At 38.2% G+C, this 71,542-nt stretch overlaps 5 protein-coding genes and 1 long non-coding RNA gene across 7 annotated transcripts; 2 read left to right on the top strand and 4 right to left on the bottom strand.

Moving 5' to 3' along the window:
- Positions 1-1,718: 1,718 nt before the first annotated feature.
- LOC149814065 (transcription initiation factor TFIID subunit 9-like) lies at positions 1,719-10,212 on the bottom strand. Its single transcript, XM_089989532.1, has 3 exons — positions 10,095-10,212; positions 9,310-9,667; positions 1,719-2,883 (listed from the first exon to the last, which is right to left on the bottom strand). The coding sequence occupies exons 2-3, from the start codon at positions 9,562-9,564 to the stop codon at positions 2,596-2,598; spliced, it is 543 nt and encodes a 180-aa protein (XP_089845658.1). The 5' UTR covers positions 9,565-9,667; positions 10,095-10,212; the 3' UTR covers positions 1,719-2,595.
- A 4,049-nt stretch (positions 10,213-14,261) lies between these two features.
- Positions 14,262-15,079, bottom strand: LOC149814066 (14 kDa zinc-binding protein-like). Its single transcript, XM_089989766.1, has 3 exons — positions 14,957-15,079; positions 14,623-14,740; positions 14,262-14,527 (listed from the first exon to the last, which is right to left on the bottom strand). Exons 1-3 carry the CDS (start codon positions 15,062-15,064, stop codon positions 14,460-14,462), a joined length of 294 nt encoding a protein of 97 aa, XP_089845892.1. The 5' UTR covers positions 15,065-15,079; the 3' UTR covers positions 14,262-14,459.
- Positions 15,080-22,233: 7,154 nt separating this feature from the next.
- On the bottom strand, positions 22,234-30,716 carry LOC149814067 (transcription initiation factor TFIID subunit 9-like). The gene is made up of 3 exons (XM_089989498.1): positions 30,599-30,716; positions 29,814-30,171; positions 22,234-23,398 (listed from the first exon to the last, which is right to left on the bottom strand). Exons 2-3 carry the CDS (start codon positions 30,066-30,068, stop codon positions 23,111-23,113), a joined length of 543 nt encoding a protein of 180 aa, XP_089845624.1. The 5' UTR covers positions 30,069-30,171; positions 30,599-30,716; the 3' UTR covers positions 22,234-23,110.
- A 3,980-nt stretch (positions 30,717-34,696) lies between these two features.
- Positions 34,697-47,911, bottom strand: LOC149814068 (14 kDa zinc-binding protein-like). The gene is made up of 5 exons (XM_089988393.1): positions 47,759-47,911; positions 46,129-46,186; positions 35,461-35,550; positions 35,127-35,244; positions 34,697-35,031 (listed from the first exon to the last, which is right to left on the bottom strand). The coding sequence occupies exons 1-5, from the start codon at positions 47,818-47,820 to the stop codon at positions 34,964-34,966; spliced, it is 396 nt and encodes a 131-aa protein (XP_089844519.1). The 5' UTR covers positions 47,821-47,911; the 3' UTR covers positions 34,697-34,963.
- A 7,675-nt stretch (positions 47,912-55,586) lies between these two features.
- LOC149814069 (uncharacterized) lies at positions 55,587-59,965 on the top strand. Of its 2 annotated transcripts, XR_016428058.1 has the most exons (5): positions 55,587-56,102; positions 57,374-57,546; positions 59,032-59,377; positions 59,455-59,551; positions 59,671-59,965. It is a non-coding gene; the product is annotated as an uncharacterized LOC149814069 (long non-coding RNA). The 2 variants fall into 2 exon arrangements; XR_016428057.1 differs by having other exon boundaries at positions 59,032-59,551.
- A 3,966-nt stretch (positions 59,966-63,931) lies between these two features.
- Positions 63,932-68,708, top strand: LOC149814070 (uncharacterized). Its single transcript, XM_089988774.1, has 9 exons — positions 63,932-64,179; positions 65,364-65,530; positions 65,814-65,918; positions 66,362-66,418; positions 66,683-66,763; positions 66,944-66,978; positions 67,492-67,581; positions 67,743-67,899; positions 68,481-68,708. Exons 1-9 carry the CDS (start codon positions 64,032-64,034, stop codon positions 68,598-68,600), a joined length of 960 nt encoding a protein of 319 aa, XP_089844900.1. The 5' UTR covers positions 63,932-64,031; the 3' UTR covers positions 68,601-68,708.
- The last annotated feature ends 2,834 nt before the right edge of the window (positions 68,709-71,542 follow it).

Here is a 71,542-nt window from a genome sequence, read left to right on the forward strand (position 1 = left end):
ATTTCCAACCTGAACTATTGATGCTTTAGGAGCCTGAATTCCTTCCACAATACTAGCCCAAGATCTCATAACCAGGGACGGACAGTGATGTCCAGGAGCATTGTGCTTCTCTTCCCCGAACTCGCCAAACCTCCGACGGTCCTCCTCTTCCCTCCTTTGAGAGGGCTTTCTCCTTGTTGGGGTGGATTTGTGCCGTCGGACACGACTCCACAACTCCCGGTGACAGTTTTTTTTCTGGTTTTTGGTGGTGGCTGAATCCCTGCTCCACACGCACAATCACAACGATTATCGCGGCCGAAGCAATGATCGTTCTGATATCTAATGCAAGCATTCTTTATTTTTACAGGCACATAGAGGCCCTTAAGGTGTGATTAATAGAATTTATGTTTAGACTTCAGCACCTTTTTTTTTTTTTTTGAAAGGCAAGCTGGGGTTAGGCAGACTCCTACCAGAATTCTCTAAAGCCCGCCCCCATGTGGCAGAGGGATTCGAACCTGTGCCTTCAGCTTGACACAGGACCCCGCTTAGACTTCATTACATGATTATATGCTAATCTTCTCTTCTTGTTCATGCAATAAATGTTTCTAAATACTTCAGCCTTTGCATTTCTTATACAAATGGCTCTGCGGCATTGTCACGTCAGAGCACCCGTCCGTGATCATCGCATCATGCATACCAAATACCATGGAGGATGGAGGATGGAGGAGCTATTTTTTCAGCCCTTCATTCTTGAAAAACTTAGATGCCGTTCATACAGGGCATCAACGGCTCTGGAAAAAAAATGTGGGACCCATCTAGAAGGCGTAGAATCCATCCATGGTATTTGGGATGCTGATGCGATGAACGGCATCAGAGTAACCCGTCAGTACTTGCAAAAGTGCAAAGAAAATAGATCTGGTAGGACGTTCAAGGCATTCTTACCGATGAGCACGTGTTGACAGATTGTGAGGGCTCCATAGGTCAGGATAGCGTCCACCAAGTTTATATTTTAGCTTGTTCTAGTTGATAGATTGAAATTTGAAAATTTTGAATTTCGTCGTGAAACAATTAATTTTGATTTGTTTGTTAGTTTCTTTTACAATGCACGGGGAGCTTCGTTTTGGCTGCATTTTTTGTTTCATTGAGAATTTTTGCTTGACCGTCTCTTCCTTTCTTTAGTTTGACTTTTTTTATTATTTTTCAGTTTTTTAATTGTAAAAACAAATTTTCAAAACTGTTTTCCTTTTTCTTTGTGTCACTGTTTAGATAGGAAGGTATCTTTTGGCGTCAGATGCACTTGCTTAGTTGCTTCGCTTCCCGGAATGCCTTTTATTTGGCTTGGTCAAGGTGGCCCCCATGGATTGGTTGGACCCTTCTTATTCTCTTTTGGCTTCCCTTTCCACTTTACCTACTTGTTCTCGAAGGTTTCTTTCTAATGTGTTCCAATTGTCCACATGCATAAAGTCAGATTATGTCTTGAAAACACACACGTACAAACTATTTTTGAGTCTTAAACGCATGATTGTATGAGAAAGTGGATAATTAAATTTTGTTCCTGATTTCATGAGAAGTATTCTAGAGTTGTTTGGTCTTCAAGGTACCTGGAGTGGTAGTCATTGCACTGTAAACACATAATAACACAATTTCAGCTGCCATGTAAACTAGATAGTTGGAATTTAAGTTCTATTGCTGTAGGAATTTAAGTCCAATTGTCCACATGCATCAAGTTGTTTGTTCCTTATTTGCTATGTTGTATGTGCAGGTGTCAAGGCTAAGCCACTTGAGCAAGCTTGCCCGTGAAAGTAATACTGCTAGCAGGACCGTGGAGGCAGATCGGCTGCACACAGTATTGTCCCTTGCCATGGTGGGCGCAAGGGCTGTTATACTAAAACTGGCTGACAGACTGCATAACATGATGACAATGGATGCGCATCCGTTCTCCAAGCAACAAAGGTTCGTTAAGGAAACTTTGCAGATCTTCTCTCCATTAACCAACCGACTGGGATCGATCTCCACATGGAAGGAGCAGTTGGAGAACCTGAACGGACTGCCTGATGGTAAGTTGAAGATGGGGGATGTCGTGGAGACGACTCCATCGATACCCGATAAATCTTTGACAGAATGTAGAGAAGAAATGCGTCACATGTTTGATAGGAATCTTTTAGCAGGAAGGGAATGGCGGGAAGTATATGACCACCCTTGTTACTTTTCTTTTGTATAGATTTTCAAATATAGGCACGTATACAGTGTACAGGTGGGGGTGTATGGGAAATGTACGGGCTAGGTGTGGGCTAATTGATCTCCTGTGTAACCTTGGGTCTCCAATTGTGACTCCAAAATGTATCAGCAATTCATTCCTCAAAGAATGCATATTCTTTTCTTTTTTCTTGTCTGCATACAGAGAATTGGTATTACTTCATAAAACCATAATTCCCTTATTTGCATAAGATATCAAAAGAGGAAGATTGTACAATGAATGTAGGGGATAGTGGATATAATCATATATTATGCCATAAAAAGCAAAAAGAGCACGTCTCCAGAGATTTTCTGTCCCTTCTTGTCCGTTACAAATCTATTTAAAAGGAAAACAAAACCTACAACCACAAGAGACAAGGTTCAATTAAGGCGTTTACCAGCAAGAGGAAAGGAGACTTTCTGATGAGATTGTTGCTGTTCCATCATTTGGTCCTGTGGGATATTCGGATTGGTAGCATTGATTTTTTCTGCATCATCTTCTTCTTCTTCTGTCTCTTCAATAACCTGCTTGGACTGCCTTCTGGGAAGTGCAAGTTGGTAGTTTGGACTGATTAGAGTGTCTTGTTCAGGAGGCAAGGGAATGCCTGGCCCTGGAATGAATTTTGGCAAAGGGATCTTGTTCCTGTTCCTGGCCAACTCAAGGAGGACCTGAGAAATTAAACCAGATTAACAACCAGTCTTCTCCTTCATGGGTTTGAATAACAGACATTGCAAGAATACATACAACAACAACAACAACTACGCCTTCATCCCAAAACAATTGGGGTCGGCGATATGAACCAACAAAGAAAATCATTCTGGGTCTTCCACACGAATCCTTCTCCTCCAATCATTTCTATCCAATGTCATGTCCTCGGTGAGGTTCAAAGCATTCATATCCTTTCCTATCATCTCCATCCAAGTCTTCCTAGGCCTACCCCGACCTCTTTTAACTAATATATTTTCCCATTTCTCCATCCTTCTAACTGGAGCATCATTAGGCCTTCACCGAATATGTCCAAACCACCGTAAACGATTCTCTCTCATCTTATTTTCAATGGGTGCAACGCCTACCTTCTTTGAGCAAAAATATGTAATAGCATAACAGAACCCACCATTTGTTCTAAGATGAGAGCAACATAATTATATCACTTTATTTAAGAAATAAAAAAATCACATATTTGTGATGAGTACGATAGCATTATGAGCCCCAAACGGGTTTGGCATAGTGGGATGGGACCTAGGCCACTAGGCTGGTGGTCTAGGTTCAAATCTCATGGGTGTCACCACTTGCAGAAGCAGAAGCGTGGCAACTCCCTCGGGGAAAGGGGTAAGCCCACAGAGTTTTACGCAGCCAAGACAGCGATTGTAAGTACGGCAGGCAAAGCCAGCGTGGCTAGGTCTCTGATACTGGGGGTGGTTTCTCCAAGTAAATATATAAAAAAAAAGGATGCATTATGAACATCAGGAGAGTAGTATGTCGTGTTTTTATCATCTCGTCAACTGGATGTCTTAATGAAAGATGGTCAATTCTCAACAACCATCCACATATGTAGCTCAAATATTAGTAGTTCTGCTTCATTTAAAGCACAAGGAGGAATGCCTGCAAAACTGATCAACATACACAAGTTTGACAAAAAGGAATGCCAAAGGCTAGTATATTTAAAACATTTTAAGACCAACAACTTCCATAACATATTCAATTGTGTTGACATGAGGTACTAGGAAAATGGGCATGTCACTGGCTGTTGTAAGAGAGGGGAGGGATTCTTGTTTACACATGGATAATCTGTAATTCTTGTTCTGGTGAGTGGTCTAGAGTTGCCTTCTTGTCAGGAGGACCCTTCCAACCACCGAGCAGAACACAAACTTGTAAAGACAACACGGGTCACTTTGGTTTCATATTTGGACACTCTTCTTGGCTTTGAAGCCAATACAGAATGGTGGCAATCTGTCATTGAAATCAACCTTGCTAAACTTTTCAGCTTAGCATTCTGGAAAGAGGATGTTTATGCAGCCAGTACTTTATTTTAGGTTTCTTTAATTTTTGGGTTATGATGGTGACAGATTGTTTTCTTCTTTATTGGGCTACTGATACAAATGTGCCTTCAACCAATGTTCTATTAGCCAGTTAATAAAGCACATATCAATGGTTTTGCAAAATAAGATATATGAAACCACAAATAGACTATGATACATGCTCGAATTTCTACCTGGAACCTCTAATATTTATAGTTAGCAAGTTTGTAGATTTTAGGATAGCAATTGTGTGCATCATGCCCAATGTTGTTAGAGGCGAACGCCTCAATACCTGAAGCATACGCCTCAGAGGCGAAGCGCAAGCTCAAAGAACTGAGGCACTATAGGGAGGCGTTTGCAGGCTCGAAGCGCACGCTTCACATGGGTGAAGTGCACGCCTCGCATCAAGGCGCGCTTTGCTTCTAAGGCGTACGAGTCATCATCTTCGGCGTCTTTGGGCTCGCCGACCTCGTCTCGTCAGTCTTCTGGTTGCCGCCGTTTCTCTGCAGGTCCGATCGGGAGGATCTGGAGTTGTGGTGCTCCGGAGGTAAAATTTTGCACCATTTTTAGTTGTTTTCGGGGGTTTGGCGTGGTTTGTGGTAGCTGCATTTGGGCGGGGTTAGGGGTTTGTGGTGATTGGGAAGGGGTTTGGGATGAGATCTGTGTGGGAGGAAGATGAAGAACTCGGTTTTGGGGTTTGTGAGGAATTGGGACCTGGAGACATCTACATTGTTGATTTTGTTTGTTTTTTTAGTTTCCCTAGCTGTTAGCTTTTCTTGTTTCCCCTCTATTGTTGTTGCTTAGGGTTTGGTTTCGGTACAAAGGAAATCAAGTGAATTTCGTCTATTTGAATGCCTTCGGTGTAATTTCTTTGTTCTGTTCTTTTTCTTATGGGTTTTATGCATTTTGGAAGTTGCATGTGTCATGGCTTGCTCCTAGCATTTGACGAATGTATCAACTTTAGGATTTCTTCCATGAAATTCTTATTTTGTGGAATTAGGCGATGTCTGTTTGGTGATATTGTTGAATTTATGACTTTGACGAGGAAAAATTAAATTTTTTTTTTGCACTTTCCCGATTTGTAGACGGCTTTGATTCCAACTGTGTTTAAGTGTTTTTCTTATTAATGTGGGCTTGCCGTGTTTTTGTTTCTTCTTTCTGGCAGGTGAACGGGGTTTTACCTTTTTTCTGATGACGTTGATATTTAATTTTTATATTCACCCAGGTTACTGGTGGTTGAAGAAATTTATGTCGTGGTTCGGATAATCTATCATTGGATGCCTTTTTTCCCATTGCTTGTCATGTAGTAGTTCTTATTTAAAATTTTCATTATTTTATTAATATTATATATTTTATTATTTTGATTATGAAGCTTACGCTTCAATGCCTCGAGGCTTACGCCTCGCTTCATAACAGGCTCAATGCCTCGCTTCGCCTCATCGCATTTAACAACCTTGATCATGCCAGCATGTTGTTGCCGCCATAACTATAAAGTCAGAGTGCAACAAAGAGGGAGTGTTTACATGTGTCAACAGACTTTGTTTTGGATGGTTTTTTAACCGCAAAATTCACAGATTTCTGCAGGTTAGCAAAACTTCTGTTGTACTGGGTGGTCGTGGCTTCGGCCCAGAGTTTTTCCTCACAGGAAGGCTGGCCCGTTTAGTGACCTGGCTCTCGGTGAGTTTTCAAAAAAAAAATACTGCAACTTCGCTTTCAGATAATCATTTTCCTGGATTGTGCAGAACCTAGATATCAGGTTTTCAGAAGTGGGAAGCATACTTGAAGCACTTGCTTCTCTTCCAAACCTATTTAAAAATGAATTGCAGGTGTGTGTAACAGAGACAATGTATTTGAGAGGTGAAAGCAACACTATAAAAAACTGGCCTCTTGAAAGTAGGTCTTGAAGCAATCTAAAGAACATGATTTAGAATGTTTTCTTATGTGACATCTTTTTTGGTGTCGTACTGGTAAAGTATTCCCGAGGCCATCACCTGTATCATCAGAGCAGAAAATTGTTAAACGTGTAGCAGCATAAAGTGCTCATGGTATGCTATCATAAGACACTGTCTATGTCAGTCATGCGTCTCACTTAGCCTGCATGTGCCCCGCGTACACAACATGGCACCAACATAAATGTTGGGCACACCATGACCACTGATGCACACAGACAAACCCATGTTGGATACTGCAATCAAATCCGTCTTAACTCAAGATGGATATCACACTTCAATTTATCACTCATGTTGGCTCAGGATCTGTTATACCCTAATTTTGAAATTTCAGTGTCTTGCACCAAGAATGTTCATGACTCCATGCCATGCCTCGTTCTTGTGATTGACAGTGATTATGAGCTCATTACCACAAACCCTCCATATTCTAACAGCATTAGGTGAATGATTATATATCACATAACAGTAAGATTTTTGGCCAAATATCGAACAAAGAGAGTTAATTGAAAACCAAGTGTTTTAAGCAAGTCACTAGGAGAGCCGGCGTTGATCTATTTTTACCTTCCCAATAATAGGGTCGAGGCAACTACGCAAGTTTAATGATACATTTCAGGGAGGAAGGTATATGGATAAAAGAGTTTGCGCACCAACCATGCAACTGGCAGCTCCAAAGTTAACTATAGATGAGCTAAAAAAGCCAAGCCTTTGGAATCTTGAGTGCCTTGTTGTGCATGATAACAGAAACAAATAAGAGGATGATACTGGTGGCACCTAGAAATCGAAGAGTTGAATCTCTAATTCTTCTTTATTCTTCTTTGATGTAAGTAAATACCAGTTTGATTTGACCACCCTCTCTTAAGTGTTCTAATTAACGGTAGCATGAAATACATGACATCCTGTAGAATCAAATCCAACATTGATCGCAATATCCCTCTCTCTCTCAAAAATTCAATGCCATTATTAAAAGAAAACGTTTTAACTCGTACCGTTCGATGACCATCAACTTCAGCAGTGTCTTCACGATCTTCGCGTCCCTCGGCTACTCCTCTTCCTCCGCCATAACCCACTCTCTCAATTCCCACCTAGGGTCTAGTCTAGAGCTCCCCGGTCACGGTTTTAAGTCAAGAAGTCCTACTAGAAAACATTCTAAATCATGTTGTTTAGATTGTTTCAAGACCTACTTTAAAAATGTCAGTTTTTTATAGTGTTGCTTTCACCTCTCAAATATATTGTTTCTGTTAGACACACACACACACGTGCAATTTATTTTTAAATAGGTTTGGAGAGAAGCAAATGATTCAAGTATGCTTTGCACTTTTGAAAACCTGATATCTAGGTTTAGCACAATCCAGGAAAATGATTATTTGAGAGCGAAGTTGCAGTTAGAAGAGCAGTACAACAGAAGCTTTGCTAACCTGCAGATATCTATGAGACTTTTGTGGTTAAAAAACCATCCACAACAAAGTCTGTTGACACATGTAAACCATCCCTCTTTGTTGCACTCTGACTTTATAGTTATGGCAGCAATAACATGCTGGCATGATGCACACAATTGCTATCATAAAATCTACAAACTTGCTAACTAAAAATATTAGAGGTTACAGGTAGAAATTTGAGCATGTATCATTGTCTGTTTGTGGTTTCATAAATCTTAATTTGCAAAACCATTGATAAATGATTTATTAACCAGATAATAGAACATTGGTTGAAGGCACATTTGTATCAGTAGCCCAATAAAGAAGAAAACAATCTGTCACCATCATAACCCAAAAATTAAAGAAACCTTCTAAAATAACGTGGTGGCTGCATAAACATCCTCTTTCCGGAATGCTAAACTGAAAAGTTTAGCAAGGTTGATTTCAATGACAGATTATCACCATTCTGTATTGGCTTCAAAGCCAAGAAGAGTGAATCCACCCACATATCCAAATATGAAACCAAAGTGACTCATATTGTCTTTACAAGTTTGTGTTCTGCTCGGTGGTTGGAAGGGTCCACCTGACAAGAAGGCAACTCTAGACCACTCACCAAAACAAGAATTACATATTATCCATGTGTAAGAAAGAATCCCTCCCCTCCCCCCCCCCCCCCCCCCACAACAGCCAGTGACATGCCCATTTTCCTCGTACCTCATGTCAACACAATTGAATATGGATATGAACATAAGACACTGTCTATGTCAGACATGCATCTCACTTAGCCTGCATGTGCCCCGTATCGAACACAACATGGCACCAACATAAATATCGGGCACACCATGACCACTGATGCACACAGACAAACCCATGTTGGATACTGCAATCAAATCCGTCCTAACTCGAGATGGATATCACACTTCAATTTATCACTCATGTTGCCTCAGGAACTGTTATACCCTAGTTTTGAAAATTCCGTGTCTTGCACCAAGACTGTCCATGACTCCATGTCATGCCTCGTTCTTGTGATTGACAGTGATTAAGAGCTCATTACCACAAACCCTCCTTATTCTAACAGCATTAGGTGAATGATTATATATCACATAACAGTAAGATTTTTGGCCAAATACCGAACAAAGAGAAAGTTAATTGAAAATCAAGTCTTTTAAGCAAGTCACTAGGAGAGCCTGAGTTGATTTATTTTTTACATTTGGAATCTTGAGTGCCTTGTTGTGCATGATAACGGAAACAAAGAGGACGATAGTGGTGGCACCTAGAAATCTAAGAGTTGAAGCTCTAATTTTTCTTTATTCTTCTTTGATGTAAGTAAATATCAGTTTGATTTGACCACCCTCTCTTAAGTGTTTTAATTAACGGTAGCATGAAATACATGACACCCTTTAGAATCAAATCCAACATTGGTCGCAACTCTCTCTCTCTCTCTCTCTCTCTCTCTCTCTCTCTCTCTCTCTCTCTCTCTCTCTCTCTCTCTCTCTCTCTCTCTCTCTCAAAAATTCAATGCCGTTATTAAAAGAAAACGTTCTAACCTAACTTTTCAACAGAAGATTCGACAAAAGCAATCGTCAGAAATGGAAAAGAAGAAAAGAGAAGTTCTTCCCCTAGTTGTAAACGCAAACCCTATATCGATGTCTTGAGAATGAAAAACCCCACAAAAGACGACTACCTCGACCGCAGAGGAAGAGAAGCATTACCTCTCGCGGGGGCGGCTGCGAGAAGCTGAAGTTGACCTTGGATTGGATGGCGAGCTTGACGTCGTCGCAGTCAACGGAAGGCTTGCCGGCGTGCTCCGAGTAGGTCTGTGCGTCGGTGAGGACGTCGGCCACGTACCTGTACCATAGCTCCAGGAACTGGTGGACAACCCTGGGCTCGTACCGTTCGATGCCCATCGACTTCAGCAGTGTCTTCACGATCTTCGCATCCCTCGGCTCCTCGTCTTCCTCCGCCATAACCCTCTCTCTCTCTCCTGGAGTCGATGAAGGAGTCCCACGTCTTCCTGGTCGATCACGCCTAGAGCTTCCGTCTTCCAGATGCCCGGAAACGGGTCAGAACCTGAAAAGGGGGAGCCGTCTGTTTAGGTCTCATTCTCCTTTCGTTCTCCCTTTGCTTCCTTTCGTTCTGGCAATGTATGATCTCTCTTAGGGAACGTTCGGTTGCATCCGAAAGAATCGCTTTCTCAGGGGAACCTGAGAAAACGATTCTAAAACCCCTCAACGAGGATTTCGAATCAGCATGATTCAAATCACAGGCTCCCGTGAGATTTCGATTATCAAGGGTTGATTCGAAATCACACCCGTGAAACACGGGTCTGCAACTCAATAAGTGTTTCACGGGTATGCAACGGCTGGTCGCCGGAGGTCTCGTTCCTGCTCACCGGAATTCTCCGGCGAATTCCTTCCAGCCAAAAATTAAAGATTTTGTGGTGGTTTCAGACATGAAACGAAAGATCATCTTCTTAAAAGGAGGGGAGGAGCCTTACGGGGTCGCCGGAGAAGGTGGGAGCGCAGCCAGCAGCGGTGGTGTTCTTGAGGGTTTCAGGGGGAACCCGAAATAAGAAACAACCCAACCTACTGCCTCGGAGTCAGATCCAATTTCGGGGATATTGCCAAAAACCTGACACCTTGGGAGGGATTATTTAAAAAAATAAATAAATATTAAAAATTTGTGTCTTGTTGGGTGTTGTGACGGGTCTTGGTGCTGATGGACTTTGGATCTACACGGCCCAGCATGGTGACCACTTTCGATCCGATAAGCATCTCGTCTGGATCAAACTTAGAGATCCATCCCAATGCGCTTGTCCTGACCCGAAAAGGTCAACCGTTGAGAACCAAAGAACAAAGAACTCATATTGACATGCTGGCCTTTAAAGGGTAAAAAATGAAGCAGTTTTAGTTGGACCTTTTATCCGAATCCCATATGCTATTCTTTGTTATGGATCTTAAAATCCATCGATCCAAGCCATGATCCATTAGATCCAATTTGTGATCCAATCCATGGTTATTAAATCCAAACAAATATTCATTCAATCCATGATCCGTTAGATATGATCCATAATCCAAATTTTTAAAATATGAGAAAATGAATTCAGGTCACAATAATCGAACAAAAAATTTGATCATACTGTGCCATAAATTTGACATGTTTTCCCAAATTCCCCATAAATTTTAAAATATGCCGAATGTCTAAATTCGTAAGTTCTCAACTTTTTTAAGACTTTTTTACCCTTAAAACGAGCGAATCTCTCAAGTTTTGTGCGTTATGTCGCAACGCTCTCCTGATCTAACTAAATATCACTAAAATGAAATTCGCATGATGTTTCCACTAACATCACGACTTTGCACAGTATATGCTGCAAAATTGGCTGCTCTTCCTAACTCTCACAAAAGCCCCACGATTTTTGCATCTATATTACGATAATTGTTATACTCCTTGCGAAAATCCTTGCGAATTTCATCAAGCATTTTGCATGTTGTCGATTTATAGTGATGCACAATTTCATTTTAGCGTGTGAAATTCTGTTTTAGTATATATAAGTGATTAACTTGCAAATTTTGTCAAGAGTTTGGCATTGGAGGTCATGAAATTCCTAAAAGGTTTGCGAAAGTTTGCAAAAATTGCAAAGTTTTGCATGAGTTGATGTGAAATTCCTTTTCATCATGAGAATTTCACAAGCATTAAATAGGTCATTTTGTTTCTTAAAACCTTTTATGCGCAAACTGGTGATCATCAAACTCTAGTTTTGCATAATTTAGGGATTCTTGTGGTCCCCAACCAGTGTTCCCTTAACCTCTTTCCTCCTGACAAAATTTTCGGTGATTGTTTTTGGCGAAACACATATAGGCAGCACTTCATCGATGATTGTTTCAGCCAATCCTTCGATTTTTTCAAATAAGGTCATTTTTCACATGTGAATCATTTTTTTTTTAAATTGAGGAAGAAGAAAAAACAAAGAGATTTGTTCATGCTACAAATATTCTATATTTTCATCCACCTAAGTTTAGATATATGTTGTTTTTTGTGATTGTGTTGTTTTAGTATTGTTTTTTGTGCTCTATTAGAAGATGGGATTATATTGTGTTTTGTGCTCTATTAAATAGAGAGATTGTGTTGTTTTTACCTTTCCATATTTAAGGTTGCTATTTTTACTTAATTCTTCTGCAATAGGCTTGTTTTATGAGTGAAGCTATTTTGAGTATTTAGAATTGATTGCGCTCATTTCTGTTATTAGGTGCAACTATGAAATGCAGGCAATGGTTTGTGATGCATTATGTAGGGATTGCATTAGCATGGTATTGTAGGAAGTTACCTTTTCTAATTTTGAGTTTTGTTATAAGGTTGTGAGAATTTTAACAATATCTATTGGCACATTTATTTTGTGATATCATATTTCACACTAACCATTTAACTGCATCATTGTTGTTTTTTTGTCCCTCTTATGAAACTTGGTAATTTACACCGTAATGTTGGTTCTATATGGGTATGGAGGGTACGATACGGTAATTTCAAAAAAATGTGGGTAAGGGAACAAGGCTATATATACAAAATAAATTCAAAATAAATTGAATATAATCTAAATATATATGATATATCTAAAATATATATTATATACTAAAAAAATAAAGTTATAAACTGAAAAGATAATTATAAATTGTAAATTTAATGCAAACTTATATGTACGAAGGGTAAAATGGTGTGTTCATGTGTTGACACGGGAACACGTGTGTCGACACAAGTACCAAGGTAAAATGGCGTGTGCAAGTATGCCAAGTACCATAGGGTGGAACAAACCCCAATATGCTCTCATATTAACCATTAGAAGAAGCACTCTGACAAGTCTATGCTAGATAGTTTACGGTGATCTATCATCTAGGAGACTAGAATGACAGTTTATCGTGGTTCTTAATTGATGAAGTGGCGAGCAGCTAGCAGGCATTGGAGATTTGTATTTTTGTTTTCTAGACTTTTGTTTGGACTAAGTAGGGGGAGTTATTATGGAAGATTATGCATGTAGTATTATTTAACGATTGATTTGAATTTAGTATAAATGTGGGGAAAATGTTGGAGGATGTTTATTGTAAGCTGTCAAAGTAAAGAGCATTATGTACCTTTTATCTTCCAAATTTGAATATATTAATATGAAATTTCCTGGCACATATTGATGCAAATATTATAATATGACGTGATGCAACATGTACATTGATCTTCCTCTTTTTAATGCACTATATTTGGGTATTTGAACATTTTAAGGAGGAAATTATTGGTGAAGACAAGTTGCATGTCTGAGCTATCTAAAGTGGGATGCCATTAATTTGGTGAATTTATTGTTTTAGAGGCCTTCTGTTGGTAGATAAATGGTCATGGCGACCCTTGTTTGGTGAGCTCATGATGGATCCGGTTAGATAAGTGGTCAGTTATAGTGAAGGATAGAAACAAAAATACCATTGCAGCATTTTACACATAAATTTAGATATGACAAGCTTATATGGTGCTTAATGGATTTGTATCCTTGGAAACCGGCTTACAATCCAATACATCTTGGAATAAAAATCTCTTAACCATGATCCATTTAGGCCAGACTTGGCATATACAAGATTCTGTTGGAAGATATACAACTAGTAAGCCTCTAACTTGGTAGCACATAATGCATCATACGTGTACTCCACTAAAATGAACATTATGAGGCCCAAAGTCCATGTTAGAAGAATTTTAGGTATTACAAAATACCGAGGCATATGCTCACCAGCAACATAAGGAGGGAATACTTGCGGAGTATTACACTGTGGACACTGAAATAGGGTTATGCCACCAAAGTCAACATGGAACCTGTCAGCCCAACAATACAATGGTGGTTTCTCCTCGTAAAAAATAAAATAAAATAAATTCAAAAAAATCAGGCAAGACATTTGAAATTTTTGTTCAATATGATTAGAACTATCAAAATGATTCAAAATAAGAAACTGTGCCAATTTTGATTTTGAAGATGGCAAGAAAGAACCCACAGATGATCACACAATTCGTTGAAGAAAAACCAGAAGTGTGGTCATTTATATTGATACTGATACCGATGAGGATACTAATATTAACATCATTAATACTATCTAGCAGAAAATAGTGGCATATATTTGTGACTGCATTGAACAAGAAACATGATCTTAGGTTTTACCTTAAGCTTATCAATTACTTCATAGGCTGCACGCCACCTTCTTCTCTGATTAGGCTAGTGTTGATACAAGCCAAAAACCTGCCTCACATTTGGGTGATGCCGGCAGCTCTCAAAACCATATAACGCCATTTGGGAGCTGCAGTTTGCTGAAAATGCGCCAATTTTTTTTTTTTTGATGAAAGCCCGATATTACAACTTGTTTCAATGTGAAACTAAATACCCATCTATAGTTGAAATCCCATCCCCACAAATTCGCAATACCTCGCACAAAATGGTAACAAAATTTTTGCAATGTTTATAGCATACCAGTAGACATCAAGCACAATATATATATATATATATATATATATATATATATATATATATATATATAAGCTCATGGACTCGGGCAGCTAAACAAGGGGGAGATAAGTCTGGCTGGAAAGAAACTAAACTGAGACATCATTGAATGGTCATTTTTTTTCAGACATTGAAGAATGTCAATCACCTCCAAGCAACTAACAATACTCCCATTGCCAACAAAATGTTTCCAAAAGTTTAAAACACAGGTATTCCGAAGTATGGCAAAGACAAACATGCAAAATAAAGTGGCTAATTTGACTGAGTGCCGATGACAAGCATGCATTAGTTTTCCTAATAAGACATGTGCACACATGTTGAATTCTTCCTGATAAACCTATGTTAGCCTGGAGGCCAGTTCATCTGTCTTCCACCCAAGAGATGAACATGAAGATGATAGACAGATTGACCTGCAAAAGAAACGAAAATTTACATCACCAAGGGCATGCGCCAGAAAACCAAATAATAAAATTAATTAAGATTAAATTCGGAATATGATACAGACATCCACTTGGCCCATCGTTGATAACAGCCCTGAAACCATCTTCAAGACCTTCCTGTTTGGCAATAACTTTGGCAGTGTATAGCAGGTAGCCAAGAATCTCGCAGTGCCTTTCCTCTGCCTGCAAGCAAGCCAAAACAATGATAGACAACCGAAGTCTGGCTGCAAGAACTAACTACTATGGAAAATAGGTTGGTAGCAATTTCTTGAGGACCCACTGTAAGTACACAAGTGACTAGGAGTAATAGAAAGTGCCAATGGCAGAATCCACCTACAGACTAATGAAACAGCTGGTAGATAAACCATTGTTAAGCATTAAATAGTGGAAAGACGATACCATGGAGAGCCTGGTCAATCCATCTTTAACTTTAGGGATGATTATGATGTGAGTAGGAGCTTGTGGAGATATGTCCCTGAAAGCATAGACCTGTGACATGGGTGCCATTGAAGATACAAAGAGGAATATTAGAAAAGTATTTCAGGAAAAAAAATATTTTTCAATAGAGCACAAAGGATGCTTTAGAATGAAAAATTTATAGCAAGATCTACTATGAAAAAGAGCACAAATGGACACCAGACAAAAGACTAACATTAACTAAAAAGGTGGTTTTGAAAACATTTCTTACAGAAAACATAGTGCATGAAATTTCTTGAAACAAAAAGTCTTTAGATATAGTTAAAATGCAAAAGTGGTGGTGAAGGAAACAGTGTTCCATCCAGGGATATTAGACATGCTTCAAAAGTAATAAATATTAGGATGGTGATGGTAATGAACAGTGTTCCATCCAGTGAAATGAGAAACAGTTCAAAAGTAATAAATATAAGATGGTATCACTAATGATCATTGTTCTGTAGTTGGAGAAGGAACATAAAATTGTCATGAAGATGGATTTTTCGCCTTTCAGTTATATATATATATATATATAGAGAGAGAGAGAGAGAGAGTTCTTTTAAAGGATACAATGGTATCGCCCCCACCTAGAAACAGAAAAAGACAATACTCAGAAATATTATAACAAAATTCATGAGCAAATCCAGACATGCTTAAACAACATGGAGGAATAAAATTTTGTACTAGGGCAAGATATGAAAAAGTGTGTTTAGAGTCTGATTATCACATCAGACCCGAGTTCACAGACCCGGACCCGGACCCATATTGTTAATGTACAGTTTGTATAGCCTTGTTTTTCATTCTGGATATTATACCACACCCGGACTGTACATCATATATTAATAGATTGTTTAGGTCACGATTTCATATTGAAATCGTGACTGCCGCAGCTCCCCATCCTCTATTCTTTTCTCTTTCTCTTAACGCAGGTTCTAGAGAAGATTTTGACATGGTATCAAAGCCTAGATCCATCTAGGGGTTGAAGAGGCTTCCAAAAGGTGCGACAGATCAAAGGTTTGAGGATTCTTTCATTTCTTATCTTCTTATCTTCTTCTCTTCTTCAGTTTTCTTCTTTCTTCATCTTCATCTCTCGTTTCTCCTCTTCTTCCTCCCTAGTTCCCTTTTTGGTGGATTCACGCCCCCACGTGAATTCCTAAGTCGTTCACATGTGAGGAGTTCACGTGAATCTTGGTTCACGAAAATCCTGTGCGTCAAAAAAAAAGCGAGGGAACTTGTTTCACGTGAAACGCTAAGGTCAACTCATAACCCAACCGATTCTTCATTTTTGTTTTTAATCTAATGCACCAAATCTGTGCCCTCTGCACATTTTCCCCTGTGTATCCCTTTTCCTTTCACTTGGACTAGATATCCTGATCTGACCGTGAAGTTTAGTCAGACCCGAGATACTAATCCTCTTTTGCTGTCCAAACCTACTCTGTGACAAACTTTCTATTATTTGTTGTCCAGACCTACTGTGTGATAATAAACACACGACAGACTACTGTCCAGACCTACTGTGTGACCTACTCTGTAATTGACCTACTGTGCCCTCTCTCGCAACATATTTCTTCTCGCTGCCACAGGTGGTATTCACATTGAAAATATAGTCAGCAAAAAAAACTCTATTCGTGTGAGAAATCCCATTGCTTAAATATCAAACCTTATAAAAGGTGGAAGGGAAAACTTAGTTTTTTTTTCTCTGACAGCCTCTGGTCTCCAATCTTTGAGGTTACTCATTAAAAAAAAAAGGCGATCAGCAAATCTCTCTGGCTGTAGACTGAGCTATTCGTGAATACTCTTGTTAAAATTCCTTTCTTCATGGATCTTCATTCTTCTTCATCAAATCTTTCTTCGAGTTTTCTCAATCAACTCGTTTCTGAAAAGTTAACCACCTCAAACTTCTTGATTTGGAAGAGACAAATCATCCCTTTTATAAGGAGCCAAGGTCTCTTAGGTCACCTGGATAGAACCACTCCAATCCCGCTAGAATTTGTTACGAGAGAAGAAAAAGATGACAAAGGAGTAAGTTGAATTGTGTATGTCAAAAATGTAGAGTACCTCAACTGGGAAAGGAAAGAGCAGTCAGTGGTTGCATATATCACTTCTACCTTGTCTCAAGAGGTCCTTGTTGCAATTCCCAACAATTGTACAGCCCTGCAACTTTAGAAGAAATTGGTTCAGACATATTCACAAGTTTCACAGGCGAGAATGGTTTTTCTCAAAAGGGAATTTCAGATGCTAAGAAAAGATTCCATGACCATCATGGAATATCTAAACAAGATGAAGACTATCACAGACCAACTTGCAGTTATAGGATGTGTCGTGAGTGACAGTGATATGGTACAACAGACTCTGAGTGGATTGGGATCCGACTACAATATGATCGTCACTTTACTATTGTGTTTGCCTGCCCTTCCTACCTTTGATGAGCTACGAGCTAAATTAATTCAGTATGAAATGACTTTGAAAGGTTTTTCTGAAGAAACTCATGTTCATATAAATTCTCAAGCAGTTTTTGCCACAGGGGTGACTTACGGTTGAGGACGAGGGCGAAGTGGACACGGAGGACGTGGATTGCTCCTCACTCCAAATATGTTGATTCATGCTCAGGGACAAAGATTCATCCCCACTTGCTTCCTTTGTAACAAAAGGGGGCATATCAAGGTGAATTGTTGGCACAATCCAGAAAATAAAGAAAAGGCTCCACAGGCAGAACCCAAAAGTAAGACTACCAGTATTAGTAACAGTGGAGAGATTAAAGATCTGCTAATATCCGCCTTGTCAGAATTGAAATTAAAGCAGAATGATCAAGACACTTGGTTCGTTGACTCAGGGACAGCGACCCACGTGACTGGTGATACAGGTAAACTCTCTAATCCTATTCCTTATTTTGGCAAAAGCAAAATTGTCACCGGAGATGGATCCCACCGTCCTATTTCCCATATTGGAAAAACTGTCATTCCCATGTCACATTCTACTCTTGATCTTTCTGATGTCCTACATGCTCCCAACATCAAGAAAAATATTGTCTCTGTTTCTAAACTTGTTGATGATAATCATGCTTCAATCGAATTCACTCCCTTCTCTGTGCAGGTCAAGGACCTTCACACGAGGAAACATTCGCTGAAGAAAAGAGACGAGGCAATATGTATGTTTTTGAAGAAGATCCATATCACTCCATCCACCCTGCTCACCTGAGTTCGAAGACTTCATTAGAGTCGTGTTCCTCCTCTTCTACAAATGTTTTTAGTATTTTTGAATGTAATAAGCCTTTCTTATGACATAGTCGATTAGGACATTATGGGAGTCATTTTATTGAGAAACTTGTTTCTAATAATCTCATTCCAAAAGAAAGTCTCAATGTGGATGAGAAAAATAAGAAGTGTTCTAATTGTCTTTTATGCAAAAGTTATGTATTGCCTTTTCATTCTATTAATAAGAGAACTTCAAAACCTTTTGAGGTAATATGTTCTGATGTATGGGAACCTGCCCCAGTTGCCTCCGGATCTGGAAGCAGATACTACCTAATCTTTGTCGATAGCTATTCTTGATACACCTGGATATATTTCATAAAAAATAAGTCGAAAGTTTTCCCTTTGTTTCAAAATTTTCTTTCCTTAGTTAAAAATCAATTCTTTGAGTCCATCCAATTCTTCCAATGTGATAGAGGTGGGAAGTTCTCATCTAGTAACTTTATTTCTTTTCTTCAAAATAATGAGATAGGAAGAAGGGTGTCCTGTCCACACACACTTCTCAACAAAATGGGATCGTTGAGCGAAAACATAGGCATATCGTTGAAAGTGCTATGAGTATGCTCCATGACAGTAACCTTCCCATCAATCTGTGGACAGAAGCCTTTCATTCTGCTGTATATGTGAGGATGTTGAGTTGAAGACCAAAGAGGTGATATATTGCTTGTGTTGAGCAAACTAGTGTTGTGATTTGCAAATATCATTTTTTCTATTATGATTTGTTATATTTGAGATTTTTAAAAAACTCTCCATTTATTTTCTAATCTTCCCATTTGTCATTATATGGAAAATGGTTATCAATTAAAAATTTTATGTGCATTTTATGTACATTCCCACATTAATAAAATTATGTGTGCGGCTTCTTGTGCATGAATCCTATTGGGTTGTGAGAATGATTATAAGTATCCTTTAGTTGCATGGTGGATATATATGTTAAGAGTATTTGAATTTGTTTAATGTTGCTTATTTTACATTTTGTTATTAATTTAATTAATTTCTCATTTATTGTGAGTTCTTTTGAGTTCTTACATTTAATTTATTAATGAATTATATCTTTATTTGAAATATTTACCATACCTTTTTGGGATATTATTGCAAGATTGTTTATATCTTATTCATATTTTATGTCTAACATGTGCTTGTCTCTTAGATTTTAGTGATGAATTCAGAATTTATGTTTCCTTGGAAAATATGTTGTTTTTATGGTTATGGTTGTTTAAACTAAAAATTCTTAAAAAATGATTTTAAATTACATTCCGTGTGCTGCTATTGTATCTTGCTTGAGTTATTGCCAAGGTTTCTAAAATTTTCTAATTATTGCTTAAGGTGCATATGTTACTAGCTTTTTAAAATTTGATTTAGTTTTTTCTTGGAAAATTTAACCATCCTCTCTCTCTCTCTCTCTCTCTCTCTCTCTCTCTCTCTATATATATATATATATATATATATATATATATATATATATATAAGATTTCCGATTGCTCGACCTCCACTTGTTCTTTTCCAAGAATACGCCGAGATTCATGACTCATGAAAGATGGGATGTGCTTCAATTTTTTCTTCCCGATTCCCTGTTCTTTCTCTGATTTTTTATCTACTAAACCATTCTAAGGAATGGTTTCAGGCGTCTGAGAATAAATACTAACCACCCGTTCGGATTCCGAGAGAGCAGCGTATCTGTTGGACCAGGGAGGTGGCCTATTCTGGTTCATTTGGAACTGCGAACGGCGATGAATCTTAGTTTGCTGCCATTCATTGCTGGGTTGTCGATCTACCAATGGGTTGTCTTCTGAAATACGCATCGGGCACGTAGCAAGGGAGTGATTGGTGTGCCCGCACTGGTTACAAAATCTAATCTTCGTCTCATACACGATTTTCGACGATTCAATATAGCAATCTCAATCTTCGGCTTCGGAGAAACGTTTAAAGGGACAGCTACACAAATACGGGCAAAAGCCCCTCGCTTCCATTGCGTGCGTAAAGCCATCCACCTCTAGGAGGTGCCCCTGCTGATATTTGACACTGCCCTCCAACATGTCTTGTCTTGTGCCCAACATTCCATCGACAATCCAGAGCGGTTTACGGTCCGAGGCCTGCAATTTTAGTTCCATGCTGGGCAACCAATGAGCGTCCAACAATTTTATGATGAAAATACCTCGATTCATCGCGAAAAATTTAATCGAAGCCGCAAATTTCCAGAGAGATCGAAGGCCTTGAAATGCAAACTGATACCCCCGGGAAAACGACGAAACGAATTTCCAACCTGAACTATTGATGCTTTAGGAGCCTGAATTCCTTCCACAATACTAGCCCAAGATCTCATAACCAGGGACGGACAGTGATGTCCAGGAGCATTGTGCTTCTCTTCCCCGAACTCGCCAAACCTCCGACGGTCCTCCTCTTCCCTCCTTTGAGAGGGCTTTCTCCTTGTTGGGGTGGATTTGTGCCGTCGGACACGACTCCACAACTCCCGGTGACAGTTTTTTTTCTGGTTTTTGGTGGTGGCTGAATCCCTGCTCCACACGCACAATCACAACGATTATCGCGGCCGAAGCAATGATCGTTCTGATATCTAATGCAAGCATTCTTTATTTTTACAGGCACATAGAGGCCCTTAAGGTGTGATTAATAGAATTTATGTTTAGACTTCAGCACCTTTTTTTTTTTTTTTGAAAGGCAAGCTGGGGTTAGGCAGACTCCTACCAGAATTCTCTAAAGCCCGCCCCCATGTGGCAGAGGGATTCGAACCTGTGCCTTCAGCTTGACACAGGACCCCGCTTAGACTTCATTACATGATTATATGCTAATCTTCTCTTCTTGTTCATGCAATAAATGTTTCTAAATACTTCAGCCTTTGCATTTCTTATACAAATGGCTCTGCGGCATTGTCACGTCAGAGCACCCGTCCGTGATCATCGCATCATGCATACCAAATACCATGGAGGATGGAGGATGGAGGAGCTATTTTTTCAGCCCTTCATTCTTGAAAAACTTAGATGCCGTTCATACAGGGCATCAACGGCTCTGGAAAAAAAATGTGGGACCCATCTAGAAGGCGTAGAATCCATCCATGGTATTTGGGATGCTGATGCGATGAACGGCATCAGAGTAACCCGTCAGTACTTGCAAAAGTGCAAAGAAAATAGATCTGGTAGGACGTTCAAGGCATTCTTACCGATGAGCACGTGTTGACAGATTGTGAGGGCTCCATAGGTCAGGATAGCGTCCACCAAGTTTATATTTTAGCTTGTTCTAGTTGATAGATTGAAATTTGAAAATTTTGAATTTCGTCGTGAAACAATTAATTTTGATTTGTTTGTTAGTTTCTTTTACAATGCACGGGGAGCTTCGTTTTGGCTGCATTTTTTGTTTCATTGAGAATTTTTGCTTGACCGTCTCTTCCTTTCTTTAGTTTGACTTTTTTTATTATTTTTCAGTTTTTTAATTGTAAAAACAAATTTTCAAAACTGTTTTCCTTTTTCTTTGTGTCACTGTTTAGATAGGAAGGTATCTTTTGGCGTCAGATGCACTTGCTTAGTTGCTTCGCTTCCCGGAATGCCTTTTATTTGGCTTGGTCAAGGTGGCCCCCATGGATTGGTTGGACCCTTCTTATTCTCTTTTGGCTTCCCTTTCCACTTTACCTACTTGTTCTCGAAGGTTTCTTTCTAATGTGTTCCAATTGTCCACATGCATAAAGTCAGATTATGTCTTGAAAACACACACGTACAAACTATTTTTGAGTCTTAAACGCATGATTGTATGAGAAAGTGGATAATTAAATTTTGTTCCTGATTTCATGAGAAGTATTCTAGAGTTGTTTGGTCTTCAAGGTACCTGGAGTGGTAGTCATTGCACTGTAAACACATAATAACACAATTTCAGCTGCCATGTAAACTAGATAGTTGGAATTTAAGTTCTATTGCTGTAGGAATTTAAGTCCAATTGTCCACATGCATCAAGTTGTTTGTTCCTTATTTGCTATGTTGTATGTGCAGGTGTCAAGGCTAAGCCACTTGAGCAAGCTTGCCCGTGAAAGTAATACTGCTAGCAGGACCGTGGAGGCAGATCGGCTGCACACAGTATTGTCCCTTGCCATGGTGGGCGCAAGGGCTGTTATACTAAAACTGGCTGACAGACTGCATAACATGATGACAATGGATGCGCATCCGTTCTCCAAGCAACAAAGGTTCGTTAAGGAAACTTTGCAGATCTTCTCTCCATTAACCAACCGACTGGGATCGATCTCCACATGGAAGGAGCAGTTGGAGAACCTGAACGGACTGCCTGATGGTAAGTTGAAGATGGGGGATGTCGTGGAGACGACTCCATCGATACCCGATAAATCTTTGACAGAATGTAGAGAAGAAATGCGTCACATGTTTGATAGGAATCTTTTAGCAGGAAGGGAATGGCGGGAAGTATATGACCACCCTTGTTACTTTTCTTTTGTATAGATTTTCAAATATAGGCACGTATACAGTGTACAGGTGGGGGTGTATGGGAAATGTACGGGCTAGGTGTGGGCTAATTGATCTCCTGTGTAACCTTGGGTCTCCAATTGTGACTCCAAAATGTATCAGCAATTCATTCCTCAAAGAATGCATATTCTTTTCTTTTTTCTTGTCTGCATACAGAGAATTGGTATTACTTCATAAAACCATAATTCCCTTATTTGCATAAGATATCAAAAGAGGAAGATTGTACAATGAATGTAGGGGATAGTGGATATAATCATATATTATGCCATAAAAAGCAAAAAGAGCACGTCTCCAGAGATTTTCTGTCCCTTCTTGTCCGTTACAAATCTATTTAAAAGGAAAACAAAACCTACAACCACAAGAGACAAGGTTCAATTAAGGCGTTTACCAGCAAGAGGAAAGGAGACTTTCTGATGAGATTGTTGCTGTTCCATCATTTGGTCCTGTGGGATATTCGGATTGGTAGCATTGATTTTTTCTGCATCATCTTCTTCTTCTTCTGTCTCTTCAATAACCTGCTTGGACTGCCTTCTGGGAAGTGCAAGTTGGTAGTTTGGACTGATTAGAGTGTCTTGTTCAGGAGGCAAGGGAATGCCTGGCCCTGGAATGAATTTTGGCAAAGGGATCTTGTTCCTGTTCCTGGCCAACTCAAGGAGGACCTGAGAAATTAAACCAGATTAACAACCAGTCTTCTCCTTCATGGGTTTGAATAACAGACATTGCAAGAATACATACAACAACAACAACAACTACGCCTTCATCCCAAAACAATTGGGGTCGGCGATATGAACCAACAAAGAAAATCATTCTGGGTCTTCCACACGAATCCTTCTCCTCCAATCATTTCTATCCAATGTCATGTCCTCGGTGAGGTTCAAAGCATTCATATCCTTTCCTATCATCTCCATCCAAGTCTTCCTAGGCCTACCCCGACCTCTTTTAACTAATATATTTTCCCATTTCTCCATCCTTCTAACTGGAGCATCATTAGGCCTTCACCGAATATGTCCAAACCACCGTAAACGATTCTCTCTCATCTTATTTTCAATGGGTGCAACGCCTACCTTCTTTGAGCAAAAATATGTAATAGCATAACAGAACCCACCATTTGTTCTAAGATGAGAGCAACATAATTATATCACTTTATTTAAGAAATAAAAAAATCACATATTTGTGATGAGTACGATAGCATTATGAGCCCCAAACGGGTTTGGCATAGTGGGATGGGACCTAGGCCACTAGGCTGGTGGTCTAGGTTCAAATCTCATGGGTGTCACCACTTGCAGAAGCAGAAGCGTGGCAACTCCCTCGGGGAAAGGGGTAAGCCCACAGAGTTTTACGCAGCCAAGACAGCGATTGTAAGTACGGCAGGCAAAGCCAGCGTGGCTAGGTCTCTGATACTGGGGGTGGTTTCTCCAAGTAAATATATAAAAAAAAAGGATGCATTATGAACATCAGGAGAGTAGTATGTCGTGTTTTTATCATCTCGTCAACTGGATGTCTTAATGAAAGATGGTCAATTCTCAACAACCATCCACATATGTAGCTCAAATATTAGTAGTTCTGCTTCATTTAAAGCACAAGGAGGAATGCCTGCAAAACTGATCAACATACACAAGTTTGACAAAAAGGAATGCCAAAGGCTAGTATATTTAAAACATTTTAAGACCAACAACTTCCATAACATATTCAATTGTGTTGACATGAGGTACTAGGAAAATGGGCATGTCACTGGCTGTTGTAAGAGAGGGGAGGGATTCTTGTTTACACATGGATAATCTGTAATTCTTGTTCTGGTGAGTGGTCTAGAGTTGCCTTCTTGTCAGGAGGACCCTTCCAACCACCGAGCAGAACACAAACTTGTAAAGACAACACGGGTCACTTTGGTTTCATATTTGGACACTCTTCTTGGCTTTGAAGCCAATACAGAATGGTGGCAATCTGTCATTGAAATCAACCTTGCTAAACTTTTCAGCTTAGCATTCTGGAAAGAGGATGTTTATGCAGCCAGTACTTTATTTTAGGTTTCTTTAATTTTTGGGTTATGATGGTGACAGATTGTTTTCTTCTTTATTGGGCTACTGATACAAATGTGCCTTCAACCAATGTTCTATTAGCCAGTTAATAAAGCACATATCAATGGTTTTGCAAAATAAGATATATGAAACCACAAATAGACTATGATACATGCTCGAATTTCTACCTGGAACCTCTAATATTTATAGTTAGCAAGTTTGTAGATTTTAGGATAGCAATTGTGTGCATCATGCCCAATGTTGTTAGAGGCGAACGCCTCAATACCTGAAGCATACGCCTCAGAGGCGAAGCGCAAGCTCAAAGAACTGAGGCACTATAGGGAGGCGTTTGCAGGCTCGAAGCGCACGCTTCACATGGGTGAAGTGCACGCCTCGCATCAAGGCGCGCTTTGCTTCTAAGGCGTACGAGTCATCATCTTCGGCGTCTTTGGGCTCGCCGACCTCGTCTCGTCAGTCTTCTGGTTGCCGCCGTTTCTCTGCAGGTCCGATCGGGAGGATCTGGAGTTGTGGTGCTCCGGAGGTAAAATTTTGCACCATTTTTAGTTGTTTTCGGGGGTTTGGCGTGGTTTGTGGTAGCTGCATTTGGGCGGGGTTAGGGGTTTGTGGTGATTGGGAAGGGGTTTGGGATGAGATCTGTGTGGGAGGAAGATGAAGAACTCGGTTTTGGGGTTTGTGAGGAATTGGGACCTGGAGACATCTACATTGTTGATTTTGTTTGTTTTTTTAGTTTCCCTAGCTGTTAGCTTTTCTTGTTTCCCCTCTATTGTTGTTGCTTAGGGTTTGGTTTCGGTACAAAGGAAATCAAGTGAATTTCGTCTATTTGAATGCCTTCGGTGTAATTTCTTTGTTCTGTTCTTTTTCTTATGGGTTTTATGCATTTTGGAAGTTGCATGTGTCATGGCTTGCTCCTAGCATTTGACGAATGTATCAACTTTAGGATTTCTTCCATGAAATTCTTATTTTGTGGAATTAGGCGATGTCTGTTTGGTGATATTGTTGAATTTATGACTTTGACGAGGAAAAATTAAATTTTTTTTTTGCACTTTCCCGATTTGTAGACGGCTTTGATTCCAACTGTGTTTAAGTGTTTTTCTTATTAATGTGGGCTTGCCGTGTTTTTGTTTCTTCTTTCTGGCAGGTGAACGGGGTTTTACCTTTTTTCTGATGACGTTGATATTTAATTTTTATATTCACCCAGGTTACTGGTGGTTGAAGAAATTTATGTCGTGGTTCGGATAATCTATCATTGGATGCCTTTTTTCCCATTGCTTGTCATGTAGTAGTTCTTATTTAAAATTTTCATTATTTTATTAATATTATATATTTTATTATTTTGATTATGAAGCTTACGCTTCAATGCCTCGAGGCTTACGCCTCGCTTCATAACAGGCTCAATGCCTCGCTTCGCCTCATCGCATTTAACAACCTTGATCATGCCAGCATGTTGTTGCCGCCATAACTATAAAGTCAGAGTGCAACAAAGAGGGAGTGTTTACATGTGTCAACAGACTTTGTTTTGGATGGTTTTTTAACCGCAAAATTCACAGATTTCTGCAGGTTAGCAAAACTTCTGTTGTACTGGGTGGTCGTGGCTTCGGCCCAGAGTTTTTCCTCACAGGAAGGCTGGCCCGTTTAGTGACCTGGCTCTCGGTGAGTTTTCAAAAAAAAAATACTGCAACTTCGCTTTCAGATAATCATTTTCCTGGATTGTGCAGAACCTAGATATCAGGTTTTCAGAAGTGGGAAGCATACTTGAAGCACTTGCTTCTCTTCCAAACCTATTTAAAAATGAATTGCAGGTGTGTGTAACAGAGACAATGTATTTGAGAGGTGAAAGCAACACTATAAAAAACTGGCCTCTTGAAAGTAGGTCTTGAAGCAATCTAAAGAACATGATTTAGAATGTTTTCTTATGTGACATCTTTTTTGGTGTCGTACTGGTAAAGTATTCCCGAGGCCATCACCTGTATCATCAGAGCAGAAAATTGTTAAACGTGTAGCAGCATAAAGTGCTCATGGTATGCTATCATAAGACACTGTCTATGTCAGTCATGCGTCTCACTTAGCCTGCATGTGCCCCGCGTACACAACATGGCACCAACATAAATGTTGGGCACACCATGACCACTGATGCACACAGACAAACCCATGTTGGATACTGCAATCAAATCCGTCTTAACTCAAGATGGATATCACACTTCAATTTATCACTCATGTTGGCTCAGGATCTGTTATACCCTAATTTTGAAATTTCAGTGTCTTGCACCAAGAATGTTCATGACTCCATGCCATGCCTCGTTCTTGTGATTGACAGTGATTATGAGCTCATTACCACAAACCCTCCATATTCTAACAGCATTAGGTGAATGATTATATATCACATAACAGTAAGATTTTTGGCCAAATATCGAACAAAGAGAGTTAATTGAAAACCAAGTGTTTTAAGCAAGTCACTAGGAGAGCCGGCGTTGATCTATTTTTACCTTCCCAATAATAGGGTCGAGGCAACTACGCAAGTTTAATGATACATTTCAGGGAGGAAGGTATATGGATAAAAGAGTTTGCGCACCAACCATGCAACTGGCAGCTCCAAAGTTAACTATAGATGAGCTAAAAAAGCCAAGCCTTTGGAATCTTGAGTGCCTTGTTGTGCATGATAACAGAAACAAATAAGAGGATGATACTGGTGGCACCTAGAAATCGAAGAGTTGAATCTCTAATTCTTCTTTATTCTTCTTTGATGTAAGTAAATACCAGTTTGATTTGACCACCCTCTCTTAAGTGTTCTAATTAACGGTAGCATGAAATACATGACATCCTGTAGAATCAAATCCAACATTGATCGCAATATCCCTCTCTCTCTCAAAAATTCAATGCCATTATTAAAAGAAAACGTTTTAACTCGTACCGTTCGATGACCATCAACTTCAGCAGTGTCTTCACGATCTTCGCGTCCCTCGGCTACTCCTCTTCCTCCGCCATAACCCACTCTCTCAATTCCCACCTAGGGTCTAGTCTAGAGCTCCCCGGTCACGGTTTTAAGTCAAGAAGTCCTACTAGAAAACATTCTAAATCATGTTGTTTAGATTGTTTCAAGACCTACTTTAAAAATGTCAGTTTTTTATAGTGTTGCTTTCACCTCTCAAATATGTTGTTTCTGTTAGACACACACACACACGTGCAATTTATTTTTAAATAGGTTTGGAGAGAAGCAAATGATTCAAGTATGCTTTGCACTTTTGAAAACCTGATATCTAGGTTTAGCACAATCCAGGAAAATGATTATTTGAGAGCGAAGTTGCAGTTAGAAGAGCAGTACAACAGAAGCTTTGCTAACCTGCAGATATCTATGAGACTTTTGTGGTTAAAAAACCATCCACAACAAAGTCTGTTGACACATGTAAACCATCCCTCTTTGTTGCACTCTGACTTTATAGTTATGGCAGCAATAACATGCTGGCATGATGCACACAATTGCTATCATAAAATCTACAAACTTGCTAACTAAAAATATTAGAGGTTACAGGTAGAAATTTGAGCATGTATCATTGTCTGTTTGTGGTTTCATAAATCTTAATTTGCAAAACCATTGATAAATGATTTATTAACCAGATAATAGAACATTGGTTGAAGGCACATTTGTATCAGTAGCCCAATAAAGAAGAAAACAATCTGTCACCATCATAACCCAAAAATTAAAGAAACCTTCTAAAATAACGTGGTGGCTGCATAAACATCCTCTTTCCGGAATGCTAAACTGAAAAGTTTAGCAAGGTTGATTTCAATGACAGATTATCACCATTCTGTATTGGCTTCAAAGCCAAGAAGAGTGAATCCACCCACATATCCAAATATGAAACCAAAGTGACTCATATTGTCTTTACAAGTTTGTGTTCTGCTCGGTGGTTGGAAGGGTCCACCTGACAAGAAGGCAACTCTAGACCACTCACCAAAACAAGAATTACATATTATCCATGTGTAAGAAAGAATCCCTCCCCTCCCCCCCCCCCCCCCCCCCACAACAGCCAGTGACATGCCCATTTTCCTCGTACCTCATGTCAACACAATTGAATATGGATATGAACATAAGACACTGTCTATGTCAGACATGCATCTCACTTAGCCTGCATGTGCCCCGTATCGAACACAACATGGCACCAACATAAATATCGGGCACACCATGACCACTGATGCACACAGACAAACCCATGTTGGATACTGCAATCAAATCCGTCCTAACTCGAGATGGATATCACACTTCAATTTATCACTCATGTTGCCTCAGGAACTGTTATACCCTAGTTTTGAAAATTCCGTGTCTTGCACCAAGACTGTCCATGACTCCATGTCATGCCTCGTTCTTGTGATTGACAGTGATTAAGAGCTCATTACCACAAACCCTCCTTATTCTAACAGCATTAGGTGAATGATTATATATCACATAACAGTAAGATTTTTGGCCAAATACCGAACAAAGAGAAAGTTAATTGAAAATCAAGTCTTTTAAGCAAGTCACTAGGAGAGCCTGAGTTGATTTATTTTTTACATTTGGAATCTTGAGTGCCTTGTTGTGCATGATAACGGAAACAAAGAGGACGATAGTGGTGGCACCTAGAAATCTAAGAGTTGAAGCTCTAATTTTTCTTTATTCTTCTTTGATGTAAGTAAATATCAGTTTGATTTGACCACCCTCTCTTAAGTGTTTTAATTAACGGTAGCATGAAATACATGACACCCTTTAGAATCAAATCCAACATTGGTCGCAACTCTCTCTCTCTCTCTCTCTCTCTCTCTCTCTCTCTCTCTCTCTCTCTCTCTCTCTCTCTCTCTCTCTCAAAAATTCAATGCCGTTATTAAAAGAAAACGTTCTAACCTAACTTTTCAACAGAAGATTCGACAAAAGCAATCGTCAGAAATGGAAAAGAAGAAAAGAGAAGTTCTTCCCCTAGTTGTAAACGCAAACCCTATATCGATGTCTTGAGAATGAAAAACCCCACAAAAGACGACTACCTCGACCGCAGAGGAAGAGAAGCATTACCTCTCGCGGGGGCGGCTGCGAGAAGCTGAAGTTGACCTTGGATTGGATGGCGAGCTTGACGTCGTCGCAGTCAACGGAAGGCTTGCCGGCGTGCTCCGAGTAGGTCTGTGCGTCGGTGAGGACGTCGGCCACGTACCTGTACCATAGCTCCAGGAACTGGTGGACAACCCTGGGCTCGTACCGTTCGATGCCCATCGACTTCAGCAGTGTCTTCACGATCTTCGCATCCCTCGGCTCCTCGTCTTCCTCCGCCATAACCCTCTCTCTCTCTCCTGGAGTCGATGAAGGAGTCCCACGTCTTCCTGGTCGATCACGCCTAGAGCTTCCGTCTTCCAGATGCCCGGAAACGGGTCAGAACCTGAAAAGGGGGAGCCGTCTGTTTAGGTCTCATTCTCCTTTCGTTCTCCCTTTGCTTCCTTTCGTTCTGGCAATGTATGATCTCTCTTAGGGAACGTTCGGTTGCATCCGAAAGAATCGCTTTCTCAGGGGAACCTGAGAAAACGATTCTAAAACCCCTCAACGAGGATTTCGAATCAGCATGATTCAAATCACAGGCTCCCGTGAGATTTCGATTATCAAGGGTTGATTCGAAATCACACCCGTGAAACACGGGTCTGCAACTCAATAAGTGTTTCACGGGTATGCAACGGCTGGTCGCCGGAGGTCTCGTTCCTGCTCACCGGAATTCTCCGGCGAATTCCTTCCAGCCAAAAATTAAAGATTTTGTGGTGGTTTCAGACATGAAACGAAAGATCATCTTCTTAAAAGGAGGGGAGGAGCCTTACGGGGTCGCCGGAGAAGGTGGGAGCGCAGCCAGCAGCGGTGGTGTTCTTGAGGGTTTCAGGGGGAACCCGAAATAAGAAACAACCCAACCTACTGCCTCGGAGTCAGATCCAATTTCGGGGATATTGCCAAAAACCTGACACCTTGGGAGGGATTATTTAAAAAAATAAATAAATATTAAAAATTTGTGTCTTGTTGGGTGTTGTGACGGGTCTTGGTGCTGATGGACTTTGGATCTACACGGCCCAGCATGGTGACCACTTTCGATCCGATAAGCATCTCGTCTGGATCAAACTTAGAGATCCATCCCAATGCGCTTGTCCTGACCCGAAAAGGTCAACCGTTGAGAACCAAAGAACAAAGAACTCATATTGACATGCTGGCCTTTAAAGGGTAAAAAATGAAGCAGTTTTAGTTGGACCTTTTATCCGAATCCCATATGCTATTCTTTGTTATGGATCTTAAAATCCATCGATCCAAGCCATGATCCATTAGATCCAATTTGTGATCCAATCCATGGTTATTAAATCCAAACAAATATTCATTCAATCCATGATCCGTTAGATATGATCCATAATCCAAATTTTTAAAATATGAGAAAATGAATTCAGGTCACAATAATCGAACAAAAAATTTGATCATACTGTGCCATAAATTTGACATGTTTTCCCAAATTCCCCATAAATTTTAAAATATGCCGAATGTCTAAATTCGTAAGTTCTCAACTTTTTTAAGACTTTTTTACCCTTAAAACGAGCGAATCTCTCAAGTTTTGTGCGTTATGTCGCAACGCTCTCCTGATCTAACTAAATATCACTAAAATGAAATTCGCATGATGTTTCCACTAACATCACGACTTTGCACAGTATATGCTGCAAAATTGGCTGCTCTTCCTAACTCTCACAAAAGCCCCACGATTTTTGCATCTATATTACGATAATTGTTATACTCCTTGCGAAAATCCTTGCGAATTTCATCAAGCATTTTGCATGTTGTCGATTTATAGTGATGCACAATTTCATTTTAGCGTGTGAAATTCTGTTTTAGTATATATAAGTGATTAACTTGCAAATTTTGTCAAGAGTTTGGCATTGGAGGTCATGAAATTCCTAAAAGGTTTGCGAAAGTTTGCAAAAATTGCAAAGTTTTGCATGAGTTGATGTGAAATTCCTTTTCATCATGAGAATTTCACAAGCATTAAATAGGTCATTTTGTTTCTTAAAACCTTTTATGCGCAAACTGGTGATCATCAAACTCTAGTTTTGCATAATTTAGGGATTCTTGTGGTCCCCAACCAGTGTTCCCTTAACCTCTTTCCTCCTGACAAAATTTTCGGTGATTGTTTTTGGCGAAACACATATAGGCAGCACTTCATCGATGATTGTTTCAGCCAATCCTTCGATTTTTTCAAATAAGGTCATTTTTCACATGTGAATCATTTTTTTTTTAAATTGAGGAAGAAGAAAAAACAAAGAGATTTGTTCATGCTACAAATATTCTATATTTTCATCCACCTAAGTTTAGATATATGTTGTTTTTTGTGATTGTGTTGTTTTAGTATTGTTTTTTGTGCTCTATTAGAAGATGGGATTATATTGTGTTTTGTGCTCTATTAAATAGAGAGATTGTGTTGTTTTTACCTTTCCATATTTAAGGTTGCTATTTTTACTTAATTCTTCTGCAATAGGCTTGTTTTATGAGTGAAGCTATTTTGAGTATTTAGAATTGATTGCGCTCATTTCTGTTATTAGGTGCAACTATGAAATGCAGGCAATGGTTTGTGATGCATTATGTAGGGATTGCATTAGCATGGTATTGTAGGAAGTTACCTTTTCTAATTTTGAGTTTTGTTATAAGGTTGTGAGAATTTTAACAATATCTATTGGCACATTTATTTTGTGATATCATATTTCACACTAACCATTTAACTGCATCATTGTTGTTTTTTTGTCCCTCTTATGAAACTTGGTAATTTACACCGTAATGTTGGTTCTATATGGGTATGGAGGGTACGATACGGTAATTTCAAAAAAATGTGGGTAAGGGAACAAGGCTATATATACAAAATAAATTCAAAATAAATTGAATATAATCTAAATATATATGATATATCTAAAATATATATTATATACTAAAAAAATAAAGTTATAAACTGAAAAGATAATTATAAATTGTAAATTTAATGCAAACTTATATGTACGAAGGGTAAAATGGTGTGTTCATGTGTTGACACGGGAACACGTGTGTCGACACAAGTACCAAGGTAAAATGGCGTGTGCAAGTATGCCAAGTACCATAGGGTGGAACAAACCCCAATATGCTCTCATATTAACCATTAGAAGAAGCACTCTGACAAGTCTATGCTAGATAGTTTACGGTGATCTATCATCTAGGAGACTAGAATGACAGTTTATCGTGGTTCTTAATTGATGAAGTGGCGAGCAGCTAGCAGGCATTGGAGATTTGTATTTTTGTTTTCTAGACTTTTGTTTGGACTAAGTAGGGGGAGTTATTATGGAAGATTATGCATGTAGTATTATTTAACGATTGATTTGAATTTAGTATAAATGTGGGGAAAATGTTGGAGGATGTTTATTGTAAGCTGTCAAAGTAAAGAGCATTATGTACCTTTTATCTTCCAAATTTGAATATATTAATATGAAATTTCCTGGCACATATTGATGCAAATATTATAATATGACGTGATGCAACATGTACATTGATCTTCCTCTTTTTAATGCACTATATTTGGGTATTTGAACATTTTAAGGAGGAAATTATTGGTGAAGACAAGTTGCATGTCTGAGCTATCTAAAGTGGGATGCCATTAATTTGGTGAATTTATTGTTTTAGAGGCCTTCTGTTGGTAGATAAATGGTCATGGCGACCCTTGTTTGGTGAGCTCATGATGGATCCGGTTAGATAAGTGGTCAGTTATAGTGAAGGATAGAAACAAAAATACCATTGCAGCATTTTACACATAAATTTAGATATGACAAGCTTATATGGTGCTTAATGGATTTGTATCCTTGGAAACCGGCTTACAATCCAATACATCTTGGAATAAAAATCTCTTAACCATGATCCATTTAGGCCAGACTTGGCATATACAAGATTCTGTTGGAAGATATACAACTAGTAAGCCTCTAACTTGGTAGCACATAATGCATCATACGTGTACTCCACTAAAATGAACATTATGAGGCCCAAAGTCCATGTTAGAAGAATTTTAGGTATTACAAAATACCGAGGCATATGCTCACCAGCAACATAAGGAGGGAATACTTGCGGAGTATTACACTGTGGACACTGAAATAGGGTTATGCCACCAAAGTCAACATGGAACCTGTCAGCCCAACAATACAATGGTGGTTTCTCCTCGTAAAAAATAAAATAAAATAAATTCAAAAAAATCAGGCAAGACATTTGAAATTTTTGTTCAATATGATTAGAACTATCAAAATGATTCAAAATAAGAAACTGTGCCAATTTTGATTTTGAAGATGGCAAGAAAGAACCCACAGATGATCACACAATTCGTTGAAGAAAAACCAGAAGTGTGGTCATTTATATTGATACTGATACCGATGAGGATACTAATATTAACATCATTAATACTATCTAGCAGAAAATAGTGGCATATATTTGTGACTGCATTGAACAAGAAACATGATCTTAGGTTTTACCTTAAGCTTATCAATTACTTCATAGGCTGCACGCCACCTTCTTCTCTGATTAGGCTAGTGTTGATACAAGCCAAAAACCTGCCTCACATTTGGGTGATGCCGGCAGCTCTCAAAACCATATAACGCCATTTGGGAGCTGCAGTTTGCTGAAAATGCGCCAATTTTTTTTTTTTTGATGAAAGCCCGATATTACAACTTGTTTCAATGTGAAACTAAATACCCATCTATAGTTGAAATCCCATCCCCACAAATTCGCAATACCTCGCACAAAATGGTAACAAAATTTTTGCAATGTTTATAGCATACCAGTAGACATCAAGCACAATATATATATATATATATATATATATATATATATATATATATATATATAAGCTCATGGACTCGGGCAGCTAAACAAGGGGGAGATAAGTCTGGCTGGAAAGAAACTAAACTGAGACATCATTGAATGGTCATTTTTTTTCAGACATTGAAGAATGTCAATCACCTCCAAGCAACTAACAATACTCCCATTGCCAACAAAATGTTTCCAAAAGTTTAAAACACAGGTATTCCGAAGTATGGCAAAGACAAACATGCAAAATAAAGTGGCTAATTTGACTGAGTGCCGATGACAAGCATGCATTAGTTTTCCTAATAAGACATGTGCACACATGTTGAATTCTTCCTGATAAACCTATGTTAGCCTGGAGGCCAGTTCATCTGTCTTCCACCCAAGAGATGAACATGAAGATGATAGACAGATTGACCTGCAAAAGAAACGAAAATTTACATCACCAAGGGCATGCGCCAGAAAACCAAATAATAAAATTAATTAAGATTAAATTCGGAATATGATACAGACATCCACTTGGCCCATCGTTGATAACAGCCCTGAAACCATCTTCAAGACCTTCCTGTTTGGCAATAACTTTGGCAGTGTATAGCAGGTAGCCAAGAATCTCGCAGTGCCTTTCCTCTGCCTGCAAGCAAGCCAAAACAATGATAGACAACCGAAGTCTGGCTGCAAGAACTAACTACTATGGAAAATAGGTTGGTAGCAATTTCTTGAGGACCCACTGTAAGTACACAAGTGACTAGGAGTAATAGAAAGTGCCAATGGCAGAATCCACCTACAGACTAATGAAACAGCTGGTAGATAAACCATTGTTAAGCATTAAATAGTGGAAAGACGATACCATGGAGAGCCTGGTCAATCCATCTTTAACTTTAGGGATGATTATGATGTGAGTAGGAGCTTGTGGAGATATGTCCCTGAAAGCATAGACCTGTGACATGGGTGCCATTGAAGATACAAAGAGGAATATTAGAAAAGTATTTCAGGAAAAAAAATATTTTTCAATAGAGCACAAAGGATGCTTTAGAATGAAAAATTTATAGCAAGATCTACTATGAAAAAGAGCACAAATGGACACCAGACAAAAGACTAACATTAACTAAAAAGGTGGTTTTGAAAACATTTCTTACAGAAAACATAGTGCATGAAATTTCTTGAAACAAAAAGTCTTTAGATATAGTTAAAATGCAAAAGTGGTGGTGAAGGAAACAGTGTTCCATCCAGGGATATTAGACATGCTTCAAAAGTAATAAATATTAGGATGGTGATGGTAATGAACAGTGTTCCATCCAGTGAAATGAGAAACAGTTCAAAAGTAATAAATATAAGATGGTATCACTAATGATCATTGTTCTGTAGTTGGAGAAGGAACATAAAATTGTCATGAAGATGGATTTTTCGCCTTTCAGTTATATATATATATATATATAGAGAGAGAGAGAGAGAGAGTTCTTTTAAAGGATACAATGGTATCGCCCCCACCTAGAAACAGAAAAAGACAATACTCAGAAATATTATAACAAAATTCATGAGCAAATCCAGACATGCTTAAACAACATGGAGGAATAAAATTTTGTACTAGGGCAAGATATGAAAAAGTGTGTTTAGAGTCTGATTATCACATCAGACCCGAGTTCACAGACCCGGACCCGGACCCATATTGTTAATGTACAGTTTGTATAGCCTTGTTTTTCATTCTGGATATTATACCACACCCGGACTGTACATCATATATTAATAGATTGTTTAGGTCACGATTTCATATTGAAATCGTGACTGCCGCAGCTCCCCATCCTCTATTCTTTTCTCTTTCTCTTAACGCAGGTTCTAGAGAAGATTTTGACATGGTATCAAAGCCTAGATCCATCTAGGGGTTGAAGAGGCTTCCAAAAGGTGCGACAGATCAAAGGTTTGAGGATTCTTTCATTTCTTATCTTCTTATCTTCTTCTCTTCTTCAGTTTTCTTCTTTCTTCATCTTCATCTCTCGTTTCTCCTCTTCTTCCTCCCTAGTTCCCTTTTTGGTGGATTCACGCCCCCACGTGAATTCCTAAGTCGTTCACATGTGAGGAGTTCACGTGAATCTTGGTTCACGAAAATCCTGTGCGTCAAAAAAAAAGCGAGGGAACTTGTTTCACGTGAAACGCTAAGGTCAACTCATAACCCAACCGATTCTTCATTTTTGTTTTTAATCTAATGCACCAAATCTGTGCCCTCTGCACATTTTCCCCTGTGTATCCCTTTTCCTTTCACTTGGACTAGATATCCTGATCTGACCGTGAAGTTTAGTCAGACCCGAGATACTAATCCTCTTTTGCTGTCCAAACCTACTCTGTGACAAACTTTCTATTATTTGTTGTCCAGACCTACTGTGTGATAATAAACACACGACAGACTACTGTCCAGACCTACTGTGTGACCTACTCTGTAATTGACCTACTGTGCCCTCTCTCGCAACATATTTCTTCTCGCTGCCACAGGTGGTATTCACATTGAAAATATAGTCAGCAAAAAAAACTCTATTCGTGTGAGAAATCCCATTGCTTAAATATCAAACCTTATAAAAGGTGGAAGGGAAAACTTAGTTTTTTTTTCTCTGACAGCCTCTGGTCTCCAATCTTTGAGGTTACTCATTAAAAAAAAAAGGCGATCAGCAAATCTCTCTGGCTGTAGACTGAGCTATTCGTGAATACTCTTGTTAAAATTCCTTTCTTCATGGATCTTCATTCTTCTTCATCAAATCTTTCTTCGAGTTTTCTCAATCAACTCGTTTCTGAAAAGTTAACCACCTCAAACTTCTTGATTTGGAAGAGACAAATCATCCCTTTTATAAGGAGCCAAGGTCTCTTAGGTCACCTGGATAGAACCACTCCAATCCCGCTAGAATTTGTTACGAGAGAAGAAAAAGATGACAAAGGAGTAAGTTGAATTGTGTATGTCAAAAATGTAGAGTACCTCAACTGGGAAAGGAAAGAGCAGTCAGTGGTTGCATATATCACTTCTACCTTGTCTCAAGAGGTCCTTGTTGCAATTCCCAACAATTGTACAGCCCTGCAACTTTAGAAGAAATTGGTTCAGACATATTCACAAGTTTCACAGGCGAGAATGGTTTTTCTCAAAAGGGAATTTCAGATGCTAAGAAAAGATTCCATGACCATCATGGAATATCTAAACAAGATGAAGACTATCACAGACCAACTTGCAGTTATAGGATGTGTCGTGAGTGACAGTGATATGGTACAACAGACTCTGAGTGGATTGGGATCCGACTACAATATGATCGTCACTTTACTATTGTGTTTGCCTGCCCTTCCTACCTTTGATGAGCTACGAGCTAAATTAATTCAGTATGAAATGACTTTGAAAGGTTTTTCTGAAGAAACTCATGTTCATATAAATTCTCAAGCAGTTTTTGCCACAGGGGTGACTTACGGTTGAGGACGAGGGCGAAGTGGACACGGAGGACGTGGATTGCTCCTCACTCCAAATATGTTGATTCATGCTCAGGGACAAAGATTCATCCCCACTTGCTTCCTTTGTAACAAAAGGGGGCATATCAAGGTGAATTGTTGGCACAATCCAGAAAATAAAGAAAAGGCTCCACAGGCAGAACCCAAAAGTAAGACTACCAGTATTAGTAACAGTGGAGAGATTAAAGATCTGCTAATATCCGCCTTGTCAGAATTGAAATTAAAGCAGAATGATCAAGACACTTGGTTCGTTGACTCAGGGACAGCGACCCACGTGACTGGTGATACAGGTAAACTCTCTAATCCTATTCCTTATTTTGGCAAAAGCAAAATTGTCACCGGAGATGGATCCCACCGTCCTATTTCCCATATTGGAAAAACTGTCATTCCCATGTCACATTCTACTCTTGATCTTTCTGATGTCCTACATGCTCCCAACATCAAGAAAAATATTGTCTCTGTTTCTAAACTTGTTGATGATAATCATGCTTCAATCGAATTCACTCCCTTCTCTGTGCAGGTCAAGGACCTTCACACGAGGAAACATTCGCTGAAGAAAAGAGACGAGGCAATATGTATGTTTTTGAAGAAGATCCATATCACTCCATCCACCCTGCTCACCTGAGTTCGAAGACTTCATTAGAGTCGTGTTCCTCCTCTTCTACAAATGTTTTTAGTATTTTTGAATGTAATAAGCCTTTCTTATGACATAGTCGATTAGGACATTATGGGAGTCATTTTATTGAGAAACTTGTTTCTAATAATCTCATTCCAAAAGAAAGTCTCAATGTGGATGAGAAAAATAAGAAGTGTTCTAATTGTCTTTTATGCAAAAGTTATGTATTGCCTTTTCATTCTATTAATAAGAGAACTTCAAAACCTTTTGAGGTAATATGTTCTGATGTATGGGAACCTGCCCCAGTTGCCTCCGGATCTGGAAGCAGATACTACCTAATCTTTGTCGATAGCTATTCTTGATACACCTGGATATATTTCATAAAAAATAAGTCGAAAGTTTTCCCTTTGTTTCAAAATTTTCTTTCCTTAGTTAAAAATCAATTCTTTGAGTCCATCCAATTCTTCCAATGTGATAGAGGTGGGAAGTTCTCATCTAGTAACTTTATTTCTTTTCTTCAAAATAATGAGATAGGAAGAAGGGTGTCCTGTCCACACACACTTCTCAACAAAATGGGATCGTTGAGCGAAAACATAGGCATATCGTTGAAAGTGCTATGAGTATGCTCCATGACAGTAACCTTCCCATCAATCTGTGGACAGAAGCCTTTCATTCTGCTGTATATGTGATAAATAGACTGCTCATGGTTGTCCTGAAAAATAATTCTCCTTATTACTGTCTTTTTGGAGCTCATCCTAGTTATTATGATTTGTGTGTCTTTGGATGTGTTTGTTATGTGCACATTGATCGGTCCCTGATAAACAAGTTTCAGGACAAGGCTCAGAAATGTAGATTTGTGGGATATGCAGACGACTACAAAGGGTATAGGTGTTATGATTCCATCAACAGGCGTATCCGAATCTCAAGAAATGTTATCTTTGATGAACAAAATTTTGCTCACAAAGCTGGCACAACGGATATGTCCCCTACCATCACCGAAGTTTATTATCCTTGGCTGAATTCCGAACTTTTTGCTAGTTCCAATGAAGTCTGTTCTCTAGATTGTGGACAGCAGGAAGAAGAAACCTCTGAGACTATTGACACATCGGAATCTCAGAATGAGGGAGAAATACCATTCATATCGGGTAGATACAAGGGCATTTGCTATACTAGACAGAGAACGACAACGTGAGATCTTTCAAATCACACCTCAACAGCTGCATCTACTTCCTCTCATACTCTTGAGGTCAGGAGATCCAATCGCGTAATACACCCTATTGATAGGTGGGTCAGCTATAACAATTTCTTCTTGGATTTTCAGCCCTTCTTAACTGTCCTGAATAAAGAAGATGAACCTATCATGTACTATCAGGCAGCCAATTCTACCAAATGGGTAGAAGCCATGAATGATGAAATGCAAGCTTTACATGAATGTGGAACCTGAAAAATCGTTCCCAGACCACCTGACAAAAATGTTGTTGGGTGCAAATGGGTCTACAAAATAAAGTATAAACCAGATGGAACCATTGAACGATACAAGGCAAGACTGGTAGCAAAAGGGTTTACTCAAGAAGCAGGGCAAGACTATGATGAAACCTTCAGCCCAGTGGTGAGAATGGGAACAATTTGAATTATTCTTTCCTTGGTCGTTGAACATGGATGAAAGTTGAGTCAACTTGATGTAAAGAATGCATTCTTGCATGGGGATTTAAAGGAGGAAGTCTACATGAAACAACCCCCTGGATATCAAGAGCAAAATTGCAAAACACGTGTGCAGGCTAAAAAGAGCTATCTATGGCCTAAAACAAGCCTCTCGTTCTTGGTTTGACAGCTTCTCACTTGAGATTCAAAAGCATGGGTTTTCACGCTCTCTACTCGATCACTCATTATTCATTTTTAGAAGTCAGAATGTGATCACTCTATTATTAATTTATGTTGATGATATAGTTATCACACGAAACTCTGAAGGTCACATCAAGGAAGTAAAAAACTATTAGGTCAAAGGTTTAAGATGAAGGATCTCGGAGCCTTGCGCTATTTCCTTGGCGTAGAAGTCGATAGCCAGGCTCATGGCTTGACTCTCACTCAGCACAAATATATGATAGATGTTCTCAGCAGGGCAGGTATGAAAGGTTGCAAACCTTTAGCCACTCCAAGTATGCTCCACCAAAAATTAAGTACTCATGATGGAGACCTGTGTGAGGATCCCACCAGGTACCGCAGCTTAATAGGGATGTTGCAATATCTCACATTCACTCGACCTGATATTGTTTATTCAGTTAATCAAGTGTCTCAATTTATGCATGCACCACGTACCGGACATATGGAGGCGGTTAAGAGGATACTCAGATACCTGAAAGGGACCATTGGAGATGGGTTGATATATTCTTCACAATTGTCTGGCAAGGATGTTGTGAACTTACTGTATATTGTGATGCAGACCGGGAAGGAGATCCTAATGAGCGAAAGTCTACGTCAGGATATTGTGTCTTTATTGGACGAAATTTAGTCTCTTGGAGTAGTAGAAAGCAAAAGGTTGTTGCTAGATCAAGCATTGAAGCTGAGTATAGATCCATGGTTGCCGCTACTACCGAAGTCACCTGGGTCAGGCATTTACTAACTGAAGTGGGAGAAACGATCTCTCTGTCTACCTTGCTGTGTGACAATCAAAGTGCTCTCAATATGTCATTCAATCCAGTACATCACAGTCACACTAAGCATATTGAGATCGACCAACATTTTGTGAGACAAAAGGTTGAAGAAAAAGAAATCGAGCCTGAGTTTGTCAATACTGAAAGACAAGTTGCAGATATTTTTACAAAGGGCTTGACAAAATATCGTTTTTGGAAGCTTAAAGGCAAGTTGTTCATGGTTCAAAACCATGATCAACTTGAGGGGGGGTGAAAAAGTGTGTTTAGGGTCTGATTATCACATCAGACCCGAGTTCACAGACCTGGACCCATATTGTTAATGTACAGTTTGTATAGCCTTGTTCTTGTATAGCCTTGTTTTTTCATTCTGGATCTAGATATTATACCAGACCCGGACTATACATCATATATTAATATATTGTTTAGGTCACGATTTCATATTGAAATCGTGACTGCCGCAGTTCCCCTTCCTCTATTTTTTTCTCTTTCTCTCAACGCAGGTTCTAGAGAAGATTTTGACAAGATATTCCTAAGTGCATCCATGTGAACCTTAAATTTCCTAAAACACCATTGATGGTGTAAACTAACATAAAGCACCTCCATAGTATTATCCTCAGGGGATTGAAGAACTAAAAGATTTGCCTCCATATATATATATATATATATATATATATATATATATATATATATATATAGAGAGAGAGAGAGAGAGAGAGAAAGAGAGAGATGAAAAGGGGAATTGTCCAACCAAAGGAAGGTCCAAAATCTACAACCAATGACGATCAGATAGCTCCCCTTCTCCAATGCTTGAGCATCTCATAGATCGGACCTCATATATTTGTTTTTTATAATTTATTTAGTAAGAGATATGCTTTACACAAAGACTTTACGACATATAGACATGTTTTTCGAAATGTGAAAAATTGACAGCTCACAATGCATTTAAAACTTTATCATGGGTCGTCAAAAACACATCTAAACATTGAAAATTCACAATCCAAAACATATCACTCACTAAGAAAAATCCAATATGTAAAGTCCGATCGATAAAAACCCAATCGTTAGAGAAGGAACGCCATTGATTTTCGGACTTCACGAACAATCTGTTCAAAGGGGTTTTTGACCCGCCAGATAGTGAAGTTTGCGAAAACCACCAACTGAGAAAACGTAGGTCAGATCCAGACATTTCCAACAAACTAATATTTGTATTTTTCTGAGTTTTCTATGAGTCTATACGAATTTTTGAATTCTGGAAATGGTGTGAGTTATTGATAAAGAACTAGATTTTCCATTATTCGACAGCAACAGCAAAGTTTGATATTTTTGAAACACCTAAACAAAGATTCATCGATAACTCAGAACATGAAAGTTTTAGATCTAGGTTCTAGCTTTCTACAGAATCAAACAAAACAATTTTTCATGCAGAGAATCTCCAGATAATTAAAAAATACTGAACACCACTAGGAGTGTTCTGAAACAACCAAGTGAAAGTGGATTCTTGTCAGTCCGAAACTTTAACAGCACTTTTAGGGGACACAAACGGTCGATTCACGAAATAGCCTCAACTACAAAGTTGTAGATAATCGCCTTAGCTTTCCGGGAAGCTAAAGAACACCCGAAACTGATCAATATCGAGGTCGATACGATCGTTTCTTTAGAATCATTCCAGACAACTCGGGATTCGGGAACTCAAGGTTTGACAGGAAACCGAGTTATGTAAAAAACCAAACGAGAGGGAATTTCTTGTGAGCAGCAGAACCAATTCGTAACATAAACTATTTCTAATCATTCATTCGAACACAACAAATAAATCACTTCAACTCACAAGCAAATTTCAATGAGAAAACACATGAAAAAAAAGAGAGAAAATGAGAATGAAGGAACAAGTGAACCAGTGAATTTGTGGTACGAATGACAATAGCAATGGATGTCGCTGGGAAACAACCGACACCAACCGAAGCTTTACGAACAGCAGATCGAACAGCCTCTTTGAAGATCAGCAATCATGAACCACGACGTTTACACAGCAACCTCTAGGTCGATCTTCTCAAAGATCACCTTCCACACCAAAAACGAGATTCGGTTCCACCTTCACCCAAAAGAGTTTTTCCTCAAAACCAGCCACACCAAACCAGATTTTTTTTGTCAAAGAGAAGCATCCCCCCCCCCCTGGTCGACCTCCTCTCATAAAGGCTCTGAAGCATGGGGAAGAGCCACATTAAAGAGGCAAATGGCCTTCCCAAGCCATGCTCTAAAAAAAGGAATTTGACTGGACTATTTTTGGCTAAGGCTATTAAGGGACCAACAGCCATATGTGACTTGGACTAGTCAAGGCTGAATTTTGAATGAGGTCCAAGATGGTCCACTCCAAAATGGTGTCAACTAGGACTCGTTTTGGAAACGGATCTTGATCCAGATCCAAAACATACAGTGAATTGGATCCTGCATAAAATGCATTAGAAAAATGCAAATGCGAAAAAATAAAAACTACGTGCATTTCCCATACACCCTCTAGTACCATAAAAAGATCCTACAGGGCACCAGAACTATCCGAATCCGTAAAATCCGGCTCCTAAAAAAAATAAAAATATATTTAACGTAGCTGAGATGCGGATGCTTAGATGGATGTGTGGAAATACAATAAAAGATAAGATTCGGAACGAAGAGATACGTAAGAAGGTAGGTGTTGCACCCATTGAAAATAAGATGCGAGAGAATCGTTTACGGTGGTTTGGACATATTCGGCGAAGGCCTAATGATGCTCCAGTTAGAAGGTTGGAGAAATGGGAAAATATATTAGTTAAAAGAGGTCGGGGTAGGCCTAGGAAGACTTGGATGGAGATGATAGGAAAGGATATGAATGCTTTGAACCTCACCGAGGACATGGCGTTGGATAGAAATGATTGGAGGAAAAGGATTCATGTGGAAGACCCAAAATGAATTTCTTTTTTGGTTCATATCGCTGACCCCAATTGTTTTGGGATGAAGGCGTAGTTGTTGTTGTTTGTTGTATATTTAACGTGATTCCTCACATGCCACAATGGAATCGAATAATAAAAATACAATCTCTGAGAAAAGAAAGCTGCAAAATATCTCAGATATTGTAGCACGATAATCAAAATGGGTCTGGGTTGGCAGAGATCCAATTAGACCCTGATAGTCCTGCACGATTGGATCTGCCCTGGATCGCATCTTGGATTGGATTTGGATCTAATTCATCTTCAAAGCTCGGATCTTCAGGATGCTTTGCATCAAATAGACTCTTGGATCATCCGATTACCATGTATAAGAAGGATCTTTTAAGGCAAGAAAATCAATGGCTCATAATTTTCATAAATATTCAAGCATAAAAAATCACATTTCTTGATCCGATTATGATGATCCAACAATCGGTTCCTAGCAAATGGACTAGGCTGAATGCATTTGTTGGGTTAGATTTGCAAAAAAAAAAAACATCGGAAATGCCTAGTTCATACCAGCAAACATGTTTTGCCGGTAAGCATATTTCAGTTTCCTTTATATATATATATATATATTATGTATATGGAAAGGGGATTGTCCAACCAAGAGAAGGTCCAAAATCTACTACTAATGATAATCAATGGTGTTCCTTCTCTAACGATCAGGTTTTTATCGACCGGACTTTACATATTGGATTTTTACCATTCATTTAGTGAGCGGTATGTTTTGGATTGTGAATTTTCAATGTTTATATGTGTTTTGACAGCACTAAAAATCAATGTCCCACAATACTTTGCATTGTAAAGTTTTAAATGTATTGTGAGCCATCGTTCAAAAAATATGCCTATATGTCTTAAAGTCTTCATGTGAAGCATATTTCTTACTAAATAAATTATAAAGAATAAATATATGAGGTTCGATCGATGAGATGCTCATTGGAGAAGGGGAGCCATCTTATCGTCACTGGTTGTAGATTTTGAACCTTCCTTTGGTAGGACGGTTCCCCTTTCCTATATATATATATATATATATATATATATATATATATATATATATATATATATATATATATATATATATATATATATATATATATATATATATATATATATATATATATATTGAAGGGTGTTTTGAGTGGAGCCATCTACAAAATTGTGGCCTTACCTCCCACCAAAGGACCATGAAATTAGCCACATTAAGCCCTTTGGTGAAATAAGGCACAATGTTGTTGAGAGGGCTCCACCTAGAACATCAATTCGAGAATAAGGGACGAATTTGTGATTAAAAGGCTTCTTAGGTCATGAAAATCAATCTAAATCTCACCAATTCCCAACATTCTAACAAAATTAAACTTGGAATGAGCTTTAGCTAGACTCTGCTTATGATTTTACTGGTAATAAACAACCACTAAATTTGTTGGAACATTACCAAAAATAAAGTTGCATCATAGAATATAGATATAAAAATAGAATCTCTGTACTTGAATGTTAACAATATGTTTTTACTTTTTCTAGTAATTTCTAGCGATTCAAAAGTAGATTGCACCCATGGATTGTGACGGTCATGATCTCAGACTCAGTGACAAATATCATAAGATGGATTATGAGGAAGTGTGTAGTTTGAAGGTGGCAGTCACCATAAAAACAGCAGATTCAGATGCTAAAATATGATCACTTCATTGACCACGAAAAAAGAAAAAAAGAGGGGTGTCAGAGAGACTAAAGCAGAGAGATTGACAAGACTCCCACTAATGGCATGCATGGAGGCCACCTTGTTTTGATGACAGGAAAATGTGCAAAGACCAATGTACCTTATCATCCTCGTATACAGCAGTACTTGGAATTTCCTTCTTCAATATCTTGTCAAATCTGAAAACAGGAAATTTCAGCTAAAATTAATCAAATCTTCACAAAAGAAAATAATAACAGAACCCTCATTGCCATATTTCAAATTCAAAGAAGAAAAAGTCAGCAACCTATAAAATTGCAAAAAACTTCAGTTTTCATGTTCAAATTTGAAGACAACGGGAATAATATTTTAAACTTCGTAAAACATCCTAAGAGCCACCATTTATGTGAAGAATAGGAGGTTCAATGAAAAAGCAAGGGAAGAAAGAAAAAACCACAAACTATATACCGTAGTAACTCGGGCTGGGAGCACCTAAAAAACAATCTGATGTGTAAATGCAAAACATGGGCTCACATTGTCCAGTCTCCATGTAGCTCTTTTGTCCCCATGAAAGTTATTACCTTTTAAAGTGAAATCAAACAGTTGTTCTCTTCGTAATATGCATTTCAATACAACAAATCACAACAAAGAGATCTTCCACTTAAGATCAGGAGAGGATTATAATAAACAGGAATTTTTTCAACCAGCAAGCAGCTTTCTGGGGTGCTTACAAATCAGGCACCGTTGTTAATGGATGACGGCATTGCAAGGCCCCCAGTGATGCACTTAACAATGAACACAAGCATTCTTCAGGTATAACTTATCAGCCTAAAGGCAGAAAACCTGGAGTTATCGGAAGCTTCATAGATAGGTGGGCAGCATGCTTTTCAGAAATTCACTTCCGAAGCGCAGTGCCCTTCGCTTCCGACGCTTCTGTCATGATTATTTTCATGTTTTCCATGTGCTTTCTTTCATGCTTCTCAATCACTTCTTGTGTACATTCTCTAACTTAGCAATCATCACTGTAGATTTTGAGAAGAATTTAATTCTTACAATACAAAATCATGAAATTTAAGAATCCTAACTTTTATTTTAATTTTTATTCTCTCGCCGTTCGATTAGTATTTCGCTTCCATTCGATCTCATATCATTTCCTTTTCCATTCCTATTTTTGCTTTAAAATTGATTTCTCGCTTCCCACTTCTTATAAATTTTAAAATACTTTGCTTCTAGATCCCGGTTCCACTTCCTAGTCTGGTAACCTTGAGAAAACCATCTCAATACCTATCTAAAAAAGCCTCAGGTACAACCAACAGCAAAACCAAACGGGGGGAAAGGAAAGAAACATCGCCCCACAAACGTTCTAGCGTTTATCGTGGTTTCGAGTATCAGCAACACCTGAAACGAGGCAACAACAAGAAACTGATGCCTAGAAACTCTATCCCTCAATCGGAACCAATCAACGATACAAACACGCTCAGGATACATATGACGTCCCCAAGGAATCTGTGCAATCACCCACTAAGAACAACGGACGAATCATTTCTCAAGGAGAATATAAAACTAACCAAGGAAGAGCGCCAAAGGAAACGATCGGGAGCGAACGTATCCTTCTAAGCTACGACCAACAGAAGCCAAACCTTCGATTTCCAAAAAGGAGAAATGGAACAACTAATGAAGAAACCGATTAGTTCTCTGCCAGTCAATGGATGGCAACTATGGAACCAATCAATGAAGAAGGCGAAGCCAGAGAGAGGAGAAAAGGACATTACATGGTGGTAGCGTCCGGTGGAGCTGAAACGGCGGAGAGAGCGGCGTCCATCTCCGACGCCATCGAACACGAAGGGAGAGGGAACCCCAAGATGAGAGAGAGAGAAGAACTCACCCTTCGTCTACTTCAATCGCTGGATTCTCTCTCTCTCTCTGGATTGTTGGTTTCCTTGCGATACTCTTAAAAATACTCAAAAATCAAGCTCATGCACAGCTTGCTGCCAGTTATGCAACGTCAGAGGCACTATAGTCTATGGGGTTCTGATGAAAACTATGGGAAATTCTTGGGAGAAGTCGTCCTTATTTTGAAAGGTGGCAACAAAGAGTTTTCGATTTTTAATACTTGCATCTAATATTAGGAAATAAGCCGAGATGCTCATATTGGGGTTGTTAAAGAGTTTTGCTCAAACTCTTAAAATAGACTTGAAAAGCTGAACATGAAAAATGGTACTCGACTACTAACAAATATATTTTAGTCATATATTGTAAGGTTATATGTCACTGATGGGGGTTATTTCAACAGTCACAATACTCAAATACAAAAAGACTTGTCGTTTGAGAGATGAAAGGATTTCTTTTATAAATGTGTCCTAAATTTGAACTCTTTAGATAACTATAAATGCATTTAAAGGGTATCATATACATACATACACAGGAAAGTAACGATTGTAATTACGTAAAAAAAAAAAATTAATTAGCTAGAAAATTTTACGACGGAAATAATCTATCATAAATTTGCGACGGATTAGTTAGAGAAAATTAGTCGTCCCTAAAAACAGAATTAGTTGTGGAAACAGCGATGAAAAAATTTTATCTCAAAATCCATCGCTAATTAATGATAGAAAATTTTGTCTCAAACTCCTTTGCAACTTCACGACGAATGAGCGACAGAATTTTTTGTCGCTAATTAGCGACAAAAATTTTAGACATAATTTATCCGTCACTAAGTCGTCGTTACTTTTTTATGTAAATCGGCTCATCTAGGGCGTGAAATTCTCTCACTGCTCTCGCTCCCATCTTCTATCGATCCACTTCTCTTTCTCCTCCCTCGCTCCATCCCCCTCTGTCGCCTCCCATCCTTCGAGCAAACGCCAACGACAGAAGCCGTTGGCCACCCCTCCGAACAGCACCATTGTCTCCTTCTTCCCTGTTGCCACCGACGACCACTGACCGTCGGCCACCCCCTCTTTGATCACTGTCATCTCCCCTTGTTCCCTCAGCGACCCCACCGGCAACCCACCGTTTGTTCCTCCCGTTCCATCAACTCAGTCGAAGTCTACCAGCGACCACGCTCGTGAGCTCACCTGTTCACTGCCTCTCGTACCGTCGCTCCTCCCCCTGTCCCTCTTTCCAACATGTGGCAGGGGCCCCCACCCCCTGCCGCTGGTCCTTTCCGACAGGGGCCCCCGCCCCCTGCCGTTGGTCCTTTCCGGCAGGGGGCTCCGCCCCCCTGCCCTTGTTTAAGCAACACATTAGGGGGGTCCACCCCTTGCCTTTGTGTTTGGTCGGCTGGCAGGGGGCTCCGCATCTTGCCTTTGTTTTCGTTTAGTCGATAGGGGGGTCAGCCCCCTGCCTTTGTTCTCTTTTGGCTAGCAGGGGGACTTCGCCCCCTGTCGTTGTTGCTTCTCGGTGGGGGGTTGAGCCCCCGTCTTTGTTTCATTCGATCGGCAGGGGACAGAGCCCTATGTCCTTGGTTCTTTCAATCGGCAGGGGGTAGAGCCCCTCTGCCCCCTGTCCGCTTTGTTTCTTTGGCTGGTAGGGGCTTTGCCTCCCTGCCGTTGTCTTTTCTTATTGAGCAAGGAGAGCAAATACCTGAGTGGTTCTTTTGCCGACAGGGGGAGGGGGCTCTACCCCCTGTCGTGTTCCCCTTTCGTCAGGCAAGGCGGGGCGAAGCCTCTTGCCTGTGTCTTTGTCTTTGACCGGCAGTTTGCTTTTTTTTGCTTCTCTCTGTGTCTTTGTCTTTTGCCGACAAAAGTAATGTGCATTGCAGGTGCGTTGTAGAGCAAAATGCGCGATGCTTAATGCTAAGCATCGCATGCAGTTTAAAATACCATGCAAAAAAAATAAGAAAAATGCAAATTGGGTAAATACTCGTGGTGAGTAAGTGATACAAGTGCATCACATGTTATTTACTTTTTTGGATGCAACACTTTTCTGTTCATATTCACTTAGTTGTGGATATCTAAGATTGTTTTGTTGGAGTTTGAAGATCATGTTGAGCATGATTTGAATGTATGGGAATAGAAGTGCTCTTATTTTTGTAGTTCGGAGACCATGCTAGTCATGATTGTAGTTAGCGGGATATTGGAGTGTGTTTGTTGCATATACATGTTTGACATTGTTGTGGTATGAATGATTGAATGTATTACAGTGTTTGACATGACTATCCATGCTTGCATGAAGTTATTTTCGATTTGATTATGCATTTCATATGAAATTATATCATGAAAACATGTTTAAAATGAATGTATCGTGTGTATGTAATATCTATATATATCAAATCATTACATCCACCATCAATGCATGATAAATTAGATATTTTCTTCATCATAGCATTATTATGATTCTCTTTTAACTGATTAAGATAATATATGTAACATCATAAGACAAAATGGCTGCAAGCCGTGAATATCATGTACTGAAGGATAGTTGATAATGAGGTGTCGCTTGAATATATGGATGGTGTTAACAGTTTTATTGAATTTGCAATGGCAAGTGTCAGTACAGTGGAATATATGGATGGTGTTAACGGTTTTATTGAATTTGCAATGGCAAGTGTCAGTACAGTGGATCCCACCGGTCGGATCAGGTGCCCATGCATGATGTGTAAGAATAATTGATTTGTAGAACCTCATGGCGTTAGACATCACCTATACATGAAAGGTTTTGTCAATGGTTATCAGAATTAGACGCTTTATGGTGAAAATTTTAAAACAATTTTGACTCACGGGTGGATGTGGTGCACAATAATCCATATGTGGATTTGATATTTGATGTCGCAGGACCATAACTGGGTTCTGCTATGGGTCCTAGTGATGTACCAACTGAGGTAGAGGAAGAAGCAATAAACGATGCAGCTAGTAGATTTTATGACCTACTTAGAGATGTTGATAAGTCACTGTGGAATGGTTACGAGAGTCACACTATCTTGTTTGTAGTTCTTCAACTACTGAATTTGAAGTCAGAGTATAATTTGAGTCAATCATGTTTTGATCGTTTATGCTTTATTGCGAAGAGTATGTTGCCCAAAGATGAGAAATTGTCACAAAATTTCTACCATGCGAAGGTTATGGTCAACGCTCTAAGTATGGGGTGTCAAAAGATAAATGTTTGTCCAAATCACTGCATGTATTTCAAAGATCAAGAAAACAACAGATCATGTTCGTCATGTGGGCATCCTCGGTTCAAGCCAAAGACAAGGGACAATGCTAGCACGAGGTCAAAAAAAGTGTCATACAAGTCACTCTGCTACTTCCTTCTCACCCCTAGGTTGCAACGACTGTATATGTCTTGAAGGACAGCTAAACACATGAAATGACATGCAAATAAAGTTTGACATGATGAAGACAAGATTACGCATCCTGTTGATGCGAAAGCTTGGAAGCACTTTGACTGTACTCATCAGACCTTCGCAATGGAAGTGAGAAATGTTAGGCTTGGTTTATGTACAGATGGATTTAATCCATTTAGAGGTAGATCAACCTCATACTCATGTTGACTGGTATTTGTCACCCCATACAACCTTTCTTCAAGCTTGTGTATAAAGTGTAAAAATCTTTAATTATCTTTATTGATCTTTGATTTGATGTCTCCGAGCCAAAATCTTGATGTATATTTAAGGTCATTGTTGATAAATTGAAAATATTATGGGATGAAAGTATTCTCACGTACGATGCTCACAAGAAACAAAACTTCAATATGAAGGTTGTTGTTCTATGAACAATTAGTGACTTTCCTGCACATGGTATGTTATCTGGTTGGTGCACACATGAGAGGTTGACATGTTTGTACTGCATGGAAGATATAAAATCTTTTAGATTAACGCATAGAAGGAAGTTGTGTTGGTTTGATTGTCACCATCGATTTTACCCAGCGACCATCTGTTATGACGACAAATGAATGTGTTTTGAGCAGACACAACTGAAATAGAAGGTCTATCTACACGGTTGTCCGGCATAGAGATTTTAAGACGATTGTGATACTTTACATATGGACTGACAGATGCCCGTAGTGCGACGCCTTTCCTTAGATTTGAGAAGGATCACAATTGGACAAAGAAATCTATATTTTGAGAACTGTCATATTAGCCGACCTTATTGATACGACATAATTTGGATGTGATGCATATGAAGAAAAATGTGTTTGATAATGTGTTCTATACGGTAATGAATGTCAAAGGGAAAATGAAGGATATTTTAATGGCCCGTATGGATTTAAAAGTAATGTGTAAAAGGTCAAAATTTGAACCCCAAGAGTACAATGACAAAGTACTGAAACCAAAGGCAAGGTACGTGCTTGGATCAGATCAAGTAAAGCAGGTATGTCAGTGGTTGAGACAGTTGAGATTTCCATATGGATACGTCTTTAACATTGCTCGGGTTGTGAAGATAGATGAGGGACAATTATATGGGTTGAAGCGCCATGATTGTCATGTCATTATGCAACGGTTGATTCCCCTAGTATTCCATGATATGTTAGACAAACCTATAAGGGGTATTATCAAAGTTGAGTCGATTTTTTAGAACATTGTGTGCATCAAAAGTTGTAGTAACTAAGGTAAAGAATTTCAATGATTCTGTCGTCACTACTATTTGTCAGCTAGAGAAGCTATTTTCGCCAGTATCTTTCGACATTATGGAACATGTGATCATACACTTGCCATACGAACTTAGGGTTGGTGATCATGTGCAATATCGGTGGATGTACCCATTTGAAAGGTATATTTTTATTTATATTTTCCGGTATAATGCTATTGAGAATTTATTATATTATGAGTTGTATATTGTTGATAGATGCATGTTTGACCTCAAAAAAAAGGTTTGAAATAAAGCAAGAGTGGAGGGTTCAATTTGTGAGGCATACACTTTAGAAGATATTTCAAAATTTTCATTTATGTACTTTGAGTCTCACATTCCAACACGTTACACTTGCCCACCTCGTAATGATAATGGACAACAAGTTATTGTGGCCGACAAACTATCAATATTTAAACCATTTGGAAATGCCTTTAGCAGTTGCCGGTCAAGACTCTTGGAAGATCGAGAGCAAGACGCAGCACAAATCTATATCATTTTTAATTACTTAGAGATCAACCCCTACATCGAGTAAGTATATATAATATATTACACTAAGTTCTCTACGTAGGTGGTTCGATGATATAATTATTTGTTAAGTGCAGACGATTTAATCTGGAGTTGCGAAGAGAACTTTTATATCTCACTGATTCAGAAGTACAGAAAGAATGTGAAAATAAGTTTGGGGCATGGTTGAAAGAGTTGGTAAGGACAATGACATGCATTATTTTCGTGTAAACAACAATATGTTACTTAATTGATCGTGTTTACAGTAATTGTTTATGCTTGTAGGTCTGTCATGGTGATGTTAATGACCAAGGAATATGTAATTTACAAAATGGTCCGACCAAAGTTATGCAATGTTACAACAGGTATATCATAAATGGTTATCAATTCCATATAGAAGACTACGGTGTAGACAAGTCAATGATGAATAATGGCGTGTGTGTCAAGTGTAGCAGTTACGGTGAAAATGAACTTGACTACTACTGTGTTATTGAAGAAATAATGGAGTTGACTTACTTAGGCATAAATAATACAGTAACTTTATTCAAGTGGTATTGGTTTGATCCCACAACAAGAGTCGACAAAGCCTCAAGCATTGTGGTGGTGAATCATAAATCAAGGTTTGGAACATATGAACCATTCATATTAACATCGCAAACTCAACAAGTTTACTATACTTTATATTTGAATGCAAGTAAGTCAAATATAAATGAATGGTGGGCGGTTTGCAAGGTGAAGTCTAAACTATACCCCGAGTATGATCGATTACAGGAAGACAAGATTGTTGAAAATGGTGATTACTATCAATCAGATGATATGTATGACTTTTCTTATAGTCACGATGTCACACATGGTCTGCATGCCACATCTTTATTATCCAATAGCAAACATATGGAAGAATGTAATCTAAATGATATACCAAGTGAATGGCCGCCCAATGAAGAAGAAGACGAAGATGAAGAGGAAGAAGAAGAATATGAAAGTCAAACAAGTGATGAGGAAGCATATTCGAGTTAGTAAAATACATTTTGTAATACATATCACATCACTTTCTCATATGCATCATCTATTTTAACATTATATCTTGCATATAATGTTACATTCAAGTCTAGCAACAGGAACAAATGTTTCATCAAAGTCAATACCTTCCTCCTGGTTGTATCCTTGAGCTACTAGTCTTGCCTTGTTTCTTATAACATTACATGTTTCATCTAGCTTGTTTATGAAGATCCATCTTGTCCCAATGATCTGATGATCCTTTGGTCTTGGTACAAGATCTCAAACATTATTTCTTTGGAATTGATTAAGTTCTTCAGTCATGACTAGCATCCAGAACTCATCGATGATGGCTTCATCAATCTTCTTTGGTTCAAGTTGAGAAATGAATGCCATGTTTGCAATCCGTTCTAGCTGAGCTCTAGTTTGAACCCCCTTGGTCAAGTCCCCCAAAATCTGCTTTTGAGGTTGATCTCTGATTTCGGCAAATGTTCTTTGATGATCATCTTCATTAGATTTAGTTGTGTTATCTAAGAATAAATTTATACTTTCAACATCATCATTATTAGTCTTATGAACAAATTGATTAATAGATTTACAAAAACTGACATGCATAGATTCTTCAATAGTATTTGAACTCTTATTGAAAACTCTATATGCTTTACTATGACTTGAATATCCTAAGAATATGCCTTCAACAGATTTATGATCAAATTTATCAAGGCTATCTTTTGTGTTAAGGATAAAACATTTACACCCAAAGACTTTAAAGTAGTTTATTCTTGGAGTTCTGTCATAGAATAATTCATAAGAAGTTTTATTTAATAAGAGCCTAATAAGAACTCTATTTGTTATATAGCATGCCAAACTTGAACTCTTTACACAACTATAAATGCAGTGAAATTGTGCGATACACATACACAGAAAAATAACGGTTACAATTACAGAAAATCATTCAAACTATGAAGGAGTTGAGAGTGTGGACCTCCCTGGCGATTTTGAGTGTAACAACGTGTTCTTCACCCCCGTTACAATTTTGCATTCGAGCATCCAAGTTCCTACATATTTTACATGTATTTTTTTTAATCTTACTTATCTTAACTTTAAAATGATGATTTTTTTTATAGACAAGTTAGCTCAAACTCGGCCTCATTATGAGCACAAACTCGAGTTGGCTCTCCACAAGAATGAACCAAGCTTGAGTTCAACTTTTTTTTACCAGCCCTACTTATGTCTTCTAAAAAAACCCTTACATTTATCTAAAAGTTGTTTCGTTGACAATGAAAAAGTAAACCATTAAAGACTTTAAAGAACACTACAAGATCAAATATGAAACTGTAAGAGGGTTAGTGGAGAGAATTAGATGTGGCTCGCCATAAGAATGAGCCAATCTTGAACACTTCAAGCTCGGTTAGTTCAACCCACTTACATCTTCTAAAAAAAACTTAGTTTAACTTGAAGTTGTTTTGTTGACTTAATGAAAAAGTAAACCATTGAAGATTTCAGAGAACACTACAATATAAAATATGAAACTGTAAGAGGGTTATTGGAGAGAACACTACAAGAACTTTACAACTAAGTTCAAGAACTTTAAGTGCCCATCGAGGAGCCGGAATGCCCTATTTCACGATCTCAAGTTGACAAGCCAAGGCCTTTTGTTCATGAGTGCGTTTTTTTTTTTTTTTGTTGGAAAAAGCAAGGAAAAAAAACATCACCGATTGCACATTGGCTGGCCTTAGGTTGGTAAAACCCACCCTTGAGGTCTCTCCTGTCCACCGGAAAGTACAACTCCGTGGGTTTCGAACTTGTGACGTCCCGCCAACATTCACAAGTCGCCCCTACCAGATGAGCGGAACCCTTGTAGGCCTCTTCAAGTGCGTTTGGAATCAGGAACACGCTGGAGATGTTGTAGTTCAAGAACTCGGTCGTTCTGGAGTGTGATCCAAACGCACTTTGATGCGCCCGCTTGGGGTTCATAGCTGGAAGACCCCAAATTCGCTTCTCTCTCTCTGCAATTTCGGGCAGTTATTGGGATCCTCTAGAGAAAATGGTACCCTTTTCTTGACCTTCATCTTCGTATTGCTTACGCTAATTCTCATCTGGTTCGATTGTTCTGATTCATTGATTTATTTTCGAACGCAAAATATTTAATGGTTTTCCTCAACTTTTCCTTCGAAACGCGATTTACTTATCCCGCTGTCGTGTTGTTGGTGATTCCTTCTCTCTTTTGTGGTGCAAATCTTTATTCCCCATTTAAGTTATTCCTCGATAGCTCATCCAAGCTTCATACATCAGTTCAAGCTGGACTCATTTACAAAGCGGACGAACCCGAGCCGAGCCGGCTTGGTTCGGTGTGCATTCCTACACACACACACACACACACACACACACACATATATATATATATATATATATATATATTAACACTTACAACATTGGGTTCAAGCTTTATCAACTCAATCTGACCACATGGATGTGTTCAGGAAGGTTTGTTTGCTAAGGATCAAACCTTGGATCGTGTTATTTTGATCCCAAAATATGATTTTTTGAATGATAAAATTTCATTGCATTGTGGACCATTAATTTTAAAAGCTCTTAAAAAACCTGCTTATGTGTCACAATCTTATGATTCAAAACTCATTTCCCATTAAACAAACATTGTAGATCACATCCATAAGATTTAATTTACAAAAAATTCTAAAACCTATGATTTTCATCTCAATAGTTCCATATAATTTGGTGCCTTCAATAGATTAGTCGCTCGGCATGTGAAGCTTCCATGAAGCGGATGATGGAGCCCATAGGTTCATAGTTTTGTGCATACATCAGCCTTCCGTTGTTGGGGCGGTGGCTAAATTAAGCTAGGTGTTTTCTATGGTGCCAATGTTTTATCTCAATGCACCAACAAGCTTAGAAATCCCCTTTTTTCTATGATGGGCTGTGCAGTGGAGAGGAGGGTTTCAAGCCCAACACCTTCAGGTGGTGTATCAAATATGAATGGACTGTTCTCTATGTTTCATTGGAGAATGAGCTCTTCTTGCAGAAGACATCTATATTGCTAGGATGGTGCTTCTTATAAATTTGAGCCATAATTCTTTGGTTTGGTTTGTAATTGGAGTGAGCTTATTGACAAGGAAGCTCTTTTCACTGTTGGTATGACTAGGACCACTTTTTAATAGATTGCTGATATATAACATATATTTATACCTGTGACTTGTATAAGACCAAGTTTGTGACTACTTGATGTTTTCTTTTTAACAGTTCTCCATGGTTGTGTGATCCTAGTCCCACTAATGTTGGTGCTGTTAAACTGTTTTGTAGTGGAAGGTGTTCCTCAATGCTTGTCAGATTCTTGAATTGGTATTCAGTGAAAGAAGGAATGGATTTATTAAGTGCCCAGGGTGCAAAGGTTCTGGTTTGATGTTTGGCATTGGACGCCCAACATGGACTGGCAGGCACTCCTTTCAAGATCAGTGTTGCTGGTTCTGTGAAGGGTACCATTGTTCGTTTCTTTTGTCATCATTTCCAATTTGTAGATATTGGCTAAATACCATACTTTGTTCATTTCTCATCATTCCAATATAGAGATATTGTTGTCTATAATTTATTAAAATTGGAATTCTCTTGGTTGCATCTTCCTTGGCTGTCTTCATGGCGAGGTCATCAGAAAGACAATCACATGCTTAACTTCTGGATGCATCTATAGAATGGTTAATAAACTGAACTTTTAGGAGCATCTATAGAATGGTTAACATCTGATTTTTTGAGTTGCATTGTTGCATGTTTGTTGCTGCAATGTTAAAGCATCTATGCAATAACCTATTACTATATATCATACCATTGTTGTGATTTTATGTTATACTCTATAATTTTAGATTGTCAATAATATGTTATACAATATTTTGGGCATCCATATCATTACTTTTTTGTTAAAAGTGTTTCACCATAATATGCAACCTATGATCATATGCTTCTTAAAACTCCTTACCGATCAGCCAGTTGGTCTAGGGTCTTGGTGATGCTTCTTGTAATTGGAAGGGTGATTAGAAGAAGAGTAGGGAGCTAAGAATGATAGGTAGAAGAGGAGTCTTTGAGTGAGAGGTCTTGGTCTTTCATCAACCAATCTAACCTTTCACAAGTAACGCATATTACATATATACCCTTGGCAGGAAATGCATAATCAGTCCTATTAGTAGGTTGGTCAACTACAAATGGACAACAACAATCTTGGCTTACAAACACTCAAAAAATTAATATTTTTTTGAAAGGCAAGCTGGGGTTAGGCAGACCCCTACCAGTTATACGATACCATTAGGATTTGAACTTGCAACGTCCCAACACAAGGTGACGTGCACTAGCTGCTCCTACGAGACAAGCAGAGCCCCTGTAGGTACAAACACTCAAAATATCCTAAAAGATTCTGTACAACTTTTAAATGCAAAAAAAAAAAATGGTAGCTTTCTGAAAATATTGGGATGTAGCATGTTGGCAACAATTGCTGTTAGCCTTTAGCCTTTGACACCTTAGTACTTATCAACTCTAGCAGGCGGTCTCTATGCTCGAGTGAGTAATACATTAAAGTATGGTTTTATATATTAGTTCAACAGAAGGTAGAACCCTTCCAAGTGCCATGGAACAGTATTGGTTTTGTGGCAAAGCTGTGCAAGAGAAAATTCTGTGTGGCTTTTTTAAATAATTTTTAGCAAAAGATCTGTGATGTTTGCTACATTCTCAATAGTATTTTCCTTCCTTTTTTACTGTTCAACCTTCATTTGGTATTGCCATATGCACTATGATATTTGTCCAAAAGTAAAGTTTTATGCTCACCCTTTTATGTCATTGCACTTTGGAAGCATGCTCCATAATATTAGAGTGGTCTTTTGTTGTTGCCATCTCTCCTTTTTCTTCTTCAATAGTCTTGCAGAATCCTCTGCTGTATGATACCATTTATTTTGCATTACCTGTACCTTTTGTACCAGGCATGGAGTTTTGCCATTTACTAGCTCGGAGGGATTTGTGGATGTAAAGAGACATGTAACATCAAACTTGGCTAAACATGCAGTAAAACCTGCATCCCGAAGATCCAGGCCAATCCCTACTGTCTCCATCCCATACAATCACATTGTTACAATCATGATTCATTAGTCTCTTTGGTTCAAGCCATACTTGTAAACACGAGGGTATCTAATAGATGCTTTCAATCTTCCCTCTCAGGTTCCAGCTGTTCAATGTACTGCTTTGACAGCTCTGCACATTCAGTAAATAATACAGCAGTTCACCAACACACATTAGTCGTGTTCCTGGGAAAGAGTTCAGCCAAACCTAGTGAGATGCATTTGTCATTTTCCCTTTGCAATCAGCTTATCTTTTGGTTCATCTCCATGTTTTCACATTATATTCAGGGTGATAAGTTGATCTCATCTTCTCTACCTGAGGTTAGTAGAGGAGTGCAAAGTGAGGTTTACAGATATTGCCATTCAAATGATGTTCTTGAAACTGGTAATAATTTTAATAGTTTCAAGTTTGGTATCTAGTATCATCATATGGCACATTATTATTTTACTTTCAAAATATAATGTCATGTCATGTATGTTCAAGAGTGGAAACAACTGTTTCAGGTGAATTGCACATTGAATGTGGATATAGGAAACACAAATAGCATATCAGAAGGAGAAATCACCTAAGAGAGAAGGCTAACAACAGAGCACAACAAGTTCTTTCAAGTTTGATTCAGAGGAGATAATGATTCCACAAGCTATGATATTCATGTACATATCTGGCTGATTAAATTCTCTACCATTTTGATTCATCTTCGCAATTTGTTTGTATAATGAATAAACCATCCTACCATCATTATGATTCATTAGAAAAGATTGTGCATTTTGATTCTCATAAATAAATAGAACAATTATGGAGTCAGATGTTTGTGTTACTACTTTTGAAAGCTTTGGAACAATTAAAATTGTGAGCAGAAGAGCGGGGAGTGTGAAAGTTGAAGGGAGTGTAAAACTCTGTGCTGATTAGGGCTTCTAATGGAAAATAACAGATGTACCTTGAACAAATGAGAAAGGTTATCAATGTCCTATCAATACAAATGAAAGAGATGAACGTATATAATATTCTACAATGTGCCCTATCAAGGTGGTGGATGGATGTCCATGATGCCAAGCCTGTCACTATTATCTTCTTTATTTCCCACTTTAAAGGAATTTAGTGCAAATATCATCAAGTTGTCTGAAAAGGGTTTTGCAGATTATATATTCTAGATGCATTTTCTCACTCTAATTATCACTCAAGCAGGAGTAAGAACATGATCCAAAAAAAAAAAGACGAGTAGGATGGGAATGTGGTTCATGGAAGCTCAAAGTCAGAAAAGAGGAAATGTCTGGAAGAATATATGCTTGTTTTCTGGTTCTAAGCATGGTTTATTAGAGCGCATGCATGAATCTGCAAGTGCCAAATCATAGCATGCCCATTGGTTGTATGCATAGTCAAGCAACTGAAGACAGTCGTGGTCTTACCAAAAAACAAAAGAAAAGAAAAGGCGGTGTTGAAATTTATTTTTGTTAAGAAAGTTACTATCATATGATAAAAGACGTGTTACATTTTCCAATAGTGTAGGTTTGTCTTAGAGTTGAACATGCCCTGGGTACCTTGAAAAATATCATGAAAGTTGCTTTGTTACTGGGATGGGCTTTAGTGTTGTATGGAGACCTACTATCCTGGACTATTTTGTTTAGGTTTAAGAAATCAATGTGTCTTGCTTTGGGGCAGAACAGTGCGTCTACACTCAAACATCATGTTTGTGCTATTCTAATTCGCTGCTGCTGTAATCGTAGTTATAATAGGATTAAATGTTGACATCTTTCACAGATATTTATTGAAAAATTGTCCAATTAATTCTAATCCAGTGACAACTTGCGGTGACCAGCCTGGCTGGAAAGAGGGCCACAAACTTCACCTGCTGAACTTTCTGATCAAGTATTGGGGTTTTAATCTCATTAGCCAATTCTCGCGCTGGTCCCTATGATACTAAGACTTTAACCGCAGTTTCCTCGAGTAGAGCAAGATTGGTAAGTCCCACGAAAACATGGTTGGGCATTCCAATTCAATTGGTTTCAAGATTTAATAGATTCAAGCAAGACTTTGCTGGGTGAACTGACCTCTCATTCAAACCAAAGACTCAAGTTTTAACTAGGCAACTCCATTCAACACTTTGCTGGGTAAACCAATCTTTTAATCAAATCAAACTCAAGATTTTTTGAGAAATAGATGCTGTTACCATGTAAAGTCTCGCTTTTACGTGGGGAATGAAACAAAGGAGCTCTAAATGTTTAAAAAATTCAGTGTAAGTTTCTCAATAAGCATGTCTCATCTTCTTATAGTGTTCTAGTAACCTTGTGTTTCACTCACATTTATATTTGCACAAAGAAAACTTTTAACATGCCCAATGCCTAGGTTAGAGCTTAAAGCACCCTATTTATCTTATATTATTAGGCTTAAGCGTAGGCTTAGGATTGAGCTCACTGGGTCATAAAAGTAGGTGAAAACCTAGGCAATCTAGGTCCATCGGAACCACGACTGCCATTATTAGTGGAGTTTAATTGTCCAGCTGGCCAAGGATAGCCACAAAAAGAGGGCGGATTAGGTGCAATCACATTGCACACTTTGAGTTTGTTGTTGCACATGACTGCCCTCTATCTCTAGGGTGCAGCATGTAAGCTGCAGGGCCCAACAAAAGAGGGTGAATCAGGTGAAGCGGCACACTAAAGTGTGCAATGTGATTGCACCTGATCTGCCGTAAAAAAAAAATCTAGTAGTTGACTTGTCAATGCTTTTGTTTACATCTTTGCATTTTGCTCATATGGATAATGATCAAGTGCAACGCCACATTTCTTTTGTGTAATGTGATTGCAACTAATGCGGCCTCAATGTTTGTTGAGAAGGATGGTGAATGATGCAATAGGTTGGACCTCTCTTTTATATGATGGTTGTTAGTGCATGTTTTTGACAAATAAAATAGTGAGTTATATTACAAAGAAAAGGGTATTACTTGGCAATATAATCATATGCGGCTTGATCTTATTCTTAGTTTTTTTTTTAAGAAAATATGTACACTATTGTCGCATAACAACTTGAGCTACGCTCCACCAAAGTGCACTCAGTGGTGCACCATTTTTTTTAGCAAAATTTTTTATAAGTGCATTATGCAATATCCAACATGTCTAGAGAACAATATACAATAGCCCCGAGTGCTTATATGAGATACTTGTCAATTGTGTTTTCTATCTAAACTCATTGTAGCTTATGAGTTATTATTTTAAATACTCTAGAAATCATGACCATAACTTCTTAAATTCCTTATCTACTACTGCAAATGTCAGAGGAAACATCATACCAGAATGATTAATATTATGCATTGACAACGATATATTCATGCATTTTTCTCTTAGGAATGTGTCATCTACCATAAGGACACTCTTTTAAAAAGATTAATGCATGAAAGAAAAGATAAAAATATACACTTAAATCAATCTTTCTTATTTGTCTCAATGGCTTATAGAATTCTTGGGGTTGTCTTCATCAAATGATCCAAATAAGCATAAAGCATTTTAAAAGACTTTTCATATGTACCATATAACAATTCCTTCTTGTATTCTCGTCCACGTCATGCTTGTTTGTAACTATGTTTTATATTTTTCTTGTGATTGATGTCTTTAATGATTTTTTTTACCGTTATCTTTAAGTTATCATGCATGCATTTACGAATAACACCTGCAATCTACACGAAATAGACTTTTTTTACTCAAAGGTTGTCAAATGAACCACTACATATATACTCTCTTTTTTATGGATCTTTCAAAAATAATCAATCATAGTTTATAGGTTTTTTCTCTTGCATACAAAAGCCACTTTATTATGAGAACTCTTTAAGAATTTTGTTTTATAGTTATACCTAATCACATGATTTTTTAAAAATTCACGACAATGCTTTAAATCATTAAACATTTGCCAGCAATAATGTCTTCATCGTTTGATTTTGTTGTTAGCTACTGAAAAGATTTTCGATCATTAAGTTTTTCGTTACGTAGTTCATCAACCATTTTAAATGTCTATTGTAATGATTTTTAATTGTTCTTCCTTTTATGAGAATCCACATAACGAGAATGTATGCAATCATGTCTTGTTAGTAAAAAATTCAATTCTATTGTCCAATAATTGCTTATATAGCTTATATAACATATCAAGGTTTGACTTTCATGTCATCTTTTGTTTGACACCATCATCATCATTTAATTTTTTGTTGTCTACATGATCGCTTCTACCACTAATTGGTTGTTCTAATGCACGAACTAAATAATAAGACATTATATTTATCTCTTAATTTGCTTGCATGAATACATCATGCATATTAATTCTAACAAACCATCTGATGCAACTAAACAACTATGGGATCCCTTCGTTACCAAATGTTGGATCCTCCTTAAGAGACAGTATAACTAATATTACCATAAATTACCCAAAGTTTTAAACTGTAATTTCTCTTGATATTTGTGATTTGGTAAAAACATAACTATCACATTTTAAACACATTATTTATGTTTCTAAACGACTATTTATCATGATTTTTTTAAAATACTTTTTTGTATTTTTTCATAAAAATTTAGTTTTAACATTGTTTTAATTTATTCATTATTGCCGATATTTTGCCAAAAAATATGGAATTTTTAACAAAAATCCTAATTTTCGCTAGTTTTTGGCTGGCGATATTTTGCCGTTTTAAACTTTTGGTCACTTTGGAGTTTGGGCAGAGTTCATAGATATTTTGTGGGGATTGAATGACGCTCTAGGACCATCTGCACTGCCACTCACATTCTTCATATCTCATCAGCTAAGGAAACCATCCCAAACATGATGCTGTGTCCGCTCTCCTGACCAACAAAAGAGTGATTCTTATCATTATCATATGAGGGAGTGAATGGGGAGTCTCAGGTTTGGCCATCTGAACGTTGGCTCTGTCGAACTAGGGAGCAGAAGGCCTCTAAATCCAAGAATCCCATCGTTTCATGCCGAACCAACTTCGAGGAAATGGCTCAGATTTGCATATGCCAGGAACTCCGATCCCGGTATGCATTCGCTACATTCCTCGCTTCTCTCTCCCTGTTTTTGAGTGCCCATATTTCCGTTGTATGTTATGGTTGAGGCCCACCAATTGTCTTTGATATTATTTCAATTTTTTGGCACGAAAGCTTTGTTGGTATTGCTGAAAATTTGGTGGGGATAGATTTGATCTGGAGATGGTGCAAATTCATGGATAATTCTTCCACAATTTCTGCTTTCTCTAGATGGGTTTAGTTTTTTTTTCTTTATGAGTTGCGTGATGAAACCCATCTGTCACTATGTGTTTTGTGAAGTTTCAATAGTGATGCTGCTGTAAATGTCACTAACCAATAATGCGGTTTGCTGATTTATGAGAACCAAGAAAAAAGAAAAAGAAGATGCTCAAGTGACAAGAAAAATGCCTTCGACGATTTCTGATAGAAAAATCAGGAAATGAATGAGTGGTTAATAGGTCTGATGTATAATTCTGGTAATGTGGAACCGATCTCTTGAACTAGCCGGGTTTGCCTCTAAATATATTTGGGAATTGCTACTTATACACTAGCCTTTTTTGCTGATGTTAGTCCGAGGTGGCGGAGGATTGGCCTTCACAAGGAAATGATAAATTTCATGCTGAAAACAGGCCCGGAGAGTATATATGAAATTCTCATTGTAAAGATAGCTCTGTTTGCAGATACCATCATCTTTTAATCAAGACAATGTAGTCAAAACGAAATGTACTTAGTTAGAATGGGCAAGGTTGTTTCACATTCCTCTGTCATGTGCTTGACCATCTCTCAGTTAAGCACAAATGCCAAATAAGTAACAAAAATGTTCCACTAATTTTTTGGTGTATTTGACAGTTGCATTTTCTAGATGCCGGATGCCTTTTTCATGCATTTACATGATTCAGTTGTATATTTCCAACTATATTTTTGCAAACTTCTATAAAAAAAACTTTGTAACCATCAATTTTACTAGTCGCATCGGTACCTAACCAGTTAGGTTATAGAATTGATTTTTAACCAACAGTAGATCCCATCTGAAAAAATACAAAGATTAAGCAGCTAAATGTACACATTTCCGAAAGCATTTTGTGTTTTGAATGTAGAATCCTGTGTCTACTAGTATTCTGTTTGAAATGTAAGTTCGGCTTTGCATATTCATCTTCTGATTTTGGTCTAAATGATTAAGCGATTTACACTGCCAGGCGGTGACCTTGTGTCAGAAGAAATTTTGGAATTGTTTTTAAGGGAGAGAAAATTGAATGGAGACTTCATATCAAAAGTTTCTGATATACTCTGGGGCAGGGATGTGCTGAGACCAGATGAATCAGAAGCTAGCGTAACAGCTGAGAACAGTCAACAATTTCAAGAGGTTAGCAGAGTTAGTATAAGAAGTTCAATAGTTGATATCTGCAAGTAGTGGAACTGTTTTCTATTCAAAAGAACAATCTTCGAATATCTTGTTTATTCTTTCTTCATTTTGTAAAAGTCAGTTTAATGCGAATAGAACTATGGCTTACATATTTTCTTGGACAAGGTCTAGTGGTATTAATTATAAATTTCTCTGATTTGGTTGTTTTCTTACATTCCTTAGTCCTATTTGTTGCAAATATTCTTGAGCTTGCTTGTTTATGTTATAACTTGTGATTTCTCAGGCCAGCAATGATGAAAATGTTGGTGGATTTCTCAAGCTCACAAAAACTCAAGAGTGGGTTGCAGGTGACATGATTGCACCTTTCAACAAGAAAGCAGTTGTTAAGGTTTGATTTAAATTGTTATGTTTGCAACTAATTAAATGATATGTTTCTTATTATTATATTTTCTTCATTATAAGATACTAACTTTGGCCAAACAACCAAAATGGCTTCACACAGAACAAACTTTTTCTGTATTGAGTTAATTCACTTTGTTTGATTGGATTTGGGGAATTCTTGAAATATACAATTAAACATGTATATGGTAGAGTGTGAAAGGCAGCTTGTTCTTAGACAAATGGGCTGATAGCCGGCAATAGCTGGTCCTTAGACAAAAATCATGTAGCAGAACTATGATCACAATAATAAAAAAATGAAAAAAAGATGGAAACAACTCTGTTTGTTCCTTTTCGGGAATATATTTTAATTTGCCTGTAATATTTAGAAAAATCATGTTTTACCAATGGCAGTAAACTTGTGGACTAAAACTCCTATTTTGATGATGACAGGAACGGCAGAATGACAGTGAAAGAAGAAAGAGACTTGGCCTGCTGAAATATGATGCTGTATGTAACTTGCCCTTGCACTAGCAAGCTCCTTAGCCACAAATGCACCAACAAGCTTTTTAGCCACAAATCGAAAATGCATCTTATACTAAACATATTCACTAACCTGTTGAGTTCATGTTCTCTTGTATCTAAAGTAACAAGTGTGGGTGTGCATGTGTGTTGGCTGGAGAAGAAGCTGATTTTCTTATGCTTAGCACTTGTCTGTATGATAGACTGGGAAAAAAAATAGGAACTGATGCTTGTGCTGACTCTTATGACCAGCTGAAGCGGGAATTAATGCTTTTAACTGTTGTTATAGGAGCTGCTTGCAGTGGATATTGTTTGTTAACCTTGTCTTTCCAGGTATCATTCCTTTGTAAGAATGTGGATTAGCATCTTTCTTTTTTTTTTGCACAACCATGATAGATATAATCATGAATTGTTATCATTATATTTTATATCGCTGAGTGGATATGCTTGGATAACACATTATGAATGTCTTAATTACTTGTGCACTAATGAACTTCCAATTGGTGCAAACAGGCTGCTATCAGTTATGCATCAGGAATTCTCTTCAGGTTGGTTAATCATTTTATGGAAACTTCTAAAACATCTTGAAGAGGAAAATTCTTCTGCTTCTTTCAAGGAATCACAGAGATATTTTATTGTCACAATAGTTCAAAGTTCAAACCTTACAGCATGAATAATGTTAATAGGCATCCTATTGTTCTGATGAAGAGAACATATCGTTGTCTCTTTGTGCATGCCAAGAAAAATAAACAAATATTGGTATCATTATGATTGTCATTTGGAAAGCACACTAATTTTTTTATTGACTTTTGACCAACATTATACTTATTAGTATGTGTGGAAAATTCTTCATTAATTTATTTTGAGGATCTTTGAGCTGGATTTAGCTCCCCAATCTTATTCTGGTTCTGTTGTGCAAATAAATGGCTGCAGTCAATCTTCAAGAATGAGTAGTCTAGACATCTAATCCTTTTCATGACCAAGTATTTCTTAGTCAACTAATAAGACTTGGTTTGGTTAGACGTCGCCTGTTATTAATGTGGAATTTCCATGGGTTGCAGCTGCTTGTATCTTCAGCTCCTCTATAATCATGCGGATAACATCTCAAGGGAAACTGTGCCCCAGATTTTTATGCAAAAGAAATTCAAGAAGTGAGTATTGTGGCATTGATCTAGACTTCTAGTTTGTTTGTTTTCCTAGCGAACTTTCTATGATTTCCCTATTGAAAAGGTGAAAAAAAAACGTTTCCATGAATTTACAATTTTGAATCTTGAAAATTCAACCTTCTTAATAACAAGGTTATGTGGACCAGGATTGGAATTCGAAGTGATGATCTGAAGGATTCCTTTCAAAGAGTGTTGAATGGAAGCACCTTGGCCTTGTCATCTCCTAGGCTTGTGATTCCTGTGGCCATTTATGGACTCTGGGGCATATTGCACCATTTTTTCAATGATTCCTTTGATTTTCAGGTAAAAATTTACTGAATTTCTTGCTAGCCCTCTTTAGCCAAAAAAATAAAAGAAAAATAAAGGAAAAAAAAGCTAACATAATTTGTGAGCAGACACTTTCTGAAGCATCGTCATTTTATGTTTCTTCTGCAAAGTCTGAAATGGTTGTTAGGATGCTCATTTATTTCTTTAATGTATATAACCAAACAACTCAGAAACAGTTGATTGTTTAGACTTTTAATTACAGTTATCACTTGTTAACTGCTTGTTCAACATCATTGAGTTTTCACCTCTATTATGTTAAGTGATTGCTGATCCTGCAACTTGTCTAAGTGGTTGGGCTTTTGAGGGATTGTAGCAATCCTACTTTTTCTGATCATATTTCCTGGATGTGAAATTTATGCTCCCATAATTTTAAACTAGTACTTGTGAATGTTTGTAAGAGTTATATATGCTATACCCCCTTATATAAACAAGCTATTGATGCTAATTTCAAGGGGTTGTTTAGGGTTTGATCATCATGTCTGCATCAACTGCATATCGTTTTGTTTTCTAACTATTCAAAATTATGTTCGCAATTAAGGTACCATTTTTTTTCACAGCTGGCCCCAGCAATGGTTGGAATGTTTGCATACAAAGCTGCTGCTCTGGTTCAAGTTTACAGAGACAATGAGGACTTAAAATTCATTTTTCTGGAGAACGAAGATGATCCAAATCCTTGAAACAAGGCTATCTGCTTCAGTTGAGAATTTGAGTAGTGGTTTGGGCAACTTACCAAAATACAAACATTTACTGTGGCATATCATCTTATATTTACTGCGTTCCAAAAATGTGATGCAACTATTTAGCCCATACATGATTATGTTTTTTACTGTATCCAAGCCAAGAATTTCCAACAACAGTTTCTTTTTTTTTCCAATAACAAATTTCCAACAAGAGTTAACATATAAATAAACATTTCAAGAAAAAGGAAAAAGATTTATTTGCCGAAATTCTTTCCTCCATGGCCCTTCCCTGCTGGTTCTGTCAAAGACAGACCCAAGAGTGGAAGTTCACCAGCTATGTATTCTTAAGTAGATCAGACCATACAGATGGGTTTGGGTGGTTCACTAAGTACAAGTCATATTTTTCATCCAACAATTTGGATGTGAAAAGTTTCTTTTAATTGTTGCATTTTGGTGCAATTTGAATCATTCATTTTTGTTCTTCCTAAAAATATAGCTTAATATCTAAATTCATTTGTTCAATCAAGTATTCTAAAATAATTGAACCATGATAAATCCATTTGCAGTCAGATTTACTAAAAAATGCATGAGTAATGAGACTACTCATTGATACCAAACATATGATATGCACATACACACAAAAGTCTCTCTCTCTCTCTCTCTCTCTCTCTCTCTCTCTCTCTCTTGTTTGTGTGTGCTTATTTTAAAAGTTTCACTACTTTTGAAGGTGTTTTTGTCATTTCAGTTAATTGAATGTTGTTAATGTTAATATAAAGGGTTTAAAGTTAGATTTACACACACATACCCGCACACGAGTAAATCATCCATTAAGACTCACTTTTGCTAAGCCCTGCAAAAAATTTATTGTTGCGTGTCAAGCAGTTGAACAAGAATTATGGAGCCAGTGATGGATATTGACTTCCAAGGTTGTCTCATGGAGAATGTGGCAAATAAGAAATCAAATGATGTTCGAAAATGTTCACATCACTGCCAAACAGACTGTGGATATATGCATTAATTGGGTCAGGGAATATGTTCTCCATGCTGTTGGCGGATTTGTTCACCCTATCATAAATAAATGGCAAAATGTGAATTTTGGATTGAGGTTTTACAATTGTTGAACTATTCTTATAGTTTAATTTAATGAGCAAATATTTGGTCCTAATGAAGGTATAGGACTATTGACTAGAAATCACCTTCTTTTCATATTTTTGGGATTTTCTTTTTTAATATTGGACCTATTGATGCGATCTACAAGGTTTGTTTAAATATGAATTTAGAAACATGTGTGATTATGACATGTAAAAAAGTTTTTGAATGACTTTAAAAATCAAGGGTTCACAATTTACCAAAATTTCATGACTAAAAGTATCATATTTTTACATTGCAAAAACATGATACAAGATTTGTTCATTAGCAAAAAAACCATATTCAACATCTATGTGGTTGGTTTTAATTGATGCAGCTTGGACCTATGATTTTCAGCTGTGCTTTCATTAGTACCAAATGCAAACACTAATTTAAGTATGGGTTAATATTCCCTTCTCAAAAAAAAAAAAAGGCATGGGTTAATATTCACTGAACTATTGAGCTTCATAGGTTCAAGTGTTATCAACTAAATCTGACCACATAGATGTGTTTCAGCATGGTTTGTCTGCTAGGGATATTTCAATCTAATTAAAGATGTGATTTTTTCAATCGTGAAATTTTAGTGCATTGTGTGCCGTTGATTTTTTAAGCCTTTCAAAAACTTGCATTCATGCTACGATGAGATTATTCAAAACCCATTTTCTACTAAATAAACCTTGTAGATCATATTCATGAGGTCAAATCTATGGGTGGGCATTGGGCCGGGCCAGCCCGCCACAAGCCGGGCCAGCCCACCACAAGCCGGGCTTGGGTCTATAAATTAAGCCCAAGCTCAGCCCTAACCAGGCTTTTGGTCCAGCCCGGCTTGATTAGGCCTATGGAGCTAACGGGGGGGGGCCGTGGGCCAGGGTTTTCCCAAGGCTCAATGCCCACCCCTAATCAAATCTACAAAAAAAACCATGAAAATAAGGTGATTTATACTGGATAGTTTTGTTCCTTCAATAGCACAAAATATTAACCCTTTAATTTAGTGACCTCTGAGTTACGAGATGGCCACATCAGTCCTTTTACATGTGATTTTGGGGTGTAAAAAAGAGATTGCAAGTTAATATGATTGCAACCATAATCTTAAAACTGGACCCTGACCCGAACCCACCTGGATCAAACCCGACTATACCAAATATGCAACATTATCCCAACTCAATATTCCTCTCGAAGGGTACACTCCATAATAGTCATGTACCCTTAAAATATTGGTGTTTCTGGCATTGAAACCAGTATGCCTCGAGCCCGGTAGAGGCCAACTAGAATCCTTGGTTCGATAACTAGGAACTAGTGAACTTCATAGGTCAAGGTCCAACTATACGAATCTGGACTTCGTATATGGACCACATTTGGCAAGACCTCCCTGGGGCCTTCACCAAGTTTGAGCTTCATGAATTCAGGCCGGTCTCAATTTGAGACTCCACTGGATCCAATATTCTTAGAAATTATCGTTTCTGTTGGTTCAGCTCACTGTTAGAACTTAAGAAACCTGGTGGGCAAGGAGGTCGTGATAAAGGGTTTTGGCTTGGACTAGCTAAAAAAAGGAACTTTAAGAAACCCTCTTTCTGATAGACTAACCAGAGGACTTAGCCGCGAGCCCAAGACCAGTTTGACCGACCGGAATACCATGGTAACAAAATCAGTATGGCACAATAGTAATAGGGCTGACTTGGCCAAGACTAGGACCTGACCAATTAGGTCCGGACCCCATTTGACCTATACTTAAAGTTCACTTATTTCTGCACATCAAGAAGCCTTGTGTCTTCTTGTGCTTTAACTGAACTCAAGCAAACTCCGAGTCCGAT

This window comes from Nuphar pumila, chromosome 15 (assembly GCF_984573655.1).
Source record: "Nuphar pumila chromosome 15, dmNupPumi1.hap1.1, whole genome shotgun sequence".
Taxonomy (NCBI): Eukaryota; Viridiplantae; Streptophyta; class Magnoliopsida; order Nymphaeales; family Nymphaeaceae; genus Nuphar; species Nuphar pumila.

Bases quoted from the DNA above. Each gene is read 5' to 3' on its own strand.
- LOC149814065 (XM_089989532.1), bottom strand. From the start codon at position 9,564: ATGGCGGAGGAAGACGAGGAGCCGAGGGATGCGAAGATCGTGAAGACA. The intron at 2,884-9,309 runs GTAATGCTTCTC...TTAATTTCTCAG, and splicing joins CGCAGCCGCCCCCGCGAGAG to GTCCTCCTTGAGTTGGCCAG.
- LOC149814066 (XM_089989766.1), bottom strand. From the start codon at position 15,064: ATGGCACCCATGTCACAGGTCTATGCTTTCAGGGACATATCTCCACAA. The intron at 14,741-14,956 runs GTATCGTCTTTC...GCTTGCTTGCAG, and splicing joins GATTGACCAGGCTCTCCATG to GCAGAGGAAAGGCACTGCGA. The intron at 14,528-14,622 runs GTCTGTATCATA...TTTCTTTTGCAG, and splicing joins CAACGATGGGCCAAGTGGAT to GTCAATCTGTCTATCATCTT.
- LOC149814067 (XM_089989498.1), bottom strand. From the start codon at position 30,068: ATGGCGGAGGAAGACGAGGAGCCGAGGGATGCGAAGATCGTGAAGACA. The intron at 23,399-29,813 runs GTAATGCTTCTC...TTAATTTCTCAG, and splicing joins CGCAGCCGCCCCCGCGAGAG to GTCCTCCTTGAGTTGGCCAG.
- LOC149814068 (XM_089988393.1), bottom strand. From the start codon at position 47,820: ATGGCGTCGGAGATGGACGCCGCTCTCTCCGCCGTTTCAGCTCCACCG. The intron at 46,187-47,758 runs GTAATGTCCTTT...TCCTGTTTTCAG, and splicing joins CCACCGGACGCTACCACCAT to ATTTGACAAGATATTGAAGA. The intron at 35,032-35,126 runs GTCTGTATCATA...TTTCTTTTGCAG, and splicing joins CAACGATGGGCCAAGTGGAT to GTCAATCTGTCTATCATCTT.
- LOC149814070 (XM_089988774.1), top strand. From the start codon at position 64,032: ATGGGGAGTCTCAGGTTTGGCCATCTGAACGTTGGCTCTGTCGAACTA. The intron at 64,180-65,363 runs GTATGCATTCGC...TTACACTGCCAG, and splicing joins TGCCAGGAACTCCGATCCCG to GCGGTGACCTTGTGTCAGAA. The intron at 67,900-68,480 runs GTAAAAATTTAC...TTTTTTTCACAG, and splicing joins ATGATTCCTTTGATTTTCAG to CTGGCCCCAGCAATGGTTGG.